At 41.3% G+C, this 72,089-nt stretch overlaps 1 protein-coding gene across 1 annotated transcript; it reads right to left on the bottom strand.

The window, feature by feature from the left end:
• Positions 1–12,335: 12,335 nt before the first annotated feature.
• Positions 12,336–20,498, bottom strand: LOC144372877 (geminin coiled-coil domain-containing protein 1-like). Its single transcript, XM_078036114.1, has 5 exons — positions 20,408–20,498; positions 18,471–18,645; positions 16,686–16,774; positions 15,546–15,662; positions 12,336–14,055 (listed from the first exon to the last, which is right to left on the bottom strand). The coding sequence occupies exons 1-5, from the start codon at positions 20,408–20,410 to the stop codon at positions 13,435–13,437; spliced, it is 1,005 nt and encodes a 334-aa protein (XP_077892240.1). The 5' UTR covers positions 20,411–20,498; the 3' UTR covers positions 12,336–13,434.
• Positions 20,499–72,089: the final 51,591 nt, after the last annotated feature.

Genomic DNA, 72,089 nt, shown 5'->3' with positions numbered 1-72,089 from the left:
CTTAATGTCCATTCAGCAATAAATGCCCCTTTTTCCTGCATCTTGCACCCATATTGGAATCTGTATTCTGAAGCCAATGCAATAAACTGAGCCTTCAGACAGAAAGAACCATTCTTGGCATAGTTGGTTCTTGAAACACAGCTGGCCATGGGAATCAGCTTTGGATGTACAAACAGGAGCAAACAGAGCCTGAGGAAGAGCCATGGTCCAGGATAGATTATCCTTCCAAGAAATTTTTGCTGAATACAATTACCTGGTAAATATCTGATACCTGCTCAGAGAGTTCACATTGGAGGGAGAATGGAGATGATTATGCTTGACATAGCAAGATAAATTTCATCAAACCAATAAAGCAAAGTAATTCTAGTGGAAAAGACACCTTCATGTGAATGGATCTTTTTTAAGAAGTATTTTGGTCTCGGATTTTTATTTGTATTTAAACATGAGCATATTTAAACATCTTTCTCAAAGGGGAGAATATACAAGTAGGCCAGGGTTTTTGTGTTTAACAGGAATGGTGATGATGATAACTAATTCCTACTATGCATCAGAAACAGCACTAAGTGCTTTATATGCATCAATTATTTGAAATTTCAATAATATTATGAATACTATTTTTTTCCTGAAAAGAAAACTGAAGTTTGAAGAGAATATTTCCCCATGTTTTGTAAATGTCTATGTGTATTTGAGAAAATTTTATGTTACCCTCTTAGTATACATACTTTAGATGAATCTGCAACATGTACTAGAACAATCTATAATTAGATACACACAGGTTTATTTATGACTTACAGTTTCCTGGAAACTTGTTCTTTTATAACTGTTGAGCTTCTCAGTTTACCTTATGAAGTTTTTGCCTGAAGTTTTTTTTTCTCCATATTAAAATGGCTACAGTGGTGTATTTGTTGATACTTTTATACTTCATATTTTTTACTGTATTTCTCTTATTTTTAGCCTCCCTCCATGGTTTTATTTCAGGTCCATCGATCCTGTATGTAATAGGATGGTATTTTATTGCATATAATTAGCTCTTTATTATGATTATCTTAGTTTATCAGATTTGGTGTTTTGATTATGTAATTTCTTATATGCACATATATTGAAATACTAATGTATTTAGAAATATTTCTATCAGGTTGTTTGTCTTTATTATCCTATTATGTATGATGTTTTTCCTGCCTACCTTTGGATTCATAAAATGTTTGTGTTCTCTTTTATTGCAACTATTTATTTTTAAGTGACAAAAGACATACATATTTATCAGGAATGTATACATCATGGAATGACTAAATCAAAATAATCATTGTATATAATTCACATTCTTATTTTTTTGTGTTGAGATCATTTAAAATGTACTGTTGCCAATTGTCAATAATGCAATATATTGTTATTAACTATAGTCACCATGTTGTACAATAGAGTTCTTGAACCTATTCCTTCTCCCTATCTCTTACGAAAATTGTCTACCCCATGACTAATATCCCCCAACACTTACCTTCCAGTTCCTGGTAACAGTCATTGTATTTTCTGCTTCTGAGTCCAGACTTTTTACATCCCATGTATAAGAGACATCAGGAAATAACTGTTTTGTGCCTAGCTTATTAAACTTAGTATAGTGCCTTCCAGCCTCATCTATGTTGTCATAAAGGATAAATTTATTTCTTTTTTAAAAAATAGTGCAGATGGACACAATACCTTTATTTTATTTACTTATTTTTTATATGGTGCTGAGGATCAAACCCAGTGCCTCACATATTAGGTAAGCATTCTATCACGAAGGCACAACCAGACCCCTGATTGCCTTCTTTTTAAAAGCTTAATAGTTTTCTATAGTCTACATATACTACATCTTCTTTATTCATTTATCCTTTGATAAAGAATAAATTGATTACATATCTTGGCTTTGTGAACATAAGAATGCAGATGCTTGGACATCCTGATTTGATTTTCTCTGGATATATAACCAAGAAACAGATTGTTGGGTCGTTTGATAGTCTTATTTTGTAATTGGTTGAAAATTTTTCATTCTATATTTTTTTAGTTTTGTTGATTTTATCTTTTTAAATAAATGACAGTGGAATGCATTACAATTCTTATTACACATATAGAGTACAATTTTTCATATCTTTGTATATAGAATATGTTCACACCTATTCATGCCTTTATGCATGTACTTCGTTGGTTGTATTTTTTGGCATTACAATTCTTTTTACACATATATACCACAATTTTTTATATCTATATATAAAGTATGTTGACACCCAATTTGAGTCTTCATACTTGTACTTTGGATAATGATGTCCATCACATTTCACTACCCTTGCTAATCTTCTGCCCCCTCCCTTTCCCTCCCACCCAATTCCCTACCTAGAATTCATCTAATCCTCCCATGCTCCTCATCCCTACCCCGCTCTGAGTCAGCCTCCTTATATTAGATAAAACTTTCAGCATTTGTTTTGGGGAGATTGGCTAACTTTGGTTAGAATTTTCTTCTCCAACTGCATCCATTTACATGCAAGTGACATGATTTTATTCTCTTTTAATTCTGAGTAAAATTCCATTGTGTATATATGCCACATTTTTGTTATCCATTCATCCACTAAAGAGCATCTAGTTTTGCTCCACAGTTTAGCTATTGTGAATTGTGCTTCTATGAATATTGATGTGGCTGTGTCCCTATAGTATACTGTTTTAAAGTCCTTTGGGTATAGTCCAGGGAAAGGGATACCTGGGTTAAATGGTGGCTCCATTCCCAGATTTCCAAGAAATCTCCATACTGCTTTTCATATTGGATGTACCAATTTGCAGTCCCAACAGCAATGTATGAATGTACCTTTTCCCCCATATCCTCACCAACACTTATTGTTATTTGTCTTGTTTGTCTTAATAGTAGATGCCATTCTGACTGGAGTTTTGATTTGCATTTCTCTGATTGCTAGATATGATGATAATTTTTACATATATTTGTTGGTTGATTGTATATCCTCTTCCGAGAAGTGTCTGTTCAGGTCCTTGGCCCATTTGGTGATTGTGTTATTTGTTTTTTCAGTGGTTAGCGTTTTGAGTTCTTTATATACCTTAGAGATTAGTGCTCTATCCGATGTGTGAGGATTAAAAATTTGCTCCCAGAATGTGGGCTCTCTATTAACTTCACAGATTGTTTCTTTTGCTGAGAAAATACTTCTTAGTTTGATTCCATCCCATTTTTTTATTTTTGGTTTTAATTCTTGTGCTATAGAAGTCTTATTAAGGAAGTTGGGGCCTAATCCCACATGATGAAGATTAGGGCCTACTTTTTCTTTGTTAGACACAGAGTCTCTGGTATAATTCCTATGTCCTTGATCCATTTTAAGTTTTGTGCATGGTGAGAGATAGGTATTTAATTTTGTTTTGTTGCATATGGATTTCCAGTTTTCTCAGCACCATTTATTAAAGATACTATCTTTTCTCCAGTGAATGTTTTTGGCACCTTTATCTAATATAAAATAATTGTAATTTTGTGGGTTAGTCTCTGTGCCCTCTATTCTGTACCATTATTCTACTGGTCTTTTATGGTGCCAATACCATACTGTTTTTGTTACTATTGCTCTGTAATATAGTTTAATGTCTGGTATAGTGATGCCACCTGCTTCAGTCTTCATGCTAAAGATTGCTTTAGCTAAATTTTGGATCTCTTATCCTTCCAGATAAATTTCATGATTGCTTTGTCTATTTCTATGAGGATTGCCATTGGGATTTTGATCAGATTGCATAATGGCTATATTAATTTAAATTATACACCAAAGGTGTGCAAAATTTTTTTCCCCACATCTTTTATAACATTTGTTATCTGCTCCATAAGGGGTATACTATCAAGAATAAAAGTGATATCTCATTGTGGTTTAAAAATGCATTTTTCTCTAATGACTCATGTTGAGCATTTTTTCATATGCCTCTTGGCCACTTATGTCTCTTCTTTTGAGAAATATCAATTCAGATCCTTGCTATTAAGTTATGTGGTTATATTTTTATATTAACAGATGTGAGAATGACAAACTTCCCTCATTCCATAGGTTGTCTGTTCATTTTGTTGATTGTTTCCTCGCCTGTAGAGAGTTTTAGTTTGTTGTAATTCTATTTTTCCACTTTTTAAATTTTATTACCTTTGCCTTGGGGATTATATAAAAATAAAAAAGTATTAAAAAAACATTGCTTGAACTATTTTCATGGAGATTTTCCACTGCATTTTCTGCTATTGGTTTTATAGTTTTAGGTATTATGTTTAAAGTCTTAACCTATTTTGAATGGATCTTTTTGTGAGATAAGAATGCAAATACAATTACATTCTTCTTCATGTGATATCTGGTGTACCAACACCTCTTAGTACAGAAATTGTCCTGGTTCCATTAAGTGTTCTTACCACCTTTGTCAAAAAAAAGTTGGCTCTATGTCCCTGGGTTTATTTCTGAGCTCTCTATTCTGTTCTATTGGTTCATTCATCATCTATTTTTGTGCCAGTACCATGCTATTTGGGTGCCTAAAGCTTTATAGTATGTTTTGAAGTCAGGTAGTTTAATGCCTCCAGCTTTGTTCATTTTTTTTCAAGATTATTTTCACTATGCTTGGTCTTTTATGAATCTGCACTAATTTTAGAATTTTTAAAAATATTTCCGTGAAAATGTCATCAGGATTTTGATAGGGTTTTCTTTAAATCTGCAAATTACTTTGGTCAGTATATACATTTTAACACTAGTAATTTTTCTAATCCATAAATATAGAATATGTTTCAATTTATTTGTCTTCCTCAGCTTCTTTCACCGATGTTTTATGATTTTCAGTGTGATGACATTTGCCTTCTTAAATTTATTTCTAACTATTTTCTTTTGTGGCCACTATAAATGTGATTGCTTTGTTGATAACTCTTTCAGTTTCCTATTAGTATATAGAAATTCTCCAGACTTCTTTGTGTTGACTTTATATTCAGCAACTTTACTGATTGATTTTTAATATTTTTTTGTGGATTCTTTAGAATTTTATAAAAATAAAATTATGTTCTCTGTAAATAGAGAATGTTCATCTCCTTCTTTTTCCAGACTAGGTGCCTTGTATCTCCTTCTTTTGCCCAGTGGTTCTGGCTAGAACTTTCCAGCACTATGCTGAATCTCTCTCTCTCTCTCTCTCTCTCTCTCTCTCTCTCTCTCTCTCTCTCTCTCGGCTTCATAGCCATAGGTTGCATTTCTTTTGTTATTTTTATAGTTTGAAATTTAAATTTATATATGTCAGATACCAGATAGCACACTCAAATTAGACATCTGAATTTGAAGATATTTTAGTAATACAAATATATACAGGGGCTGGAGCTGTGGCTCAGCAGTAGAGGGCTTGCCTCACACATGCAAAGCACTGGATTAGATCCACAGCACCACATACAAATAAATAAATGAAATAAAGGTATTGTATTCATTAAAAATATTATTTACAAAGATGTAGGCAGCAGCTTGTAGATAAGCTATTAGGACAATGTTAACCCCAGCAGAAGCAACAGCAGAGGTGTCACTCCCTCAAGATCTGCAGGGAGATTGGAATATGAGTCCCAGAACTGGGACAGGTCTGAGATAGAGGAGCTGTGTCTACCACTGATCTTCTAATGAGGGCTCTTGCCTTCTAATGTGGGCTCCACGGGTATCATCTTGAAGCCCAAAGTGAAATATGTATCTAAAGTGCATACAGATGATAGCCAACTCAATCTTTAGTGTGATATTTTTTAACAAATTTTATAATCAATGAGTATTTATCTCCTCTTTCTTACCACAACAAAAATTTTAATACAGTTTAATGACTCGCTAAAAATTGCTCTCCACCTCCCTGATTTTGTTATTATTTTAAGAATTTTAATTTTAAGTTAACAAAAATTCGTGATTAATTAGGTAGTCAGTAGTTACTTGTACTTACTTTCTGATATATGTAATCAATTACTGTATTCAACAGTAATTGTATCTCAAATCTGTATTGAGTATTCTGTATCTCACATCTCCCATTTGAGTTAACTTTTAATCTTGATGAAATAATTCTCTAATAATACTTTCCATGAGTGATGATGGTTGGAAAACCATCATAGTATTTGCTTTGTCTCACATTGGAGTGACAGTTTGGTTAAATATAAAATTTAGATCAATACTTCTATCTCTTGTACTTTGAAAATATGATTCCATTGTTTTCTAACCTGTGTTGTTGTTGATAAGAAGCTGTTCACCTCTGTCTTTCCTTTGCACATAATCTGTTTCTACCATGTGGTAATTTTTAAGATTATTCTCTTCCTCTTTGATGATCTCCATTTTCACTAAGATGTGCTTATGTATGGATTTATCTTTATTGATCCTACATTCTATCCAGAATTCAATCTTTAATTCTAAAATTGACAATTATCTTTTCAGATATCAATTCTCTGCTATTCTCTCCATTTGGGGGGAAATTCTATACAGAAATATTGATGTCTTTTTTGGCTTTGTGTTTTAGCCAACTTTTTATCACTGTAACCAAAAGACCCAATGAAAACAACTTAGAGGAGGAAAAGTTTATTTTGGCTCACAGTTTCAGATATTCAGCCCATGGTCAGCCAACTCCATTACTCTAGGCCAACATGAAGCAGATCAATATGGAAGACGGCTACCTAGTTCAAGACAGGAAGCAAAGGAAGAACTCTGCTCATCAGAGACAAAATATAAACCCCAAAGTCATTTCCTTAGTGACCTAACTCCTCTATTCACATCCTATCCAGCTAATTCTGCAAATGGATTAATCCACTGTTTAGAGTACATCTATCATAAGGTTTTTTTTCTTTTTACTAATTACTGTACTAGAACCAGTATAAATAATAAAATACAAAAGATTTATATTATATGAAGAGAAACAAGACTCTAATGGAAACTGTATAAATAAGCATGAGAGATGATGCTTTATTTCAAGGATAAAACTAACATGTGTAAGTTATTGTTCTTGCCCTTTTGGACTCAGTATATGTTACCTCCATTTGTATTTACAGAACATCCAAAGAAGCAGAAGTGTGTCTCATTATACAGAAACTTCTGCTGAATTCCCAGAATACATGCTTTATTTTATAAAATGCTACCCTGCAGCCACCTGGGCTAGTTTTCATTTCCCCAATAGGCCCTATACCTTTTCTTCTATTTTTCCTTCTACCTCTATCTGTGTTTGTTGCCAGTATAATTTGATGAATGTCTCTAACTTCATGTCATCAATGAATCCTTTCCTAGTTTCTCTCTACTTATCAACCTTTTAGACACGGACTACAGTCCCTAAAATATAAGATCACACTTTGAACAAAAAAGGAAAATATTGAGTATTCATTTAACTGAGTCAGTAGAAATAGCTGTAAATTATTTTGGAATGCTATATTTTATGAAGTATGAAGTTTTTCATTTGAGAATTTAAAATGTATATTTTACTCTGTGAAGGTTAAGGATATATGACAGAATCTGAATTCATTCTGTATTGTTTCAAAAAAAGGAGTATGTTAATTAAAATGATTGTCTAACTTCTGAGTGAAGACAATAAGATGGACTTGGTGGGACTAGTGGTAGTCCTTAAAAGAAAAGGAAGAAAAGGCTAAGTCTCTGGCAATATGTGCTCTAATTCTCAATGGAGGCTAGGATGACAGCTATACTCCCAGCTCTACCAGGTAGGTGGGGCTATGGGCGGTCCTGTACAGATGTCACTTTCAGATTGCATCTGGAATGATCTCCCCTGTGAGCCAGGGATGGAGGGAGGATGACATTGTGGCTTCTGTGAAGTGGCAAATCTCAGGAGACAAAAATGAAAGGAGGACATGTTTGGAACTTTTGCCTCATTGTGTCCAGGTGTTCTGATTTCTCACAGCATGTTCATTAAAGAGCTTCTCTTATTCTCAGATTCACTGCAACTGGAGGGCTCTGGGGTAACATTACCTTCAAAAAATTCCTGAGAGATCTGGACCTTATCCCAGGGGTACTATCCTTTTGGTGTTAAAGACTCTTTTGAAGTGAGAAATTACCTTGAAATACTTTCTCTGCCTTTTTGTTTCAGATTATAAACCTTGGATAGAGATGAGAGGGAAAATTTGCTGTGTACCTGAAAGTTACCATTTAACTCCTGATTTCCAAAAAGAGAAGATAGAATATCCATGGCATGTCTGTACCAGTGGGTTCACCATTTTATATATCATAATTTTACTTTCCCCTGGTGTTAAACCTAAAAGGATTGACTGGGAAGGCAGTAATGCCATCACCTGAAGAAGTATATAAAGTCTATTTCCTATGATGAGAGGAAGAGAATCTTCACAAGGATTGCTTATACATAGCTACTCTAGGCATGAATATTAGCAGTAATATTTGGAAAAGAATTTCTCTTTTTGCCTTTAAGAAGCATATGATAATACTTTTGACCATGATGCCTTTTCATGCTTTGCCACCCCACTCTTAGTCATCCCAATTTTTGAAATGGGCTTCAAATTACACACTACTTTATTTCAAAATGATGGAAGGTGAATTAGGTCTCTTGTGAAAAATGTCTGTTAGCAATGATGAAATTTTTAAGCTATGAAATAGACCTCCAATGACAGTAAAATAAAGATTTAAGAACCCCTGTATACTTGCAGGGCCTCTATATCTGAAGCCTGTAATACACTGTAATAGCCAATGGCCTATAAGTACGTTTATTGGTCCCCAAAATGATTATTATATCTTATAGTAGAAAGAGCATTAGATCTAAAGTCAATGCCAGAGCTTTTCTTAGGCTTCGCCTATTTATTATTTATTACCTGCAAAGCACTTCAGACCAGGTTTTCTATCTTTCAAATGAAATTCACACCATCTAATTCATCCTGATGATCTGTGTTTAATAATCTGTATTGACTACATTCATATTCAAAAGTTATTTAGAGTGAGCAAGGTTTAAGCACTATTCTCTAGGGGAAAAAAAAAAACTCAAACAGCCCTGTAAAAAAAAAAAAAAAAACTGAATAAAATCAGTGTTATCCATCAATGATACCAAAAGAATGTCCTAATAGAAAGGGTTCATGGCCTGATATGCAAATCCCAAAGCATTTTCTCCCCTTTACTGTTAACATAGTCTAGATAATGGCCTTATGGAAATCCTGCTCATAATTCTCACATGCAGATAATCCAATATGTTTACAACTCTCCATGGCATAAGTGAGACCAGTCTGGAACCTTTAACTCAAGTTTTACTCATTTAACAGGATTATAAATTGGAAGAATAAGGATAATGTCCAAAAATAGAAAATATTTTATGAGATGTAGCTTCTTTTTCAAACTCACAGAGCTGGTTTCGTTATTACTTTTGTGTGCTTTTATTTTTATCACCATTCAAGAATACATCCCCAAATACCACCTCCCTTGAAATCCCAAACCAGATTCTTGACAGTACGCTTTGGGTATATAGAATCAACCATATTTCATACTTGCATTGTGGACGTTTTCATTATGAGAGCCTATTACACCCTTGCTTTAATCAATCATGTTGAAGTTGTTTCTCTCATTTATACATAAGTTAGTTTTAATACATATATCCTTCTTATATAACATCATCTTTATATCATCAGCAGAGCTTGACACCAGCTATATCTATTGAATAATTGCCTCAGTTATTAATCATACTACTATCTCACACGTTTTTAAATTGAAATACAGTTATTTTTATGACATAGGATTTATAGGAGAAACAAAACCTTTTTCTTAGTTCATTGCTCCATTCACTGAAAACATGTTTTCAAATTAAGGGCTGAACATAAAATTAAATGACTTGTCATTTATTTATTAGTCATAAGTTCATTACAAAATTGACTTCCATAATTTAAAAAAGTTAAAATCAAAAAGAAACATATCATCTAAGTGCTTATTATTAAGTGTTGAATTATATTTTACATTTGCAGAATATCCAATATAAGGATTAAAATTGAATGTTTATGTTAATGTAACAAAAAGGTAGATAAAAATATGAAAAGACTGTTAATAAATATAATCATACCATAAACTTCTAACATGAAAACCAAATATATGTTGTTTTATTTAAAAAAATTAAAATTAGGCATTTGCTATTTAACCATATGTGAATCTTTTGGTAAACTGAAACAAATATCTAATTGTATACCTGAACTTTACAGGCAAAAAATTATACATTTAAAAAGTTAGCAGTGGATGGCCAAGTGCCAGGTGCATACTTGTAATTCCAGTGGCACCCGAGGCTGAGGCAGTTTAAAGCCAGCATCAGCAAATTAGCCAGGCCCTAAGCAACTCAGTATGATCCTGTCTCTAAACAAAATATTTTAAAAAGGCTAAGGATGTGGCTTAGTGGACAAGCATGCCTGGATTCAATCCCTAGTACAAAATAAAAGTAGTTATCAGTAAATGTACTAACTATATTTTCTGCTATACCTGTGGTACTTCGATTTATTGTTAAATCCATTTGTCATATTTAAAAACATATTCTGCTTTCTTCAATTACATCAAGTACATTAAAGTCTTTTTATTTATACACATCCTTTAATCTTTTCAAAATTATAGTTTAACATCACTGCAATTTTAAGTAATCCTACTTATTAAACATCACCTATAGAATTGAGACTTTCCAATTGTCCATATTTTCCAGATACTAGTAAGACACAGGATTGTTTCAAGAGTATCAGAAGACATTGGAAGTGTCATCAAATTTTTAAAAATTGAATTCTAATTTTTCTGTGAGATTACGTAAGAGAGTGCTGTACTCCTAAGGCATTTGACTCTTCAGGCCACCTAACATGGGAAAAATCATTAATGTATCCTAGAGGAGAGAAGGAACCATTAAATTCTGAGGATATTAATGTGGCCATATCATATATCATACAAAAGAGATTCAAAAATTGTGGTCACAAAAATCCAGGAGAAAAAAGTCCATTATTAAAAATGTTATGCACAATATAAAATTATTCATCATAATCACAAAGGTATTTAGTTTCATTTCCCACTTTATCTTAATAAAATATTAACTGGTTTACTGGAAATGCATGATAAAACTATAAAAGTTAGAACATATATTTAAGTGAAATGAATTTCCAATTTCTCAAACATTAACAAAATAATTTTGTATACATTATTCAAATGAATATCAAATGTTTGTAAATATAATTGCAAACATATGTGGTAATTTTCTTCCATACTATCATTCATGATATGAGTTAGAAGAAATCATAATTTGCCACATAAATGTCCTATAGTTTCTTTAACCAGGCTGAAACCAAGTTTTATTTAAAAGCTTTCAAAAGCTTTGATATTTTTGGTGACTTTTTTATGCACCAAATGCACTGTGAGAAGCCTGGGTGTTTCCTCATGGTAATTAACATATAACATGGCACATGGATATTGCAAAATAAATATGTGTTAACTGGTAAATTTTGTTTTACAGCTTGAGTATAAGAGTTTTTAAATAGTTCCATTGCTTACTCAATTTTTTGTGTAGCAAAGTATAATCAATTCTAATTAAATTTGTTATTCTAGAGATAAATTTCACCCACAAGAGGCATAGATACAAGAATGTAAAAGGTACTTTTGTGTTTGGGGGGTATGGGGGGAGTAGAACGTATTCTATCTCTTCCTTAGTTTTAAAATACTCCTGAGAATAATATTAATTACTAATTTGTATTCCCCTTCATGAATTATAAAGAAAACTATAGGTAATAAAGTTTTATAAAATAGATATTTGCTCACACAATGTAAATAAAGCAATGATCAAACACAAAAGAAATGTCTTGGTTACAAAGAATTCCAAACAGCACACACAAAGAAGTTGCTTGTGCAAAGTGAAGTATTGAGAGGAGAATAGAAAGAGTTAGATGGAGATGGCTTTCAACCTGGTGAATTTAATCATGTTGCCAAAAAAGCATAGGTGCCCGACGTTGATGCATAATTTATTCTGGGAAAAATAGAGAGCTTGAAGGATGGAAAGGAAGGAAACAGTTAAGACTACCAAAAATATTCTTAAAAAATTTAGGGAAGAAGAGATCTTTGATATCATGCTTGCATTCAATCTATTCACATTTACTTACAAATTAAAATGTGTCCTTTTTTAGATAGAGGTTACTCTCACACAGACTGAATCAACCTGCAAAGTGGGCTCATACTGGAAAAAAGAATCCTGTGATCAGAGAAATGATTTCTAATGCTCATTATAAATGTCTCATATTTATTTTTCTATTTTTTCCATTGCAAATAAAGTTCACCGTACTTAGCATATGCAGTACCTATCTAAGGGAAAAACGGCCTTGAATGACCAAATAAAAATAAAGCTGATAGGATCCAGCCTTCATTCATAGAATGTTAGAAGTTATATAATCAAGTCCTGTATTCCACAGCTGGAAAAATTGAATTTTCACGCAAGGGAAATAGCTTTCTCAGGGATGACAGAAGATGAATGGCTCTAGGTCTCATGAATGTGGGCACAGGGCCCAAACTGCTCACATTTTATCACCATTCTAAATTACAATGCCTGTCACAAAGTGAGCATGAGGTATTCTGTAGATATTTTAGGTGAATTGCATGAATACATGACTGACAGAAGGAATGAGTGTGACACTGTCAGTGCTGGGCTAGTGATCAGTTTGCCAGCATCTGTGCAGTTTAAGATGATGATTTGTTGTGTAATAGTTCAACAAAAATATCATTTTTGAGCTATGTCAGTTAAAGAAACAATGGCCAGATACCAATGGAAGCAGGTATTGGGACATTCTGAAGTAATAATTCTTTTTAACTTTTGTCATTTTTCAGTGATATTGCTTATCAGTGGAGTCGCAGCTGTCTTAGAGATGTTTTGCTAAAGCCATCCTGCAACACTTGACTCTTTGAGCTGCTCTGGACATACTGTTACTTATATCCACAATACTTCTTCAGCAGTGGTGATGGGCAGACACTTGATTTTACCCTACCTCTAGCAATTTAAACAACCAGGAGGAAGTAGTTGAAACAACAATAGGGCTCATTCTAAAGGCAATTTTCAGAAATAAAGAAATGTAGAAGAGGGACAGAAATAAAGACCATACATATTTAAACTACTTGATAAGAGAACAAAAGGTGTTAAACAGGTCATGATAAGCAAAGTATATCTAGTTCTTGAAGAAATCTACAAAAGATTGGAAAACACCTTCTCAAGTACAGGGCAAAGAGAAGAAGTTGATAGCAGACATTGATGTGCAAACTAGTCAAGTTCAGGTGGAGGAAGAGCATATACCTCTCATATGGATTCTTGGAAGCTATTCCCTACAAATTTAAGTGGTAGTTGAGAGTAACATTTAAAGTGGCTAAAGATTGTCTGGGCAATAGCTTCTATGCTCCACATAGTCAGGTTCAAGTGCAAGAGAGATCTTTGTAAAAGAGTTCCTGGCAGTGCTCTGTGATACAAGAGGGGTCACTAAGGCTGTTTAGGGACCCAGGTAAACTTCCAGCCTCCTTCTTCATCTCTACACACAAAGGCTTGTTCCTGGTGGAAAGAATGAGTTTTGACATTACAGTGAGGACTCAGAGATGTGTAAAATGTCATCTCTGTCTTGTTGGGTGACACATCAGCTGGATGATAAGGAAGTGTTTGCACCTCTGTTGGGGGATTTGAAAGTTGAGAAAAGTAGTGGAAGTCTTCCCCATGGCTGGCAGTGCTGTGCAAGGGGGTTGTTCTTTCACCTCCATAGTTGATTGGCACATCCTCTCTGTGGACATTTTCATAATCAATGGCATCACTCGGAAAATGGGAGTATGTGCTAGTCACTATTCTGGGATGAGAGGAGAGGGCACTGTAGTTAGCTGATGAGGTGTCATCAATGGTGTTGAGGTCTTTCAATCCAAGTGTTTGTAGCACCCAGGGATTACCATGGGGCCCAGGTGGTTTTTCACAGTTAGCAAACTCACAAGAGAGGTTTCTCTTGGCATTTTTAGGATGGGGGATCTCAGCAGGAGAGTATCCCTGCTCTTTGTGTTTCCTCTTCCCCTTTCTGAATTTTCCACACACTTTGGAGAACTCATCTGATGACAACAATTTCTGAAGAAGTGACATTTGAAAATTATACTTCCTTTAAATATCTACTAGTTACCCTCATTCTTTAGAAAAATAGGTTAAATTTCTAATATTTTTTCACATACAAGTAAAATGGATTAGATTAGTGTCTGTTACTAAAGTAAAATCCATGATAACATCTTATTTCTTAGGAACCTGAATTCATTTCTTACTCTCAGTTTGAAACTTGAAAAAAGCAGATCATGTCTTGAAGATTTCAAATCAGAGAAGTAATAATTTTTACAAAAATGACAATAAAAGCAATTGTTTATTGAATTATCACTGATAAAATAAACAAATTATTATTTGATATAATTTATGAATAGTTCATCACATGCACTATTTCTTTGGATATAGATACTGTTAAAATCTCCATTAATGAGGAAACTAAGACACAGACATATTTGTGACTTGCTAAGTATCCCTTGGCCTAGAATTAAACCTAAGTTATTTGAATATAGACAGAACTCTTGTTTAAACACTATACAACATTCCTTATGTTATTTCATTAACTTTCAAAGCAATCCCTTGAAAACAGTTGTTATTTTAAATCTTGGAGAACTGAGGTCAAGAAAGGTAAAGCTAATTAATGTCATTTAATAATTTAATAATGTCTTTTTCAAGGAATGGTGGCTAGAGTTAGAAGCCAATGCTAGCCCTTTATTTATGAAAGCTTACTATACAGTAAAGTAGTCAAATCTAGTATCTTTTCTTCTCTCAACTGTTAGATTCAGTAAAAGCAGCAGACACATAATCAATTTAGACTACATAATATCAAATAATAGTTTCTCTAAGAGTAAAGTAAAAATTGGTCATAGAAGCAAACACATACTAGGAAAAACACAAAACTAAAGAAAAAAGAACACGAAGAGACTATAGGCAAGCTATCTTTGAGTTAGAAATAGCTCATTTAATAGTGTAAGAAAAATGTGAATAAAAAATAATGTAACTGTATATACTGAATTGCTGCTCAAGATACTAAGCTCCAGTTATCATCACAGCATCTTAGATTGAGATTTTTCACAGATTTTTAGTTTTTGTAGCTGCAGGTAACCAAATTTCTAATTGAGAATGATTTTCCTAAAGCCAGAAAATAATTAAAACAACTGAGTTTTTAAATCTTTAATTTCTACATTAAGAAGATAATTAAAACAACTGAGTTTTTAAATCTCTGATTTCCACCTAACTCTCCGTTTGATCAACCTGTTTCCTCAGCAATCCCTAGCTTTTGATATATAAGAAACTATTTTTGTAATAATGTCTGGATAGAATCTGCAATCTAGATACTTCTAATAAATGATACATAAAAGTTCTAGTGAAAGTCATGTACTTCCTTAAGAAATGTTATCCATTCTACTCATATATCCCATGACCTGTTGTTAAGTACACTTCTTGCTTTTTAATTAAGAAATTTTACATTAATGGTTTCCTTTCTTAAATCACTGCCCTGACCTTATAAAAAGATTATTACACACCTTGGCCTTTTCTTCAAGACATTTAACCAAAGTAGAATTCAGGTATTGTCTGAGATGATTATTCTTTTCATGTAGCCTAGCAAGTTCTTCTTCCTTCTGAACCAGAGTATCTTGGAGCTGCAAAAAGCAGACAATGGTGAAGGTCGCTCCACTGTATTGACTTTGTAACATTATAATAATGCCACTGTGCCTCAGCCTTCTTAAACTTGATTATTATTCTGTTTGTTTTATGAACACAATTTCAGGGAGTCCTCGTCCTCTGAGACTGAAATCAACAACCCCCTACCACATGATTGTTCAGTTTTGTGCTCTGAATTTTTCATTCATTACAAAGTATTTGAGGGTATTACATGACTTTTAAAATTTTAACCACAAGGGAGTCAGGTAGGTGTAAAGGAAAATGAGCAGCATTCAACTATTTAAATATAGAAAAAAGGTGTTTAGAAAGGTTTACCTGGACTCCTTCCTTGCACATGAAAGAAAGAAAGAAAGAAAGAAAGAAAGAAAGAAAGAAAGAAAGAAAGAAAGAAAGAAAAGATGGTTGACTTGTGCCACATTCAGATTGATCTGCCTGTTTGTTCAGTAGATCATATTATTTTTGGGGAACAAATAACAAAATATGGAAAATGAAACAATATTTGGATAAAAACCTTTGTCATCATCATTAATTCTCCAGGCAATTATCCATGTTTATCATTTTAAAATACTGACATGATTCCATTTGGTCTTTCCATTAGCCCTCTGAGATATGCCGCATAAATATTCCAATTTCATGGATGAGGAAAAGGTGGATGTGATAGGTCACACAGCTTAAATGTGATGTAGTCAGAGCCTGACTTCATGTCTTCCTCAAGTGTTATTTGTGTATATGAGTGTGTGTGTATGGGGGGGTTGAGACAGAAAGAGAGAGGAGTTAGATGAACAATCTCTCTCTCCCTCCCTCCTTTTTTTATTTTCCTCTCTCTCTCTCTCTCTCTCTCTCTCTCTCTCTCTCTTGACATATGCTCATTTTAGTTCTAAAGTGAGTTAATGTGAATTTTAAGAGGAAAAAGTAGCAGCATAAATTTAAGGGAGGATGCAAGTGGAGAATGGACTGCAGGATGTATGGCCAGTCTCAATGTTCTAACTATCCACACATACCTGTTTATTTCTGTAGAACTGTGAGGAAAGCTGAGCTTCTTCCCAGGAACATGAGTCCAGAATAGGAAAACTCGAATTAGAAGATGAATCTATGAGAAAATACAAAATGGATAGCATAGAAAACACACTTTTGACTTATGTGCAATGAACTCACCAAACCATTCCCAAAGTGCAATAGGTTCAGTTACCTTTCTAAAAATAGCTGTTGCTTCCTCACACTAGAACAAAATATTTAAAGCTTTCAGAAGAAGGATGCAAGCTGTGACAGACAAATATTTATACAACCTATGCCAAAGTGGTTAAAGAGGTGGGATTTTTTTTTCTTTTTGGAACTAAGTGGTCATATTCTTCTCTTTGTATGTATATTCTTGTTGGTTAAATTAATACAGACTCTCTCAGCTGCATCATTAATTCATTCAAATGTTTATTAACCTTTTCCTTCCACTAGGCATAATATTGCAATCCCACTATCTTTTTTATAATTTTTATTTTATTTTTCTAAGCTTCAACATTAATAATATAGTGTTTGGCTTGATAATCTAATAACATTTTTGATGCTATTATTTCCTTTTCTGTCTGCCTACCTGTTAAATCTAATGAATAGAATTCAGAATTTGATTTAGTAGCAATGTCTACTTTTAAATAATTTGCACCTTGTTTCTCTGAAGACCATGATAAAAAATTGCAAAATTCTACCTTCTCTGTTTTAACTGTTTTCATCTGTATATTTTTTATGCTTTTACAAAGATTTTTTTTCATATTTGACAGGAAGCTATGCCTGTAAATCCAAAGCATTTGGGCATGCTTAATTGTTTTTTTTACTTTATTCCGTCTCATTAATACCATTCTGACTCTTTCCCTGTTCTTCTTAAACTGCTGTTACTGAAGAATTTTTTATTAAAATAGAGTAGTGAGTAACAAAACAGGAATTCAATTTTGTAAACAGTTTGGGTTCATATTTTGGGCATTTTGTCTTTGCTGTTGCTTATAGTGAAAAAGTAAAACTGAACAACTTTATCCATAATATGTAAGTGTGCTTCAACATTTTTAGGTTTTCATTTTTGTGTGCCTTTCCTTAACCCCTGTGTCCACCAAAGGAGCATATGGCAAACTATAGTATAGGTATTTAATTCTAAGATATCTGAAAATTTTTAGAGAAATTTGACTATTTATACAGAAATTTACTTAATTTTATAAAAATGTTCACTAACCTTCAAGTCAAGATTAATACCATTCATAATTTTCCATCAATGTTATACTTCCCTCCCACTTTGAAATCCTATGTGAGTGCTTGTGTGTGTGTGTGTTTGTGTGTGTGTGTGTGTAAGAGAATAATTGTTTCTACTTACAAGGCATTGTCTATAGAATCTCCTCTATGAAATAAAAGATGAAGTTATTCATTCTTGTTTCTTTATCATACTTGGGAAATTTTCCTGAATTTCAAAAGAAATGTTATAACTAGTATCTTGACTCCAAAACATTCTACTAGGATGTTGTTTATAAAATATGACCCAGAAAAGTTCTTTCAGTGAGTTGGGAATCTCCAAGTACTATACATTAGAGGGAGAAACATGTGTTGTCCAGCAAGAAAGAGGAATAATCCCATTTTCACTATTTGGCAAGTACAAAATAGCAGAAGTTAAGGTTGTAAAATTCAAGACTCTTTGGACTAACTTAAATTTTTTATAACGTCCCTTTTCCAGAGTCCCAGACCATGATGCATTGCAGCCACATTGCTTGAAAAGGGCTCCAGGTCTACCACTAAAGCAGAAGAGCAGAACTTACCCTGTGCCTGTGGTGCTTGTTGGGGCTCACTGTTGTCCAGGAGACCAGCAGCCCAGAAAGAGATCCAAGTCTCCGTGGAAATGTCAACACTAGTTTCTGACGGTGTAGTGGAATACAGGCAATTATAACTCTTGTCTCCTGCAAAATACTGGTCTTGGCAAGGCAGAATGGTGTTCTGTGAAATTCAGTATAAGGAGTTGGGGTGGAGGTGGGTTTCCCAGAAGACTGGGCGATGCAGATGTGGACGGAGAGAAGGGTGGGAGAAACACACAGAAATTACATACAGTTAATCAAGAAACAGTGAAGGTGTTAAATTTAGATCCAGATTAAATTTTGAGTGGTTTAATTATAACAACTAAAAAGGAATCAGCTCCTATGACTTTCCTAACATTTCCACAGGTCCTTGAACAACGAATAGACTACTACTGGATGAATCATATTTATATTTTCCTTTGTAATGCCTAGCTCACCAAATAAGCCAGTCAGAACTATCTTAATTATATTTCTATTTCTAATCACCTTGGAAGACAAAGAACCCATTAAAAAGGATGAAAAAGCAGAATATGGCATCTTATAGACTAACCTCTGAATCAATAATTGTCTTATGCTTCCCTTCCTCTTCTCCTCCAAACTAACATTCTGTTGGATCTTATGGGAATCTGAATAGAGATACACACAAACTCATGCTGTGTATAATGTATATGCAAATATATATATATATATATATATAATGTATATATGTGCATATGCATATATATACATACACATACATATAGTTATGTGCATACATATACATACTTGTATAATATACATACATATAGACATATGCATATATAGACATAAGTGCATATGTTCTCTCTATCTCTGTTCTATAGATAATTAAATAAACTTTGTTCCTTGTAGGTAATTAAATAAACTTTGCCCCAGCTCCAGTCAGAGGAATGTAACATCACTCCAAGTAAACATCTAAAAGCTGAAAGAAATAAGCAAAGACTGCAAGCTCTAGATATCTCCATCACTAGGGCTCAATGTCCTTGCAAAGTTATCCTGCCACCACTAACTGCCTGACGTGTGTTCTCACTGTGTTCTGATCCAGGGAGTACCTTCCTGCCTGCCACTTCTCAAACCTCAAACATACACTCTTTTCAAATCTCCAAACAAGGATAAGTATGCAGCCTTCCTAGGTTAATTTGTACAACAGTCCATTCCTAATTATTTGTCAATGTCAATTAATCAGGTAAAAGCCATTTATTCCAGCAGAACCTAGGTTTAGATAAACTCTGTTTGACTGCTACGAATCTTTTGTTGGCTTGAGTACTTTCTTGGTCATAACATAAACAGAAGAGGGGAAAATGAGTCAATTAAGTCACACTTTGTTAATGTTCCCAGTGAGTTAAGTCTTAGAAAAGGAAAAAAAAATACACAGTTCAGAAGCAAATGCAGCTTGGGGAGTGCAGACCAGAGAAGTTAAGCCAAAAGTTTATCAAGAGCTATTTTTCTTGTTTTCATTTTAAAAGCATGTTTGCAGACTCCTTCCTTGAGGTTATTATTCGAATCCAAGTTAAACTATTAGGCAATTGACACCTGAGAAGAAAACAAACCCCAAATACTCTTACAGTAGTTCAACTCCAAGTGTTTGCAAATATGTGCATAATCTGGAATAAGAGGAAGAATGAATAGTAAGTAAAGGTGAATAGGTGAAATTTTGGGGAAATATGAAGAATAAAAATAACAGGGAGAAAGGCAGAGGGAAAGGAAGGGAGGAAGAGAGAGAAGACAGATGATAATAAAAAGAAGACAGGAGAGGATCTATTTTAATTGGTAGATAGCAAAGAAAGCTTGCTCCAAAAATGGAATAAATTCTCAGTGCAAAGTTTGTTAGCTTTCAGAGCCCCATGTTTTGCCAGAGGACTAGCAAACGCCAGTTCCTCACTTACCATCTTGCAGTGGAAGAAAGCGCTGAAGAAACTGAGCTCACACTTAACTTTTTCTTAAAGCCAGTGGGAGCTTTAAATGGAATGAAGGGAGGAACTATGAGAGGTGAGTTCTAATCTGCGGGGGAGCCGGTGACACTTGGGGCTCCTGGCGAGCGCTGCCCTCTGATTTGGTGGGAGGCTATCAAACAGGTGACGTGAGCTTGCAGACACCATGTGAAGCCAGAGTCACTTGCACTCCAGGGACCATGACAGCAGGATCTGGGACCTGCAGGTCGGGCTCCCTGCCTGCTCTTGGCTACAGGGTATGCTGCGTGGCTTCAAAACCCACGCGCCTATGCACGCTGGCTGTGCACCTGGCGCAGGACGTCAGAGGCTGGAGGTGGCAGTGCAGCCCTGAGGGACCCTAAGGCCAGCGCTTCCTCCTGCACCACATGCGCAGCGGGGCAGGGAGGGGCGGAAAGTCTGCTTGGGCTATGGTGAGGGATGGCAAGGTCTCAAACCTGTATTTCAGGGATGGGGTGGCACTTGTGGAAGCCAGTCCTACAGCCCCAGAGCTAGTATTATGCCTATCTATCTTTTGACCACATGATCACAATTTAATGCCAACTTGTATTATGTTGTAAATTTATTTTAATTAATTTATTTTCCTTATTTGATGGACCTTATTTTGCCCAATTCCGGAAGTGGAGGTGACATTTCAATTCTAGAATATAAATTCCCCAAGAATAGTGATTTCTGCTCACTGCTGTTTCCAAAATGCCTGGCACAATTTCTGACACATAATAAATGCTCAGTAAAGATTTGTTTTAAAGAATGAATTAAGCTACACATTTCTGAAATCTAAAGCATCTTTCTCTGTGTAAGCCTAGCCTCACAACTATATTTATATAAAATAAATTCATTAAGAAAAAATAGTGTAAGCATTTAATTTCCTGTCTTTTCTCTTACTTTTGATTCTCACAATTCCTAAAATACTATGCCTACCATAGAAAGAAGAGTAACAACATCTTTGAAACTATTTATCTACAACTAATAGTAGCTTCTCATTTCAATTTATATTCTAATTAGATATAAAATACTTGATGATAGCCATAGGAGAAAGGATACTTATTGTCCTTGTTACATCCACAAAGGAAGGAAGCACTAAGGTTAAGAAAACTCACCAATGTTAACACAATTGGGAAGTGGCAGGCTTTGGATTTGAACCTCTGACTAACTAGTATACCTATGGTATTTGACTTTAACTTCTCTCTATTGCATGTTATTGCTGTTGATCAATGGGCATTATTATGGACTGGGTTGTGTTACCCATAAGTCATATGTTGAAGCCCTATACCCAATGTTACTGTATTTCAAGACAGGTGTAGGAACTGAAAATAACGTCTGATTCTGACTTGCACATCCCTTTCTCTACTCTGGCTCTGACCTTTCTTCATTCTTCTTTGCACTCTACTCATGACCCTTAGCACTCAGCAAAATGACTAGGACATAATGGATCTTAATTAAGTACTGTATATCCAAAATTAAGAAAGGAAAGGAGGGGGAAGCTGCTTCTCTTCGTGGAGTCCTTTTCTCCTGCTTCAATGACATTTATTTGAAAAACACTTTCAGATTAATAGTAGTAGTTTTGGGCATCCCTGCCTGGAATGTGGATGAACTGGATCAGTCAACACTGACTCATTTCAGTATGTGACATGAAGGACTGGTCCATCTCTGCTCTAACTGTAACAAGAAAAAAAAGATGTAATGGCTGTAAGGCACTGAGATGATGGGTAAGGAGAACATATCAAAATGCATTTAATTCGTAAGAATCAGTGATCTTTTTCAAGGCAAAGAACTCTTCATGCTTTTAGTCCTGCCAGCAACACAATCTGTTTGGCAAAACCCTCATTCATTTTGTGATGAGCAGCAGGGACAGAAAAAGGAGGATGGAGTTGTGTTTTCAGAAACTTTCACAAATGACACAGGAGCCTCTGCAAGATAGATTTTCTTTTGGCTCCAAAAATGATACAAAGTAGGTAATTGACTAAACATGGTATGAAAAAAAGGACTATAAGCTTTGCATCAAAATATACCCAGATTTCAGCTTGGGGTATGCTATGATTGAGTCACTTGGGGTTATCTTAAGCCTCTTATCTTATTTGGGAAATTAGCATAGTAATACATACATTAGAAGTTATTTTAAAAACCAGCCATTTTTATTAATGCTTAATTATTTCCTAATTTGTTGACTAAATATTGGATAGTATCTCTTTTTACTATTAGGGTTGAGGGACTCTGCCTTTGTACACACATGTGCTCCTGTGTCTTGTTTATTAAAGTAACTGAAAAAGAATGCTACATTTATAAAACAGGGTTTTTCTTTTCTGAGGGTAAGACATAATTTTAAGAAGTTTTTGATTGGTTTTAAGCACAACAATATTTGGCAAATCATTAATACTTTAGCTTGGTAGGCTGGCAGTATACATGATGGTGGAGAACCCCTAAACAGCAAAGAGCTATTGACAATTAAACATAAATAAGATAATAAATCTATTCTCAAATCAAAAACTAAGGGAAAAAACTAATTATTGAGATTTGATTTATGCATGACATCTTACTTAACATCCACTACTAAGGTATAAACTTAATTAATACTATTATGATGATGACTAGTATATTGAAACCTGCATCCTGTAAACCATAATGGGAAACACTTTGGCACCTATTTATCCACATTTATGAAAGAAGGAGGTTCACATTTCTTAGTGATGTCAATGTAACCCACATAGATGTTTATTTCCTGCAAATAATAAGATTAGTTAAAACTGCCTTTTGTGTTGTGCCTAAAGCAATAGCATTAAAGGGAATGTGGCTCCAAACAGCCCAGTGGTTGAATCAGGGTACCACCTCCTGTCAGAGCAAAGATATAACAAAATAAGAGGTAATTGGACCTCTTATTTTGCACAAAAAACAAGTCTGCACACAGAGAAGGTTAGAGAGTGAGTAGAGATTTGTCAGGAGATAAATAGGTTGGCATATGGAATATTATTTTGTTTAACTCCATGATTATTCCATTAGTGGATTCGATAGTAAATGTAATAAACAATTTCTAAATTTTTTTCTATAAATACAGCTTTTCCCATTGATTCAATGGTTGAATCTCCAGGTAATAATAAAGATAGTATTTCTTATTTCACCTGTTTGTAAAGAAAATTATTACATTTAGATAAAGTATATTTAGAGAAGATGTTTTGCATTGGAAAATTTAACATTTGAATTTTTAGCATGTCTGAAGAACCTGACACATTTCATGTGTTGAAGCATAGTTTTGAATTTCACCGCACCAGAATAATATGCAGAAATCAATAATTTTAATATAGAGACTTACTACTCACCATATCTGTATAGTAGCCAGAAGATATTCAATAACCTATTCAGTGATAAAAACTGTTTCTACATAAACAAAAGGCATGAAAAATAGAGTCAATTGTTAATCCTGGTAAAAAAAAATGTGAAAAATAATAAATTTGAAAAAACTCCTAGCAGTTTACTAAATAGAAAAGAGAAAGGCCTTGGATTCATTCAGGAATGAAATATTCAGTTTGGAACTGAGTCAGATCAGCTCTGTATGGAAATGTGTATGCATTTGTGCATGTGTGTGTGTGTGTGTGTGTGTGTGTGTGTGTGATATTTGTGATATTGTTTTATTGGGAGTTTCAGTCAGAATTTATTTTAATATCATTATAACTACCTTCAGCTCTTTATTTATTTTATCAAGGCAAATCACATACTCTAGTAATCCTCACAATTTAAAAATATTTTCAGCCTAAGGGCATATCTTTCAAATGGCAACTATTCACTTCATCTTTGAGAGATACCTAGGAAATATATGCCAATCTGTATTCATTGCAAATTGAGACAAACCTTTTCTGTACTTGATAGCATTGCTTTCTGGCTTTTCTCATAATATAGCACTTCAAAATAACATTTGTGGCAAGTTAGAATAAATTGTTAAGGCTTCTCCTGGCTGTTGATAGTTATGGGAGTTCTCATTTCCCCCAGGCCTCAACAGAGAACAGAGGATATCATTATCTCATAGGCCTGTGACCTATTATGCATGGGTACAACAGTTGGGAAGGTCTGCTCCATGGAACCTATCTGGCTCAAATGGAATGAAATAATATCAATACCACTATGAAAATATGTTAAAAACATTGAAATTAACCTTGTATTGTGACCAAGGTTAGAGATGTGGAACTTCAAACAAAACAAGACAATACATCTCAACCCCGACACTTTACTCAACCATAGTAGAAAATGATTAAAACAGGTATTAGGATTAATATACATCAGAGTTATGCTAGTGCAACTGTAACTTAAAATACAATAAATCTCTGCTTCATGAGCACCAGCATCTTCACAACCTGAACTTCTGTGCCTTCACTGCTCAAGTGATTCCTCCCAAGGATTTCTGATGCAGAGTTTTTTGGATAGCTTGCTGATCAGACATTAAAGGCCTGAAAGGTGAATCAGCAGTGACTGTGACATCATATTGTGTCTAGAAGATGCATAAAGAGGAAGTCGGGCCTGCTTTTTTTTTACAAAGCTTAGGATTTCAATCCCAAAATAGGACAACTGGGAAATGGTTCCTTCTAGCCTTGGAATTATTAGCGAACCTGAAATAAGTTGACTTCTTTCATGAAAATAAGACAAATAAATGAATTTAAATACAAATGTTTAGTTATAAAAAGGTATAATTCTGTATTTTTGTAATCTATAAAATTTGTGAAGTTAACTTATTTCTCAATGACCTATTAATTTTTGACAAATTTATCTTATTTACGATCAAATCAAAGAAACTTACTTGATTTGGTATTAATGCAATTTGGATGTTTCTAGTCAACTTCTGTTTGCCATATTTCTTTTTTTTAGAACATGAAAGCATAATGTCAATCTGTAGCCAGTGCAATCATTTATATATTCTAAAGCAATCTGTGAAAAATATAGAGAATTTTTATTGTTATGAAACTAATACTGCTTACTATAATTAGAATGAATTAAAGTATTATAAGATGAAGAAAGTACCCTATCAACAATAAAGTAAAATTCCAAATTTCCTCTATGACATTAGATAAATGATGTTTTGGTGACAGTAGTACATATAATTTTTATTTTTTCTTTATCTAACCAGAAGCCTCCCAGCTGCCACTTTTGGGTAGTATCAGCATTGCATGATTCAATCATAGCTGATGATTTTACACAAATCAATACATTTTAATAGCTTCCTTTTGGGGAAGGAAGCACTGAAAGACAAGCAAAGAAAAAATAGTGGTTTTTCTTCATGAGTACAACTGAGAAGAACTCAAATTGCATAATGTGCATCTTTTATAAACTATTATTTGTAATTGATTTTATGAATTATTTGGCATTTATTAATATAGCTTGATTGTATGTGCCTATTTATGTTTTTACATATATAAATTTGGGCATCTGGAGCAGTCAGTGATACCCAAGGCTTTAAACACTTACACCTGGAAATATTCAGATGTTGACAAATAAAGAGTTATTCTCCAATCTTATATTTTTTATAAAGTGACAATAATTCACATAAATGCAAATTTCTTTGATTGGTGAAGGAAAGGAGCATTTGGTCCCACACTAATGTCAGTGTCTATGAGATAGGCTGTCTGCTTCTCCTGTGGAAAGTTTCAAGTAGCTCTGTGCCAGTTGGAGTTGTGTTGAACCCTCAGCATCACTCACAATAAATTATATCTATATTATAAGAAATGCATATTAGGAAGCCTATTTAAAAGTATACATGCAAGTAAAGCTTCACCATAAAGTTTTGTGTTTTAATGCTAAAGGTAACATATTTATATACAAAACAAATACATGGTCATAAAAAAGTAAAAGTAATAAGGAGAAAAACTGTAATATATTTGACATTCAGATTCAGTTTTCCATATATATATATATATATATATATATATATATATATATATATATATAAATCACATCCCCAGCCCTTTTCCCTTTTTATATTTTATTTAGAGACAGGGTCTTCCTATTGAACTTATGAACATCTTACCTCAGCCTCCTGAGCCACTAGGATTACAGATAAGAACTTTAAAACAAACATCCATCCTTTTAAGCCAGCACGCACAAAAGAAATTAATTCATGAAGCGAGCAAATTTAAGCATGATTTACAACTGAGTTCATCACATCAATATAAGGGACATTTGTAAACATTAAGAAAATGTCCAAGAATATTTTTATTTTGCTGCATATGGGTTTCCAGCACTATTGTTGAAGAGATTATCTTTTCTCCACTGTTTGTTTTTGGTGCCTTTGTCTAGTATGAGATAACTAAATTTATCTGAGTTTGTCTCTGTGTTTTCTATTCTGTACCATTGTCTACATGTCTATTTTTGGTGCCAATACCATGCTGTTTGCATTACTATAGCTTTGTAAGACAGAATAAGTCTGATATGGTGGTGTCTCCTGCTTTACTCTTCTTACTAAGGATTGCTCTATCTATTCTGGGTCTCTCATGTTTCTCAGATGAATTTCATGATTACCTTTTCTATTTCTATAAGGAATGACATTGGAATTTTAATTGGAATTGAATAGAATCTGTATAGTGCTTTGGGTAGTATGGCCAATAAGAAATTGTTTTGACAATAAGAGATTGTTTCAGTAAATTAGAGCATGTCTATAGTATGGATTGTGTATTCATTGAAAATATTTTTAAACTGAAAACCTAGAAAAATAGCATAATGTTAACTATATTGAAATGTATATGAGTGTATTAAAACAAATTTTAAAAACAGGCATAAACAAAATGACATTAAAATAATGTTTCTTTTTTCATAAGAGAAGTGTGATTATGATTTTATTTTTCATAATCCTGTACATTCCTGAAAATTTATATGATAGATGTTTTGCTCTTAAAGTCATAAAAAATAAAATATATATATATATATGAAATCACAGAATTTATTGGAAGTAATATATTTTTGTGGAGTAAAAACATGGTTAAAGCTGAGTGCCTTGAAGAATAATGACAGATTATATTTTGTGTGTTCCTACTGTTGTTGGATTTGCATGGTGAGGGGTGATTGTGGTAGAAGGTAAATGTTCTATTTCATTTTTACCCCAAAACTCAAAAATGTTTTTAAAAATGATGCAAATCTGTATAAAAGTGGAAAAGTACTTTATATATAAGATTTTGTGGGGCTTTGACATCAAGATGCAAAAATAATACAAGAAGGCTTTGCTTAGATGTAGAAAATTAAATAGAGTGTGATTATAATCTTCAAATTAATACAGAATTGTTCAAGAGAGTAAATAGACCTAATCCCATTAGTTAGCACTAACCAACTGTAAAATTTTAGTGTAAAATAAATAAGGGTATTTGTTTTGCTCAGTAATGTGTAAAGATAGAATTAGCTATCCCATAAGAAGTGAACTCTTAGTTAATAGACAATTTCACAGAGTGGATGAATTACTGAGACTATCAAGATGTTTTATTGCTTGTTCATACAGTGTTACTACCAGGAAAATACAGTCCTTAAAATTATTTCCAATGCAAAGAACTTGCAATTCAATGTAATTCTGAGATTAGAAGTCTTTGTAATTAACTTGAATGCATGTTTTAAGATATATCTTAAAACATGCATTCAAGTTAATTATATATATACATATACATATATATATATATACATATATATATAATAGTTTTACTGAAATATAGTAGAATAACATAAACATAATGACATTAAAATAATGTTTCTTGTTTCATAAGAGAAGTGTGATTATGATTCTATTCTTCATAATCCTGTACATTCCTGAAACTTTATATGATTGATGTTTTGCTTTTGAGGTCATAAAAAATGGCTATATATATATATATATATATATATATATATATATATATATATATAATAGTTTTACTGAAATATAGTAGAATAACAGTGATCAAGTAAACAGGATAAAGCAGCCATATGTGAGGAGGTTAGTGGCAGGGCTAAGTGACTGTAAATCCTCATTCCTGTGGAGTCTTTTCTCCATTTTATGAGTCACTGGAACCATAGCACTTTTCATGAAAAGATGGGAGCAGCATAATAAAAGAGACGGTATATAGCGTCCACCCCAGATATTAAGGGCTCAAGCTTTAGAGGCAAACAATGAAGATTTGGGAGTGCAAGACCTTCATAGATTATGTTACACTGGGTGGTAACTCTTTAGGGTCCAAGAAGAAGTTTAAAGTCACCAAGTTCAGCCTTATTTCTATATATATTTCTATTTCTAAGTTGCTCTGTTTATGCCTGTGGGGACTGCAGAGTGTGAGCACAGCCATATTTCCAGAAAATAAAAAAAAATAACAGTGGATAGTGGATGTCAATATCCTCAGTCATATGTTAAATGTCATAAATATGTAAAATCCAAATATACTAGGAGAAGATGGGCTAAAAGGAGAGCGGTCAGAAAAGAAGGAAAATGTGAAGGCTACTTCATTGCAGACCAAATCAAGTTCATCACTTGTTTTTGTCAATAAAGTTTTATTGGTACTCAGCCACATTCATCTGTATTCATAATTTCTACGTCTGCTTTCATTTTACATGTTGTGTATTTGTGACAGAGATTGCATGGCTTACAGGATCTAAAATACTTACTCTCTGGTCCTTCACAGAAAAGGTTTTCATCCTCTGTTTTAAATTAAAACAATAGTTGCTAAATACTTCGAGGCATGATAATATGGATAAAACATCACAAATAAAATGAGAAGATATGAGCTCAAGTCGGGGTTCTGCTACATCCCAGCAGAGGTCCTCAAGGCAAGCCATTGTCCCTGTTTAGGCACAAGCCCACTGTGAAATGGAAATCAGATGATTGTTCTGTCATTTGAGACTATCCTTCACAGAGAGGTACTTGGTCCGTGCCTGTCATATCCGTGTGCCCTGGGAGTCTGAGGCAGGAGGATGGCAAGTTTGAGGCCAGCATTAGAAACCTAGTGAGACCCTACCTCAAAATTCAAACAACAAAAAATAAAAAGGGCTTAGGATGTAGTTCATTGGTAGAATACCCCTGTGGAGTTCAATTTCTAGTACTGGGTTGGCGGGAGGGAAGGAAAGGCAGAAAGAAAGAGAGAGGGGGTGGGAGGGAGAGGATGTACAGCAAATTGCCAACCACACAGTGCCATGTGTGCGCTCTCACTGGGACATTGGCAGAAGGCTCCCTTTGACCTCCTAAACACCTGTGGGATCCATTCTTCTGTGGACTGAGTGCTGCCTGACGTGCCTGAGTCTTTGCAGTTTTCTTAGCCACTTTTCTGTGGCTCCCAGGGGGAGTAGGAGAACTGTTGTTGTCACAGAGCAGAGGTGGACAGGAGGAGACAGCCCTAAGGAAGTGGACTCCACTGTGCGGTAGGCACTTCTGGCCAGCAATTGAAGAACGGTGTGAGAACCACTCTTCTTCCCAAGAGCACCCTTGGTGCCGAAGTCCATCACTGGAGCCTGGATCTCATGAATCATTTCATTTCCCTTGAAGAATCTGAGCATAATAAACCCCGTTACAAAAGAAAGGATAATGTAGCTGTTGACATAAAACTGAAATTTGGGCGAGAGTTTATTTATAATTACAACACTGAGTTTTCAGAGCTTGGGATTTCCAGCCCCCGTGGCTGATTTCTGTAGCAAGATGTGAATCCTCAGGCTTTTGGCCAAATTTGAGAGGAAAGTCTTCAGGCCGGCTGAGATTAGAATGCTCAGTGTGGCTTCTCTTCTGAAATGCTGTGGGCATCTCTCATCTCCCAGCAGGGCTCCTCAACGGGAGAGACTGTAGGTGCTAGGTGCAGGGACAGAGGCCGTGTCTTCTCCCCCACCCCAACTTCAGTGCCTGCCTTGTCTAACTGCAGAATGAGCTGTGATCTCTGCTGCTTGTCTGCCTGCCCTTGTGAGTTGAGGTCCTGGTGAGTGAGTGCCCAGGATCCAGGGGATGATGATTGCATATAATTGCCTCAGCAGAATGGCAGGGAGTGGGGACCTCTGAGAGCCTGATGAGGCCGGAAAGGTTAAGGCTAAATGTATCCAAAGGAAAGCAGAGTCAGAATCTGTCCCTGGTGGCAGATGTGTCCCTGGGGTCCTGCCTACAGACACCATTAAGGAAGAGAAGAGGTCAAGGGGGCCTGTCAACGTGGTGTACTTAGCAGAATTGCTATTTGTTGAAGTACTACAAGAAATGGAGAAGTCAGGAGATTGGAACTAAATGGCCAGAGGCAGGAGTGAGTGGTCAGATCTCATAATTAGAAGAGCCAGGCAGAAGGGGAGGCCAGGGAGGTGAGTGAGGTTTGGCAGGGGAGAGGAAGGCCACAGAAGCCATGGTGAACAGGGAAGGCAGGACCTTTCAGAGTTAGCCCTGGAACACAGGATGTGATTATCCAGGTCCCTTTCAGTTGCAAAGAACAGGAATGAACTCTGGGTAGCCCTTAAGAGAGGAAAATAAGGAGTTCTAGGGATGGTGATTGAATGTCTCATAGAATTGAAGGACCCAATAGGCCTGCCAAGTATAATCAAGAATTGGGAGTTAGATTACCATGCCGAAACCAGTCCTCTCCCTGACCTCTGCCTCCGGATTCTCTTTATGTCTCTTTTATTTATTTAATTTTTTTCAAAACTACCAGTGACATTTTTTTGGCTGGGCTGCGCAGAGCACCTGAGATCCCACACCCTCAGTTCTGTCTATTTGGGGATGGACTACCTTATCTCAGCACGAAATCCCTCATGACAGCTCTGACTGGTTTCTAGTCAGATGACCATTGGTTACGGTCACAAGGAAGAGAATTGGGGCAGGTTCTATGGTGTAAGGATGGGCAGGAGAAGGGACAGTTCCCAGAAGCAAGTGAGTTCCTAGCAAAAAGAGAAATGCTGCGAAGAACAGTCGCTTTTGGTGACTTTAGGTGTCCTGAAGGGTGATTTTTTCTGGGCCCTGAAGGCTTCAGAAAGATGAGGGCACAATCTTAATAGGCCAAGTAGAGAGCCTAAATGTGGTGGGCTTGTCTGCCATAATCCTACCAGCCCACTACCCTCCCTCCTCGAGGACGGTCCAAGTTGGGCAGCACCACGCCATTCAGGGGATGAAGTGGGTAAGGGGTCCTTCTGGGAATGAAGGGCTCTGGAGAGGGTGGAACTGTGCCTGGCCCTGAGACAAGGGAGGACTCACCCACTCATGCTCCATCGGTGAACCATTCTCCTAGGAGTCACAAGTTTGAGAATAGAAAGTTGGAGCCCCCAGTAGGAGGAATGCAAGGGGGGTGATCTAGGAGACCAATAGCAGAGTTCTTGGAATTGGGTTCATTCTCTTCTTTCCCTTTCCCTTTCTGGAATAGATTTGGGGATATGCAATTTGCTTTTAGTGTTGCCTTAGACTCTGGAGAGCTGAATGGACCCCTTGGGAGCCAAGGCAAAGACAGCAAGGCTCTGGCTACTGAGACTTGGCCCCTCATGGGAGGTAGCTTTCAGGGAGTGGCTAAAGGGGGCCTTGTTCCGCTGAGGTCAGCATGGAGGGGAATGAACCAGAATTAAGCCTTGATAAATCTGATCAGAAAACAGAGTGTACACTGGCCTTGGCATCTCCCATGCTGTCATATAGAGTCCTCAATATTGCATCACCTCCAGAGTGCATCCAGTAGGCTGCATGATACCCGAACAAGGACAGAGGAGCAGAGATGAAGGACCCATAGGGACACTACTTGGAAACATAAGAAAGACCTCTCCTGAAGTAGAAGATGCTCTGCTGACATTGCAGATGTGAAGTGAATTCCATTTGTCTCTCCTGGTCATCTCCACTGGTCGCTGGCTTTCAGGGGGTGGAAAGCTAATACTTAGGTTCTGTGGTGCTTTTCCATAAAGTCATTTATCATTTGACTAGACACTGATTCCTGGTGAGAAAACAACTCCACCCAATTCCTACTCCTTAGAACCTGTGAATGTTTACATTATGTGGTGCCATTTGTGTAGATGTGAGTCAATTAAGGATCTAGAGATAAAGAGATGATCCTGAATGCACATGTCAGTCTTAAATGCCATCTCAAGTGTCCTTATGCGAGAAACAGAGGGAAATTAGATACACAGAGGAGAGGACAGCAGGAAGACAGAGGCAGATATGGGAGTGATGTGGCTACAAGCCAAGGACTTCTGGGTGGAGAGATGTGGGTGGCCCTGCAGCACTTGATGAGTTCAGACCTCTCTTTTTCAGAACTGTGCACGTTTGTCATCATTTGTTACAGAGCAATAGGACACTCATGTAGGGTGGGATCATGCTCAGTGTGTTGCATATCTCCAAAGTGGACTAGGTATGCAATGGATGGTTGAGGAATGAATGGATCACATGCAGGGTTACCTTTAACCCTAGTCAAAAGACTACCTATCCGGAGACCTGTGTGAGCCTTGGATCTGCCTCTCAGTCATGGCATGCACTCAAGCATGTCCCTTTTCCTCTCAGGACCTCAGTTTTCACACCTGTCAAATGAAGCAATAACATCTGCCTAGTATTATGGTATAAATATAAAAAGATGATGATAGGGAAGTGTTTTATAAAGATGTTACTATTTTTTCTCCTTTCTGCTCCTCCCTGCCCCAGGCCCTTTGTGGCCGAGAGTGACAACTGCACTCATTGTGTGGGGGAACATCAGTGTCTAAAATACAGGTGGGGAAGAGCTATTCTAAGGCAGACAAGCTCTGCCCCATAGCAGCCACCATGCGGCCACCCTTCCTGTGAATCTCCATTCCCTCTCCTAGGGAGCTTCTCCCATTGTTATCATCTGCTTGCTTCTTATCCTCTGGTGACACACTCCCAGCCCAGGGGCCTCATCCCTGTTTGGCTTACTTTTTTTCAGATACCTGCATGCAGCTGTCTTCATAGCAACTCCTTCCTCAGCTTCCCAGGGAAGCACAGGGTGCCATATCTGAAGCAATGCTCTAGGTAACCGAGAACCACTCTTTTAGTATGAAAAGTTAGAGGTTGCTGATTCTAATGGAAAGTTTTCTACACACAGAGCGTTACAGGCCCTCTGATCCTTTGACTCAGGAGTTTCACACCTGGATTCCAAAGCTTCACAAAAGAATTCACAAAATAATTTATATGGCAGCCTTATCTGAAAAAGCTCGAACTTAAAAAAGAGTTGAGACATCCAAAACAAGAACTTTAGTTGGAAAGCAACTAAAGAATGATTTTGAAGACACTGGGAATTATATTGAGGTTTACATGCAGAAAATGTTTATATCATTAAGCGAGGATTTTTTAAAAATCATAGTTTACAGACACTATTGTTTTCTTATCCAAAAATGCATTTTCTCCTTCTTCCTGGTTAATGAACCCTGATTTTATTTAAGTATCACCTCCCTCTGGGGAGGTGACCATATTTCCAGAATGAAGCTGTTAGGAACCAGACAGATAAGGCTGGTTAAGAGAATAATTCTATAAAATGGGCCAGCTGTGCAGACTCCCTCGTGCTTTCTTTTCCAAGAAGCAATTTACCAGCAGCCCCACCTGGTCTAACTGGGCAGAGTATGTCACATTCCTCCAAACGGGGTGTTAAATGCAGGAGAAATGCAGGCCAAAGATAATGTAGATGGGAGGAATCCAGGAGACTTTTGTGACTCCGGTAGATTAGGATAGTTCCTCCTAACCATAAAATCTGTCTGAATGTATGGTTAAGAACTCAATTTGAACAGGTTAGCATGGGCTAGTGTGACCTGGTGTTGCCATGACAGCGGGGACTTGAAAGTCTGATGTCATCTTGCTATCAGTCAAAACTCAAGAGGTGAACCTGGGTGGGACTCTCTAGAAACTTCTCTGGGATCGCCAAATAAATCTGAAGTACAGAAGAGGCATATAGATGGTCTCTCTTCTCTCCAAGACGGACTGCTCTCTCCCTTGAGAGTGTCCCCTTTCCCTTTTCCTGTCCCTTCAAAAAACTCAATCCTATTACTCTGAGATCTCATGTCTGAGATCTTTTGAACTTGATCACATGACTCAGGGTTTAAAGAAGGAGTCTTCGAAAAGGGGAATGAAGGGGAGGGACAGGGAATGGGAATAGCAAAGGCAGTAAAATGAATAGGACATACCTTTCCTATGTTCATGTATGAATACATGACCAGTGTAACTCCACATCATGGACCACCACAGGAATGGGAAGTTACACTCCATGTATGGATAGTAACATGTCAAAATACACTCTACTGCCATGTGTCCTCCATTAAAGACAGTGAAGACTTCCAGAATGTCACTAAAACTGCCATGTGTCACTAAAAAGAACTCATAAAAATATTTACAAAATAAAGAAGGGGGTCTTCAGCTGCCTCAGTTTCTCAGAAGCCAGATGTCTAACCCTGTCATGATGACTGTTTCCAATTGTTGCTGATTGGCTTAGGAGCGGTCATGTGATCCAGTTGTGACCAATAGAAATATGAGGGGGAATCATGGTGGGGAGATTCTGGAAGTCATCACTGTCTTTAATGGAGGACACAGAAAGATGGAAATAATTCTGGAGACAGATGCTGGGGATGCGAGCACAACATTCAACAGGACACATACACTCTTGACGCCAACTTGAATCACTTAAAATTGATTAAGATAGTGAATTCATGTTGTATGTGTTTTATTATAATAAAAGAATTAGGAGGAAAAGAGAGATGCCAAGAAAGAGACTGCCTCCACCCTTTGTGCTTTCTCTGGGGCTGCAGGGGCTTGTGTCTGGATGTGGACAGAATGACTAGGATGACATGCCCTCCTGGGTCCCTCTCCCTGGGTATAGGCTTTTCCAGGTTCTCTGCACCTATGTGGGGGTGGACATGCATGCTGATGACTTAGGCACTGCCTTCTCTTCAGAGCTCCAGGCCCACTCTTCAGTGGCTCTGCTGATGTGTTCCTTCAGCTGTCGTAACCCAAAGAGTTTCAGAATTAACAGGCCCCAAGTGAATATTTTTTTCTATTTGGAAAAATTGCCATACTTGTAGAAAAATTTTCTTCCAGTCACACAGAGAACTCTCAAACACCTTTCCCAAGACTCACCCCTTGTTATTCTTTTGCCTTCTCAAGTCAAAAGTCTCATCTTCCCTGACCGCCTCCTCCTCCTCCTCCTCGAGATGTGCTCCTCTCCAGGGTCCCCCCCTCTCAGCACTGAGCACTGTGACCAGCTTGTGGCTCTTGCCAGACACTGGGAGTTTTTCCAGATACTTCCATCTTCCTCTTTCTACTCCATGAAGCCAACTACCTCATTCCCTTAATTCCATTTCTTTCTTCCATTGTTACCATTGCCCTCTAACTAGGTCCTTCCTGCCCTCTCTGTAATCCATTTTTATTCAGAATAGCTGGAGAGATAACGTTAAAACACACCCAACTGTGGCAGCTCCTTGTTGAAAATCCTCGCTGGCCTACCCACAATGACCCCTCTATTTCGGTCCCCAGCCTCTTTGATACTACACAGTCCAGGTCGTCCTCTATTTCCCAACCCTTATCCCTCCATATTTCTCTTCTTAGTACTTTTCATATTAATGTTTTCATAATGTATTCATAGAATAATTTGTGCACAGATGTGCCGATTGCCCTGCTGCCCTGTAGGTTCACGATGGTTGGGACATGAATGGTAATTGCCACGGCTGCAGAACCTATTCCAGGATGTTACTTAGTACTCACTCAATACACATTTGTTAGGTGACTGAATACATGAATTAATTGACGCATCACCTCCGCAGCACAGATTATAATCTGCTGTGAAATGGAAACTTGGAATACCAAGGTAGAGCTGCACGTAAACTAGATCCTAAAAGCAAAAAACAAAGCAAAACCAAAAAGCACTGACTGCTGACCTAAGGTGAGCATTTTCCCATCAGTATTCAGACTTTGTACCATCTACCTGCTTAGCAGGAGAGGAGACAAAAGGAAGAAGCCCACACCTGATGGTCGTAACGGTGTTTGTGTCTCTGCTTACAAATCCCAGGTATGTTCCTGGCTGACCTGTGCCTGTTTCTTAATCTACAAAATGAATATATTAATATATATATTTCAAAGATCTTCTGTGAGGCTTAACAAAGAGCCCTGCGCTTCCCATCATCCCTCTACCTGGCAGCTTGTAAGGAGAGCTTGGTCCTCATGCCCCCTCTGCCCTAAGAATTTGAACTGCTCCAAAGCTGAGGAAGAGGAAAGCTTGATTGTCACAGCTCCTTCCTGCCTTTGAGTAGCAGCTGAGAGGTCATTATCACGGGACGATGGTGCTGCCTCCCCCATGGGTTTCCTGGGCCCACAGCACTGTCTGAAAAGAGAAAGGGAACAAAGTGGACCCTCTAGTGCTCTGCATAATGATGCCATGTGCCATCTCTATTTTGTCTGAGACAGCTGCGTCGATGATGATAGAGTTAGGATTTATATGGTACTGTCTCCAAGGATTGATGTTCTCTTTGTTGGGAGTGTGTGTGTGTGTGTGTGTGTGTGTGTGTGTGTGTGTGTGTGTGTCTGATACAACATCTAGACGGCAAGGAAGAACGGGAGTTCTGCGTGCACTAGGCACTTGTAAGGGGCTCAGGTTTGCTGGGCTGGAGCCTAGATGAAGCTTTTTCTTTTGCCACAGCCATCAGGCACTTTGTTAATGAGTCCCCTCCAAATCAGACTGCTCTACCTGCCAGTGCTTAGCAAAAGAAAGCACTGTCATTTCTCATGAAATGACAGGGCCTTCATATCTTTCTGCCCAAGCACCGTGCTTCTGAGATTCTCTTCCAATGAATGTTATTAGCACACCTTTCAAGCAGCCTCTGGGAGGGTTGCTAGATTTTTGCCTCTGAGTTTTGCCTCCCTCCCCTGCTGAGGAGTATGGCCTTCACTCCCTCCCTTCAATTCTCAGAGCAGGTAGATGTGTGCATGGGCACAGGGGGGTCTTAGCTTCTACTCATGTGTTCCAGAAAGCCAGTGTCTCTGGATGACTTGAGGAGCTGAGGAATGGAGGAACATTTTTTTTATCTTCTAATTTTTTTCTTTCTTTCTTTTTTCTTTCTTTTTTTTGAGGGGGGGGGCATCAAGGTCTGAACCCAGGGGTGCTTAATCCCTGAGCCACATCCCCAGCCCCATTTATATTTTATTTAGAGACAGGGTCTCACTAAGTTGTTTAGGGCCTCACTAAATTGCTAAGGCAGGAACAGAGGTACCCCCAACTTCCAGGAAGACTTCTAAGATTTGTATTTTTCCCCCTTCATCTAGGATATGCCTAATTTAAAAAAAAAAAGTTTTAACAAGGTAAAATTGATTTCTAATACTGCATATATTCAGAGTGTGCAGTTTGTCATGTTTTGGCCTATGAATGCACCATGAGCTCATCACCACAATCAAGATCTATCAGCCCTAAAAGTTTACTTTGCTCTCTTGTTTTCTCATCTCTTTCTGTCACTGTAGAATAGTTTGCATTTTCTAGAATTTTATATAAAGGACCATCACACAACATAACTTTTTCTGGGCTTGGCCTTCATTCAGGGTAATTATTGTGAGGTTCCTCTATGTTGCTGCATGTGTCAGAAGCTCATCCTATCTTTCCATGCTGTATGAACGTAACATTTTTTTTTATCTTCTGATTTCTTTCTTTCAACTATGTAACATATTTGGTTTATCTATTTACCTGTTGACCACAATTTGGTTTGTTTCCGGTTGCTGGCTACAAATAAACCTGTCATGAACAACCACATACTAGTACTTAGGTGATGAAATTCAGTGTCTCAAACACTTCCCCCTTCTTGAGGTAACATTTCCTTTAGATGTCCCCAGCCTCTGGAAAGCTCAACACAGCCATCCAGTCTTCAATGGTGATGTGGTAGGAAATAAAGAGGCAAGAAGGGTCAGTACGGCCTGGCCCATGTTTACCATTTGCTGTGCTCATCCTTGGGATCAGTAACACAGTGGACATGGTCTATAGCAGAAGCAAAGGTGGCCCAGAGAAGCAGCTCAACACCAAGGATTAGGTGGAGGAACAAAGGCAAGGCCAAGTCCCTTTCTCCACAGACAGCCATGGCGGTGCAGGCTGATAGTGGAGATGCAGGTAAGAGACCTTGAGCCCCCTGCAGGCACCCAGTGCTTCTAAATTTCCCTTCTGCTGTCTTTGCTTTCTTGATCACTTTGCTTATAAGTTCTAGGTTATTTTCATGATGGTTGGGGACAGACTAAATGTCCCCACTTGGGTAAGAGAGGCATTTCTCGGTTACTCTTTAAAAATCCTACTCACATTTTATTATAGTAATTGTCTCAGTCCATTCCAGCTGCTGTAACAAAATAGACTGGGTAATTGGACAATTACTGCGCATAATTCTGGAGTCTGGAAAGTCCAAGATCAAGACATCAGCAGATTCAGAGTCTGGTGAAAGCTACTCTCTGCTTCCAAGATGACAGCTTGTGGCTGTATTTTCACCTGGCCCAAGGAGCAGAGGGCAAATGAGGATCTAAGGGCTTCCTTCAGCCTCTTTCATCATGAGAGTGTGATGCTATTTTTGAGGGAGGAGTGCTCAAGGCTTAGCCTGTCACTTTCTAAAAGGCCCCACCTCTTACTTAATCCTGAGTATTGGGTTCCAACCTATGGATTTTGGAGGGGCCCATGCATTCATACAATAACAGTAATATACACAGACCTGGCCGTCTGAGAGGGCCCCAGGGTGTCCTAACCCATAAGCCCTTCTTTGGGAGATATCCTAACGTGTCTTATAGGACAAGCACTGTGTCCCCTTCCTGCATGCTGTCAGTACCCCCTGCAAGCAGCCTCTTTGATGGTTGCTAATTAATGCCCTATTACCAATCTAGAGCTCCCCCAAAGACTAAAGAACAAGGAAACTCAAGCTGATGGGGAGTTTCATTCCCATCTCACAAGCACCTGGATATTTGGGACCAGCTGAGGGACAGACTAAATGTCCCCACTGGCTTCTCATTGCTTAGGTCTGTGTGAAGCTAAGCCTTTGTAAATTCTTCATCACAGACTGTTCAAATTGGAGGGGGCTTTGCAGGCCATGTTGTCCAACTGTGTCATTTTTAAGAGGAGCCAGTGGCAGCTCAGATAAGTGAAGTGTCCTGCCCAGAGTCACGGAGCTTGTTAGACACTGAGCCGGATGGGGAACTCCACCCTGCGGGCTCCTGATCCACAGCTCCTCCATCCCAACCCCCCCCCAACCCCCAGCTCTCATTTAGTTTTTCTGTGCTTAATATGTTTTCCTTGAATTGATTTTTCTCCTCTGCCTCATCCATTCCCTTCAAGGTTATTTTTGGTGCTCCTCTCTGTCTCTCTCATTTTGCAGACTGATTTCCCAAGCTTTGCTGATGTTGGCAGCACTTCCCACCCCCAGGGTCTTCCGTTTCTTTAGTGTCATGTTTCTTCTACCTTTATGGTCTTCCTAGGACCTGTTAAGCAGAGCAGTCCCCAAGATCCCTACCCTCACCTTCCCTCCTGTCTCCAGACCCCAAGATGCTGTTCTGTACCATCATACCCTATCCTACCTGCTTCCAGCGTCTCCCAGATAGCAAGATCTGCTCTTCCTGACAACCGAGAACACAGCCCTCAGTGACCACTCGACCTGCACTAGTTACTGGGTAGTGACTACTGACACATCTTTTTGATGGCATTTCTTTTCTCTTCTGGGTTTTCATTGTGAGATGTGTCTATTCAATATGATTCCTTCTCTCTGAACTATGTGGTGGGTGAGGCATCTGCCAGGGGCTTAGGCAGTGATGGTTGCTGGAGTCAGGGCAATCTGGGGTTTGTGTGTGGAGTTGGAAAGAGAGCTGAACTGTCCCTCAGAACACCGAAACTCTAATTCCAGGTGCTGGAGAATCATGAGGAAGGAGGCTTTAGATAGGGTCAGATGATCCTGCTTTCAAAAACCCGGCTCTGGAACTGATTGACTTTGTGATATAGGGCAAGACCAAGATGCCACATCTGTGGAAGGGGATGATATGCAACAACTTTCAGTTTTGCTAAATGTGGCCGAGTTTCTGAATTGCTTAGCCCAGAACCAGAGACTTGGTACTGGAGTCAGAAGAGGATGGACTCAAATACTGGGCTCTCCCTGCACTGTAATTATGATCCTGCCCAAGTTCATTAATCCCATTAAGCTCCAGTCTCCTTGACTATAATAGGGGAAGAATGAAAACCTGCATAATAGATAGGTTGCCAGAGTCTTCACACAGAAATACGTGAAGCACTTAGCACTAGGTCTGGCATTGCACAAATGCCTAAGGTATGTTGGTTATTTTAAAGCATTCAATCCATGTTACTTTCATTTCCTTTGTAAATTTAACTTTAAAAAATTAAGTGGGTGCACATTCTGAGCATCCTATGGACTTTGAGAAGTGTGTGGATTATTCATTTTTGCAGAGCTGGGCATGGTAGGGCACGTCTGCAATCTTAATGAATTGGTGAGGCTGGAGCAGGAGGTCCACAAGTTTGAGGCCAGCCTGGGCAACTTAGTGAGACTTTGTCTCAAAATAAAAACAAAAAGTGCTGGGATACAGCTCAGCGGTAGAATATTTGCCTGGGTTCAATCCCTAGCACCATAAAACCAAAACAAAACAAAAAAGCAAACAAAACAAACCTTTTATGTATACCAAATATATTTACTAAATATGTATACTCTACACACTGCAGGGAGAAATACCAAACTCTGTGGAGCTCAAGACCTAATTGATTGACAAGCAACTAGGCAAATGATTTCAAAACAAAGTATCACCAAAGCCCAAACAATACATTTTCAGTTGAGCAGTTGCTTCAACAATTCAATTCTACATCCGTTTATTAAGCCCTTACTAAAAGTCAGGTATAAAGGTGAACAAGACCAAGTCCCCACCTTCCTGGGATTTACAGCTATAAATGAACAATCATAAATGTGACGATGATGATGACAATGTTAGTGACGGAGGCGGTAGTGGTGACACCACCCCCAGCACTCATCGTTAAGATGTAGGAAGAGCTCCCTTTTGAAAGGCAGGATCTGGTCAAGGGCTCTGCATGCATTTTATTTAGTTCTCACAGGAGCTCTTTGGAGCCAATACTGTGCTTCTCCTCTGGATGAAGAAGAGGAGGCTCAGAGAGTCACATGGGTTGCTCAATGCCACGCAACCCCTAGGCAGCAGAGTTAGATCTTACACTCAAGCCCAATGTCAAAGACTGCACCTGACCACTGCAGGGCCTTGCCCTTCCAACCATGATGGAGGTAAGTCACACAAATACTGGGACAGGGGGACAATGAACTATGGGGAAGTAGAGGACACACCCTGATTTGACCTTGGTGCTGGCAGAGGTCTTCCTTTCGAGGTGTCCCTGGGGTTGGTCAAGGAGATGAATGGGTGATGGAGTGAAGGGCGTGTGGATGGAGGGCTGGAGGGACCAGCCTGGCAGATGCAAAGGACCTCAAAGCTCTGGGAGTGGTTGGGGAACCCAGAGCTGGGTGCTGTGGTCGGGGGAGAGGGCTCTTAGTGAGGGCTCTAGAGGGGGGGTGATCAGAGTAGATTGGGGGCCTTGGAGGCTGAGCTTTGGAGATGCAACACAAAGGCTAGAAGGCCTCAGGTGACTGGATTTATTTTTGTCAGTTGAAGTAATACGATCTAGCATGGATAGGAAAAATGTGTTTTTCACCTTGATATTTGGAGTCTTTTCATGTGTGATGGTTTACATATCCTCCAAAAGCTCATGTGTGAGACACTGCAAGAAAACTTAGAGGTGAAATGATGGAGTTAGGAGAGCCTTAACCTAGTCAGTGCATTCATCTTCCCTGATAGGGATTAACTGGGCAGTAACTGTAGGCAGGGGGAGGCTGGCTGAAGGAGACAGAGCACTATAGCATGCCTCTGGGGTATATATTTTGTCCTTGGTGAGCAGAGCTCTCTCTGCTTCCTGGTGCCATATTCTGAGCCACTTTGCTCCGCCACAGTTTTCCACCATGATGTTCTGCCTCACTTTAGGCCCCAAAGAATGGAATCAGCTGTCTATGGCCTGAGACCTCTGAATCCATGAGCCCCCAAATAAGCTTTTCCTCCTCTAATTGTACTTGTCAGGTCTTTTGGTCACAGCCACAAAAATCTGACTACAACATCATGTTTGACCAGGAAGCCAGGATAGTCGGATTTTATTGGAAGGCCAAATGGTAACACATTCTGCAATAAGATCCTTGGGCTAAATCTCACCTCTATGGCTTCCTTTCTGTATGTGATGTTGGGTGTTAACACCCCTGAGCCTCGGTATCCCTTTCTTCTCATGGGGGTTGTCAGGAATCTTGAATAGGTTCATATAAACAAAAACTTTAAATATTACCAAGCAAGATCTGGTACCTAGGTTAATATTGGTCATGATTCAACTATTGATGTGTGGCCTTCCCTCTCCAGGTCTCAAAATCCATTAATGAGGGTTTTGAAGGAATTCTCTTATCCCTTCTGGCCTACAATGCTTCCATTCCCAATGTTTCCTTTGGTGGAGAAGTTAAAGCAAATAACACCTTTAGTTTTCCTTTCCTAATATAATGAATAACTAGAATAATTCAGGGGTGCTGACCTATACTGCCCAGGAGTTCTGTCCAACTGCACCCTCTGGGAGCTGATAAAGTTATCAGGATCCACAGACCCATCACCAAACATCTTCCCTGTTGTCAATAGCGATTGGCAACCAGCCTCTCCTGATTGGAACTGAAGCCACCTGTCAATTCCAGAGACTGCATAGCTTTAGCTTTTTCCTTTGAATGGTATTTTTTTTAAATAACCCAGGGACCCTGCCATTGCTCAAGTGTTTTGATCATCACTTGGCTTTGCCATTCTGAGTCTGTTGCCTGCTTGGCTGGCCACCGGCTCAGCAGTGAGTGATTTATCACCTGCCACCTGTCCACCTCCGTGTCTGTCTGTGCTCTCCTTCAGCTTTGGGCCTGTTTGTCAGGCAGGCTGTGTGGCTTCTGTATGCTGTGTCTGATGCACGTCTTGCCACCGAGAAGCCGCCTCCCTGGAGATGCACCCAGGATCAGTGTATCTAATTCATCTGACGGATATTTAGCTCATTAAACAGCAATAGATTCAAACAGAAAAATAAAAACCGTGCACATCATTAGAGCTAAATATGTTTCCTTTCTTTGTCTTAGTTTTATCTTCTGGAGGGAAATGCAAGGCGCTCTGCATAATGAGAGGCTTGGGATAGCTTTGGGGAACCCGTGGTTAGAGAAAGTCTTCTGAGAAAATGAGATTTGATCAGAGACCTGGATAAAGTGAGGGAGTGAGCCATCCAGATATCTGGGGAAGGAACATTCTGGAAAAGAAGAAGAGTGAGCACAGAGGGGTCAGATGAGGTCAGAACATGTCATGTATGGCAGGAGCAGCGTGAAGACTAGTGCAGCTGGGTCATAGTAAGTGACTGAGAAAGCAGGAGGTCACATCAAAAGTCACACAGGCCTGGAGGAGACGTGTATGATCACACCTGCAGAGAACTCATGCCCTGAATACATACATGTATATACATATATATAAACTCCTAAAAATCCATAATAAAGAGATTACCTAACTTTTAGAAACAGGTAAAAGATATGAATAGGCAATGTTCAACTTTATTATTTCTCAAGAAAATGAAAATTTGAGCCAAAACGAGATACTATAATACATTCCAAGAATGACTAAAAACACCTTGAAAAATATCAAGAATTTGCAAAAATAGGAAGCAAACAAAACTCTCATCTTTGGCCAGTAGGAGTATAAAACCACACTGAAAATCTATTTGGCAATGCTAATAAAAGTAAACATATCCTATGAACCAAAAATTCCATTCCTAGGTATATCCCAGGGGAAATGAGCAGAAAAATGCATAGACCCCCAAACCAAAAGCAAAGACAAATGCCCATCCACAGCCAAATACGTAAATCAATAGTGGTTCATTCATAAGATAGAGTATCTCTCAGCTATGGAAAAGAACAAAATGCTGATACCAGAAGGTGAATCTCAAAAATTATGTTGAATGAAAGAATCCAGACACAAAACAGCCCGTACCCTGGATTCCACTTAAATGAAGGATAAGGGCAGACAGAGTGGATCCTGGGTGGTGAAGGCCAGGCTAGTCGGTCCCCCATGGTGGAGGTGGGCATTAACAGAGAGGGACATTAGAGATCTTTCTGAGCAATAGAAATACTCGGCATCTTGGACCGGGTGGTGGTCACCTTGCTACATACCCGGGCAAAATCCCACTGAGCCACACACTCGGAATTGTGCATGTTAGTGCTTGTGGACTGTGACTCAGTGGAGAGAACCACCAAGAGGGTACGTGCCATCTGCCAGGCAGAAGAGAGCTGGATCTGGTGGGAGCTTGTGGCCATATGGAGACTTAGGATTTCTTTCTGAGAGAGGCAAGAAGCCTCTGGAAGTTTCTGGGCAGGCCAGAGACGTGGTCAGTCTTATGTCGGGAAGGGATGGTTCTGTGGGCTGAGCAAGACAGAGATGGGATCCAGGTGGGCTGGGTGAAGGGTCAAGAAAGAGGAGCTGGGAGAACTGAAGGTGACCCCATCATGGGAGGGTGAAGGAGCAGGGCTGGGGTCCTGTGTGAATGCTGCGAGTGGGGAAGGCAGGGCGCGGTGGAGAGTGGACGGGAGTCTCAGGGCAGAATCCAACACCTCCTGGCTGTGCGTCTGGCAGAATATGGCTGCCAAGTACCTGGGATGGGAGGACCAGAGCAGGAGCAGTTTGAGAGATGAAGGGAAGCAAGAACTTTATTTTTAACCCGGTAAGTGTGAAATGCCTATTAGACACCAATGAAATATTAAAAAGGCTATTGCCTAATTGAGTTAGGATTAATAAATATCATATCCATATCCACCAACTTGAACGCATGCACACACCCACCCACACATCCACACAGGTGCTCACGTACACATTGGCTTAAATAAAACATCTCTTACCTTTCCTTTTCTTCTTAGAAAGGAAAGAAACAATTTTTTTTTCTTATTTTTTTAAATTTTTGATAGACACATAAAAATTGGATAGATTTTTGAGGTGCAGTGTAACATTTCAGTATGTATGCAATGTGCAAGGATCAGATGAGGGTGATTGGCAGATCATCTCAGACATTGATCATTTATTCGTGTTGAGAACACTCAGAATGCTCTCTACCAGCTCTCTCAAAATGCACAATTAATTGTCCTCAGCCACAGTTACCCTACTAAGCTATAGAACATTACAAGTCATCCAGCTGCACCCCGTGGGGAAGACATATCCTGAAGTTGCCTTTAATCTGCTCCAGCCATAATGGTCTTCTTAACACTTATTGGACTCAACATGCATGCTGCTTCTCTGCAAAACCGCTGAGATGAGAAAGACAAGTTAGTCTCCCGAGCTTGTCACCACACCCTCCCTGGATCCTCATGGGCCCCCGTGTCCCTGGGCTTGGCACAATGTGAGGCCATCCTCCTGGGTGCCCTCTGCTTTCTGCTCTCCTTAATGGAGCTCTGCTCCCTGCAGTCTCTCTCGCTGGGGAATGGGGGGGGGCAGGGCGGGGAACAGCTGGCCAGCAGGTGCTACAACCGTCAGAACAAATAGCCTCTGTGTCCTTTGTTGAGTAAACACACCATTAGGGAGCTGTTCAGGATACGAGGAGGAGTAGGGGACATGTCATTTTGGTAAGGGCCTCAATTAAAAGGAAGAAAAACCATAGTGACAACATTAAACATGCAGGTCACAGGCTCATTAGGAGGTTCCATTCAGGGCATTAAAGTCAGACAGGCCTGATTTTCCAGCCCAGCTCTGCTCCTTGCTAGCTGGTGCGATCTTCCAGACCTGGTTTCTGCACGTTTAAATTGACCCATAGATAGGGTCATATCATAGTCAAAATCAGATGAGTTACAGAGGGACCCTTCCGTGAAGTGTGGGCTATGGTGAACACTGAGAATGCTGTGTCTTGTTTCCCTCTTCTCACCCCAACCCAGGTTTCCTCAGCATGTGCACCCAATTGCATTGTACTAATATTAAGAGATAACTTTTTTTGTTGTTTTTACTTTTCTTTCTTAACTCAGGAAGCTGGCAACATCAACCCACTCCAAGATTTCCCTGGGATTTCAAGGTGTCTTGCCCAAGGTTCACAGGCAGCCCAGGGGCGTGCTCTGGCCCTGCAATGCCCTCAGGGTGCCACTTGAGGGCAGCACTTCACCAGTGTTGCAGCTTCCTGGTGCAGGAGCAAGCTCAAGGACATGCCAAGGTGCGTTCTCCTAGGAGCCCCAAACTGGGGCACCCTGCCATGCTACAGGGCTGTGAGAAAGCACTCCCTGAGCTTCTCGCTCAATGCTTGTACCCTTGTATGGTTCCTTGGCAGCTGAAAGTGAACTGACCCTGTGACTTGCTTAACCTACAGGAGGTAGGTAGAGGCGGTGCCGCTTCTGAGCCTGCCATTTGCATTTTGTGCTTTCAAGAATCCTGAACCACCAGGTAGGAAATAACCAAGACTTCCAGAGAGACCACAGAAAAGGCTACCTAGAAAGGCCATGTAGAAAGTTTGTAAAGCTGCAGAGAGGGAAATTAGAAGGGAAGTGGGGGGGGTGTCCACTGTTCTAGCATCTTAATTGCCCTCTGACCACAGCTGCATGAGAGACCCAAGCAGAGCCAGAAGAAGAACTACCCAGCTGAACCCAGTCAATTCATAGAACTGTGAGGGATAATAAAAAGGTGGTTGTTTTGATGCAACAATGAGGACAGCTGCAGGTGGCTTGTGTTCCCTTGCAGGTACAGTTTGCCAGCATCTCTGTAGCTCATGAAGGGCGGGGAGGAAGTCCCCCCTCTCAAAAAGCACCATTGCTAAGCAGCCTCCTCAGCTGCAGCCTGTGGACCTCCCTCCTGTTGAGAGCCACAGCTGAAAGGACCCCAGCAAACTTCCAGCTGATTGGCTCACCGTGCCCCAGCAAACTTCCAGCTGCCAGCTGAATGGCTCCTCTGCAGTGATGCTCATTGGGCTGTTTCCCCACCCTTTCAGACCACGGAGCTGCTCATTGGGGGACTCTTTTGGCTCCACCCATGCAACCCAGCCAATCGGCCTCAAGAGCAGGAGGGTAGGGGGTTGAGAGGCTTGTGGGAAGCCAGTGGTGGCAGCTGGGCTTTGAGGGAATTCCTGAAGAGCTCGTGTGGTGCAGAGTGTATGTTTTAAAAATAAAGTTTGTTTCTGCCTGATAAGTGGCTCATGAATTGTGCCCAGCCAGACTGTAGCACCCTCCCTCCAGTGGCAAGAATTTACTGACGCCTGCCTAGGGAGCAGGAAGAAGTTCCATTCTGAGACACTATAAATGGTCCTCGTTTCTTCTTCCCCTCGAGATTGCCTTCAAAAGGTCTGGCCCCTTTTCTCCTTCAGCTGTAAAACCCTCCGACACCGGGTAACACCTGCAATCTGGCCTGACAGTTCTGTAGGGATCCCTGAGCCAACCACAAGCTGGGACTCCCAGCTCTGTAATGATTAAATGAGAGAAATCCAAGTGCAAAGTCATTTGTTAGTTGTTAAAATTACTTGGAAAGGTGGAACCTCCTTATGAGCTGATTATAGAAGATCACTTCAGGGCAGAAGGGAAGCTGAGGGACACCTGGTCTGTGACCATCTCCACATGCTCTGATAATTTTTCAGTAGAATAAGTAAATAATACATCTTGCTTGCCTACTGCTACTAATTGAAAAATTGCTCTGACTCATGAATGCAAATTTATTTAAAAGACTGCCTGAATCTTCTAGGAGGTTTTTGTCATTATATATTCTCTCAATGAATAACAAAATCAACTAGAGAGGTGAATAAATAACAAAGGTGAGCCTTTAAGATACTTTGCTCTCATAAACAGGTCTCTTACTCAAAAAATAGTAGAAACCCTTGAACTGATCAATTTTATTAATAGAGAAGGTACAGCTGAGATAAAGGGAGATGGCTTACAAGTGGTTGGCGAATTTCCTGGAGAGTCCCAAATTCAGTTTCTCAGTCTTGAAGAGGACAACATGGGAAATCCACATCTGTGTGGGGCACCAAATGTTCTTTTAAACTCTTATTGGCAAAACAATATTTGTAGCCAGAAATAGTGGCACATCGCTAACCCTAGGACTCCAGAGGTTGAAGCAGGAAGAATCTCAAGTTTTAGGCTATCTTCTGCAATTTAAAAATGAGACCCCATCTCAAAATAAAAATAAAGAGGGCCAGGAATAGGGCTCAGTGGTTAAGTACCCTCTTGGTTCAATCCCCAGTACTAGAAAATAAAATAAATTAAAATTAAAATAAATAGTACATTATCATGACCTGAAATGGTCATAAATCGTTTGACTTTTTTTTATGCTAAATTTAAAGTGGCCCTTTGGTGTGAGCTTCCTCAGCTCTGGAGGATGGAATTTCTTCAAGATAAGGCACCTGTCAGTAGTCTGTGGGTGAGCCAGACTTTATTCCTATCTCCCAGGCATCAGCAAATATTTATGGAACATGAAGAAGTTCGGGAAATGCCACTCCAAAATACAACACTTTGGTGCGCCAATGACTTTGAACTGAGGGTACCATGGGAACAGTGGATGTGGAACCGGCTTTCTCTGAGCTCCTCTGATGTACCTGAGGACAGACCCTTCAAAGGGAACTCGATTGTCACAAATCTGCACCGCAGGAATCACATCAACCAAAGCGGAGACTGGAGGTGTCTCTCAGCGTAGTCACCTATTCCTTGGAGGCTGTCACCTGTTCCTCGGAGCCTGACAACTTCTACTACCTGGGTGACTTTTCTTCTGCAAGTTTAATTCCCCTCTGCTTGGTAACTTGGGTTCCCACTGTCCCCTCTCCAGAGCCCCGCGTGGCTGTTCCTTGCAGTAGCTCAGAAGCTATCTCAGCCTCAGTTACCCTTCCTCAACTCACCTATTTTGTGGGACCCCATGGTTGACATGCGTAATTAAAAGGATGTTTTCTCCTGTGACTCTGCAATGGGTCATTTTAATTCGTAGCCCAGCCAAATAACAAGAAGGGCAGAATGAAGCTGTTTCTTGCTCCCCTACAAGTATCTGTGTTCTTCAGGCACCTTGGGGTTTGAAGTCTTTGCCCTCCAAAGGCTAGTTAGGGAGAAGGTGAGCAAACCGAATATTAAAACATAACAAGGGAGGCATATGGGAGAAGGAACATGGGGCTGTGCCAGTCCTCTCCAGGATCCCCTGAGGTCCCTGTTGCCCTCTGGAATGTCTTTCCTTCCGTAGGCTTTGCCTGGCTCACACCTGCACCTCTCTCAGAAGACACACAAAGTTACTGGGAGATTGTGGAGTCCCAGGGGCTTACTTCCAGATGGGACAAATCCTGCCGTGTAAACAATACCCCAGAGCTCCCCATGGAATCAGGCTGAGATGGGACTCCCTTCACCTAAAAATGACATTCTGCTTTGACGCTCCTCCTTCCTCATGTTACTCTTTTAAGGGTTGACCTCTGTGACCTTGCTTTAACAGCAAAGGAGAAGCACCGTTTGTGGAAGGCCAGCTCCCTTGTACCAGGTAGCTGCAGTTAGGGACCACATCTTTGCCTCCCTCACAGTTATTTATGGGCCTGACCTTTCCTTAGAGAACTGATCACAGAAGGAAATTGGTTTTCTCTGGGTGTACATATGATTTAAAATTTGGACCCACAGGTCGTGATGGGGTCTGTGTGACAGTACAGGGACCATCTAGCTGTTGAGGAGGGTCCAGGGCCCTAGGGAACATCTCCAAAGTGAGTCAGGGGAGAATGAGTTATATCTGTGGAGCTGTGAGTTAGGGAGGGAATGTGTCTTGGGGGCAGATCCTGTTGAGTTGAAAGGCTCAGGAAGAGTCGTCTTGAAGCCTCCAGGGTCTATACCCAAGGGATCATCATCTACAAAGGAGCAGCACAGGGCAGGCCATGGGGGCCCCAGAACTGCTCAGGGCCCCAGATGCAGAATTCCTAACGGCAGGTGCAATTCTGGACTTGAAAGCTCTCAGTCTTTGCTGGGCCCTCCCCCCATCCCCAACAATATCATCACTGAGCAAATTCAACTTTATTCACCTAACTCCAGAGAAGTGGAAAAGAAAAAAGATTACCCATTATTGGATAGGTGGATACTATATTGCTGGTGAGATTCTAGGCTTCTCTAAACAGCTCATGTGAGAGGTAGTGCAGGGTAAGAGTTACACCCACAGACTCCAGAAGTTTGGTTGGCTGTAGTCTGCATCTGCTATCCGAGCCATTCAAACTGGGCCAATTCCTTACCCTGTCTTTCTCTCCAGTTCCTCCTCTTCGCAGGCTAGCAAACTACCCCCATAAGGGTTGCAAAGAGCAGTCTGTGAGTTGCTGTGTGTCCGCACCTGCAGTAAAGCCTCATGCTGTGTGTGTGTGTGTGTGTGTGTGTGTGTGTGTGTGTGTGTGTGTGACTTAGCATATGGATGGCTCTTATTGCTCCAATAGTATTAGTCTAGGTAAGGAATCTGAGGCTCAAAGAGGTTAAGAAAGTTGATCCAAATTATGCAGCTCTTCAGTTTAGAATCTTGAAGCCTGCCGTGCATTTGCTGGAAATTGGTAATGCTGGCATTTAAATGGAGAGCCCGAGATTTTTCCCATGCCTCACTGCCTCACTCTAGCCAGAAATCTGGGATACTTTATTTTAACTATTTTATTATATTAAGTGACATTCAGGGCTTTCAGGTGATTAACAAAGATTGAAATACGGGCCCGGTGGGGTCAGACTTTATGGGTTCAAAAGAATGGCTTCCAATTAGCACCTGTATAGTTTACCTGTGAATAGATGACTTAAAAAATATGTTTATAAAAAATCCTTCCTACCTCCTTTGATTGGCAAAATATTTCTTTTGAAACTGCGCCTCTTCTATTAATTTGCTTAATAGACTTCTGACTTTGATTTTCCAATGCAACCATTTCTCCAGGGACCTCAGATCTCAAATGCCTGCTATGACAGTGAGGTCTCATTAATGAGGACTAATTGTGGGAGAATGAGGCTGCGTTAGCGGAAAAGTCGAAACTGAGAATCCACCGCACTGCTTTGTCACTTTGAAACCATATAATAATAAAAACCCAGTTCACGGAACTCATTCATCCATTCCCTCGCTCAACCATCCATGGGTTTCAGGAATACACATGCCTGATCTAAAATTATCTAATTAGCCACTTGAATGTAAATAAATAATTTTGAAATGCTTGAAGAGGCTGGAAAAATTAGCTTTTGTTTGGTATGGAAAACATTTCTCTCCTGAACCTTTGCTTATCTTGCTAATTTGTCTCATGAACCCTTTCCTGAGATGTGGCAGGAACATTTTTACCTGGATTTGTCCTGGTTGAAGAATTTGAACTCAGTTCTTATCTTTCCTTCCCTCCTTTTTCTTGTTTGTATCTCCCACCGCATCTGACACTGTCTCTTATCTCTCTGTGGTTGATGCTGATAGAGGGGAGCTCAAAGATTAAGACACGGGGACCAAATATCAAAGCTGAAAAATGTATTTCCCCTCCCCCATTCTTCCTTTGGAGAAGAGGTTTGATGTGTTCTCACATTGATCCAGCTCTTCACAGTGCCCATGGCAACGGTGCCTGGTTCCTGATCTTCAGCATTCATCTTGGTTCATACTTGTGTTCCTCTGCCTGTCCTGCACAATGCCCACCTCACAATGGACGCTCAATTGCTGCTCAGAAGTGAGCCAACAGGGTGAACCAGTGCATGCACCAGAGTCTGAATAAATGAGCTTCACAGCACAAGGGCACAGCCACCCTATGTATATTCCGCCACCTCCAAGGATCATCACAACACTCCAGTTACAGGGAAATATCTAGCAGAGACTTATTAGGAAGAACAAAACCCCTGGTTACTCCCTCTCAAATGTCCCTTGGAGAGTAGACCTATGGAGGCTTTTGAGGGTCTTTGGCTTTCAAGCCAGACAATGCCACAGAAGTGCTACTCATTAGAGGGAATGAAAATATCATTGGGAGTTCCTGCATCACCCTGGAATTGAGTGTTGGAGGGAGACTGAATATCAGGAGGGGTACGGAAAGAGAGTTGGGTCCAAATTAGTTGAGAGTCAAGAGTCTGCAAAGTTTGAACAAAATTTCTCTCTCTTCTGAGGCCCAGAAAACAAATCTCTCTGCTGGCCCCATCTATGCTAGAGTCCTCCTGGAACTAGTCAATAAGCAATTAGAAGGAGCTGAGGATTTAAGAAACAGAATTGATGGGAGGAGTTTGCTTAGTAGTAAATGGGATGCTACCACCCCCTTCCAAGGATGTTAAGCAAAAGCTTCTGAGAAAGGCTGAACTGAGTGAGGTTTTCAGATGTTCCTGGCTTGTCTCTAAATAGTACTTTGGCCCTCTCTCCTGCTGCACACCACTTCAGGAATCCCAGATACCTGGATGCAGGACTTCCTCTTCTCCCGTGTGCCCTCCCCCACCTTGGGGAAGGTAGGCTCCTGGGCAGGATGCTCAGCAAAGCCCATAAAAAAAGGATGGTCCCAAAATTGGGAGGTGGTAAGCTACAGTGGCCAACCATGAAGGGCCGGATGGACAGAACACTTGAAGGTGGCTTAAAACCAAAGACAAATGGTGATAGGAAAAACGTATGATGTATGCAAACCATGAAATAACTGAAAATTTACATAGAGGATAATGTGGTCCTGTCCATCACCATTACAGACGCACAGACCCTGGACTCAGCAATTCTGCTTGTGGGAGTTGATCCTACAGATCGGCTCACACACATGTAAAGTGGCATATGTGTGCGGTTATTCACTGAGACAATAATTATAAGATCAAAAGTGTGGAAACAATCGGAAAGCAGAAAAGGGTACAATTAGACATTGCTGCACATACATTCAGTGGGGTGCCATGGAGAACAAAGGACTCCTTCAATTAGTGGGACATCCTTGGATTCCACCCGCCTCCCAGGCACTGTTCTAAGTGCTGAAGAGCTATCAGTAAGAAAACAGCCCCAGTCCCTGACCTTCAGCGCTTATATTCTGGTGGTGATGTGCCCAGAGAGAATGAACTCTTTGATCTTTTTTTCCCCCACACAGAAAGATCAAGTTGCAGGCTCTAAGGTGATTCCGCCTCAGTGGAAGCACATACAATTCACTCCTCCCACTTCTGACTCCAGCCAGAGGGCAGGAACCTTCCTTGTTTACTCTTTGGAAGCCTTTGAATTTTGAGCCACTTGGCTGTTACCTATCCCTCCAAAATATAATTTCGATGTGTTTATAAGATGGTAGCATAGAATGTAACTGTTGCCTCTGAGCCTGCCCCCCTCACCTCCAACTCTGACCTCTGCAGAAGAGAGGAACCCCTTGATGGCCTTGTCAACAGAATTATCAATTGTAATTCTTTCCCCATGTGCGTTTGCGTGTATGCACATGTGTGTTGGTTGGGGCCTTATCGACCTTGTTTGACTGGGACATTCTCAGTTTTAGTGCTGAACGTCTTGCACCCTGATAGGGCCCAGTCCCGGACAAGTTGGAGAGCTGACCACAGTGCTGAGCTCCCTGAGAGGGAGAAGGGGACAGAGAGGGAGACATCACTAGTAGAAATACTTTACTCTCTGCTTCTCACCTTCTCATATCCTGAAGTCCCAGGAACATGACTTTTCTAGAGATTATGATTTGCCTCCATGAGTCTCAGTTCACTGGCAAAATGGGGCTAACCATCTCCCGCTCCTGCCGTGGCTAAGGACCTACCATCTTTTCTCCATCTGTCACTCCTCTCCATACCCCACTGAGCCTCTGGGACTTGTCACAGTGGTCACCTTCTCTCCATCTTTTAGGGCTGCCTGGTTAAATCCTAATCTGGTGAGATGAAATTACCTTTCTACTCTCCCCCTGATCTGAGAAGGGAATGCATTTGGAGAAAAACGCACCATCATGCCGACTGGTCTCACTTTCACTATGGCCACCAACATCCACTGAGCCCCGGGCTCTGCTCCACAGTGCTGTCCTATATCCCAGGTTAAACCGTTCTCTTGTCCTCAGAGATGACTTCTTCCCACTCTCTCCTCTGCCCTGGAACTTCCAGGACAGCACCCCCTCCTTGGTTTTGGTTGAGGGCCTTGAATTCAATTTTACTGAGAAAATAGAAGGAGCCAGAAAAAAAAAATCTATCAATCTCTCACCTCCCAAGACAGACACATCTGCATGCTCTTGGCCTCGTGGTACAGAGGATAGACAGTCTGAGCTCTGGTCTGAGGCCAGCCCTTCTTGTGCCCTGCCTTCCATCCTTCTGCCCCTGCGATGATCATTTTTCTTCATGCATTACCCACACTGCCCTCTCAGGTGCCCTTCATATCCCCCTTACTCTTGGAATACTGCCATCTGCATAGATTCTGGATCAACTTTATCACATTTTCTACCAACTCTGCCCCTTTGTATGACTCCAGGGTCCTAGTTCTGTACTTAAGAACCACAGCTAATGAACCTTATTTTCCTTCCATGGAAAACTTCACAGTTTTTTTTTTCCATCTTCAAAGCTCGAGATCTCTGTTTTTCCAAAATTGCCTTTGGCATGCATGCATGCATGCATGAAGGAAGGAATGAATTTTCGACTCTCATAGTCACCATCACCTTCCCAGACTGCCTGTTCAGTAATTTCACTTCTAAGTGTGCTGTCCAGAAGATCTCCTGGAATTTGTGTATCCTCAGTGTTCAATACAAGCAAAGTAAGAAAACTGGGACAATAGGGCTCAGTAAATGTTTGCTGGCTGAACAAATGGACGAAATCCTGCTCCCAGTGGTTCTGCTGGGCTGGGGTTGCAGGAAGGCTACCTGGAGAATTTGTTTTTCCTTCCACAATGACAGAAAAGATGATGAAGTAGAAAATCATCCTGCTGGTGAAGAGGAAATGTGAGGTCTTGCTGGGGTCAGTCCAATGCCTGAGGCAGTGATAAAAGCTAGGCAGCTATAATTCCCACCCTGTGAAATTATTAAAATTCCATATTTTATCATGCAGGCATTTGGAAAGGAAATACATTTTCTATTGAGACTGACCTTTATGTTTCTATTCCAAACTCAGACTGTCCCATCGACGACTGTATATTCAGTGGCAGGAGCCAGGACAATCCCCTGCCTCAGTGTTTTTGGCAACCCCAGGGGACGGTGAAACCCACAGGCACCTGTCTCCTTAGAGGCGAGTGATCTTAGTTGGATCCATAGACAGGCTTGCTTCTGTGGTGATTCACCGACACTATTATTTTTTTACAATATTTTTTATTACAAAAGCAATTGAAGCATGTTGTAAAAAGGCAAATAACAGAGAATTAAATATAGAAAAGTTTAAGTCTTCCTGTTTTTCCTGCCCATTATATTTTCCTCACCAAGATCATTATAGAGTGACCTTTCCAACATCCCTGATACTCACATAAACCCACGTACAGATGCACACACGACTGTGCCCCAAATGGAATCACACGTTGTACCCTGAAGCTTGCTTTTACTCAACCAGGCACATATCTTCATGATCAAGATGCACACATGGATCTAATGTGATTTTTTTAAAGTGGCTTTATTGAGGAAGTGTGAAATACAATAAAATGTATGATTTGTTAAGTTTTAGCATTTATAGCACAGTCTTTAATGTTGCCTAATAAACTGTTGCTTGAATGCAGCATATCTATTCATCTATTCCTTTATTGGCAGATGTCAAAATTGCTTCCATTTCTTTTTTCTTTTTTGCTAATACCAATAAAATAAAATAAAAATAATAAACCCAACTGTATCCCTACTGTTCTACATTTTCCCTGTACATTTGAGGTTTTACTTCTGTGAGATGGAATATTAGCGGTAGGATTATAGATCAAATATATGCCCATTGTACATCTGAATCAGTCCATCAGATTCATTTCCCACAGCACAGACATCCCTATTATGGACAGGATGTGTCCCCAGTTTGCTCTCTTTAAGCCAGGACCATTCACTTAAACCACCTTGGGAACCCCCTGTTCCAAAGACCTTGGTAGAACCCTCAGTCTCTTTCCTAAAGAGAAAGTCAAAGTCCCTGGGAGAGTCTTGGCTGGCTTCCTTGAATTTGAATGGACTAGGAGAATTCTTAGAATTTTGGATCAGGGTTTAACTCACACTATTTCTTGTAAGCTGCAACAGATTATAGATCTGTTTAACTTCTCTGATCCTCAACCTCCTCATCTAACATGGGTATATAAAGAGTGCATTGCTCTTTGGGCTGTGAGGATTCAGAGAAAGCCAATGTGTGCAGTAGAATGTCCAATGGTAGCCAGTCTTATTGAGCAGATTCCTAAAACTATGGGAAGGAATCCACCTGCATGCAGTGTCCACTCTCCCCAGGTACAGGAAAGGGTGACTTCTTTGGAAAGTGAACCAAAGTCCCAGTTAGACCTAAAAGTAACTCACTTTGCAAACCGTTTAGACTTCCATCCAATTCGATATGGGAAATGACCCTGCCTCTCCAATCCAAGCCCACTTCCGGGCGCGAGGAAGAACTCAATGAAAAATTGACGGGAACCAAACAGGAGCGCGGGATCACAGCTTACTGGTTCAGTGTTAATCCACCCACATAAGAACTAGTGAGTCACTCAGAAACTCAAAGTTCAAATATTTTCTCTCATATTCGGAAGCTAAAGTAAAATAAAGGAAAGGGGGAGGGAAGGATAAGATTATATAAGGAACTGATCAAATACAAATTAATAGAAGAGCAAAAGGAAGTCCAGTAGAGAAAGGGGAAGGTGAGGGGGGTAGGGAGAAGGGGAAGGGAACAGAGGGGATCGTGAACTGAAATTGATTTCCATGCGTGTTGAGTTTGTCAGAAAGAAGCCCACTACCATGAATGACCATGAAGCTCTAAAAAAAAAAAAAAAAGCAGTGTGTAAGAAATTGAGATTATTAGCCCTTAAGACTAAAAAAGGAAGGACTTGCATTTTTGTGGCAAGCCAGGGGACCTTCTCAGTAGCATGAGAACCTGAAGACCTTGCCTATAGAGTCAAATTGGGAGGATATCTGGTCCAACTCCTTACTCAAAACTGGAGACCCCGCCCAGTCCATTTGGCCTTGGGGCTGGTGGTGGAGAGCTCACCACCTCACAGAGAGCCCCCTCCTCCTCTGGATTGTTTGAATCATTACATAACTTGTATGTGGTGCTCACAGCAGTTGCTGTTAATCTCTTCTCCATATCCAAGGACCCTTTATGTTTTTGTATATTCCCAAGGACAGCACCTGATCTACCCTTGGGCTGCCAGAATTGAATCTGCCTACTAACACAGAAGCACCTGGGATACAATTAACCAGCTCGCTACCTTCAAGTGGGGGGATTTTAGCGGTGTTGGTGGGGGTACACAGGTCTTGAAATAATTTCTGGAGCAGTAAGCTACATCCCCCTCAGTGGAAATTGGCTTGATGTCAAGTCCCTTGTTGACATCCTCACCACCCCCCCCCTCTGCAACACTCACACTAGCCTCTCTACCTGTTAACCTCACACCTCTCAAGTAAACCATCTGCACCTGATGATTCTTGTCTCTGGTCTGGTTCTTGGGCTGAGGGCACAGGAGGACAAAACTGAGACAATGCTTAACTCTTCTCTGGCATTTACACCAACTGGTTCTGGGTCTTCTGGGTCCTCCCCCTGAAGCTGACCAAGTCTCACTGAGTCTCTATAGAACCGTCCTCTGGTGGTTTAAGTCAGCTCTTGAGTTTTCTCCTTTTCAAGGTTGAACGTGTCCGTGTCTTTGACCTGTAGCTCACATATCAGGCTTGACCTGAAATGTTTCTGAAGTTTCTGGAGAAGAAAAGACCAAACCACCATGATTTTTTTTGTTCTTGGCTGCCCTTATCTAAGATGGGAAGAACAATCCCAGTTCCAACTGAAAACTGCAAAGTTGACAGCATGACTGCACCAGGAAGACGAGGTCAAAGAGAATTGAGCTTCTAAGACAAAAATGCTCTTTGCTTCAGTATGAAGAACCAGGGGCCCGAGACAGAATAAATGTGCCAGGTCATAGGTCTCAGCTCCCCTCCCCATAAAATTGTTGAAGACAGTTGAGAAGAAAGTGATGCTGTGACTTTAAAACCCTCAATAAAGGTGACCACAGCTCTGGACACATTCTAAACCCCAAGTGCATGACAGCCAGGAGAGCAGCCCTTGCAGAGATATCACTCAATGAAATTGTAGCAAGTCCCCAACCTCTAAGCCTGGCCCAGAGCTCCCATCCAGATGTCTCTATGAAGGTGGGAAGCTGGGCTGGATCTTGTCCACTCCCAGAGACCTCCCAAAGGCATCCAGTGAGCATCTTTGTGGCAGACTTTGAAGAAGCTACCAAAATGGCCAGAACCTCAGGCTAGGAGGGGGGACAAGCCATGAGTGTCAGAACTGCATTAATAAGATAAAAATGAAAGGAAAGATGGACAGAAGAGAGGGTGGGTCAGATGGTAGCCATCAGAGCTCAGAGACAGGGAGGAGAACAGGGTGTCTGGGTGGCCACTGGTTTCCCTGAGGCTTGAAGAATGAGCTAGAATAATGGAGATGGGGGGCCCAACTATGTTTGAAAAAGAGAGAGCTCTGCCACCCAAGGACCAAAATTTGTGTCAATAATTTGGCTACAACAGAAACTAGGAACTAGGAGGCTAGAAATCCATTGGGAAAGATGGGAACAGATCTTTCCCTCTCCTTCATGGCAGGATGACGGGGATATGTTGCAACCACGACATTCCAAGAACACCCTTTAATTAACTCATCAAATCTCCCTTGGAGACCCAGCAGCATATGGCTCAGCCCCTGCAAGACAGTGTGGGGATGGTTCTAGGACCAAATGGGACTGGCTTTGTGGAGAACAATCACTCCACCTCTCTAAGCCTCTGTTGGTATCTCTGAACATACAGATCCTAGTGCCCCTAGGACTGTGTCATTGCAAGAAGTGAGAAGACACACACCTTGCTATCTGCATTAAGATCCCCTTGGCACCCCAGGGACTCCCTCTCACCTATTACCTGACATCTACTCATCCCTGTGTTAGCTTCCAGAGTGGGTGCTTGCTCAGGTGGAGGCAGGAAGCCTTGGGAGTGCACAGAGCTCTATAAGGGGCATCCAGGAAGGCCAAGACATGAGGGGTAAGAAAGACACTCCTTGTGCTTCCAGATACTAAATTTCTTGGTTCCCTTGTTAGGCCAAGAAGGACTGGTAAGCTGGGAAGCACTTTCTCCTTGGAACCAATACATCTGCTTTGCTGTCCAGTTCCTCCATCTGATAGCCTCAGATCACCAACTGACGCACTATGTTCCTCATCCGTGAAGTGGGGACGTTAACAGTCATCGTGTCTGCCACACGGGCTAAGAGGAGGGCCAAATCAGATCCAGGAGTTAGGGGCCATGAGCACGTTTGGGGGCCTCTTCCTGGCTGGGCTACAGAATTCAGTGGAGGGAAGATTCGAAATTCAGCACCCTGGAGATTTCTGATGGGTCATAAAGATATGGGGGTACTGATGCAGGGGGATGAAATAGTCCCTGAGAGCCTGGGCAGGCACTGAGCAACATCTCTGGGCATTGCCTGTAGCCAGAGTTATCCATCTTGGCTTCTAAAATGTTTGTGTTTGCTGGTGATAACACTGACAGTGACAGACAATGCAATTTTCTCCTGCTCTACTCAGACATAACCGCTGCAAACCCAGCCCCCGAGCAGCCTGCCCAGGCTGAGGCCTATTGTAGCACTGATTCTTGCTGATTTTCAGACAGCCCCTGAAGCCCGACGCTGGATGCCCTGCCAGGGTTTCGGACAGGGGATCTGTGTGGGCTGATGGAGAGAAATGAGTTGACCCATGAATCCTTGCTGGGTGGCCCAGTGATGGGGAGGGGTAGCTGGATGGAGCCCATGGAATGAGTGAGCATATCAGGCTTGACTTCCCTGCCTTGAGGAAGGGCCAGTGATTGAGACTGGAACTTACAAGACCCTGAGGACATCCGGGTGCTTTCTGAGCACCAGGGACTCTGGGAGAAGCGGGCCTGGAATTGGATCTCACTTGAGCATGAACAGAGAGAGTGTAAAGGCCAGGTGTGGACCAGGGTCTTTTAAGCATTCAGATCATCCTAGACATAAGAAAGTAAGAATGGGACCGGATCCATCTTGGTCATACCCCTGTCCACTCCAGTTTGTCCCTCATGCTCCTGCCATAGGGACCCACTTGCAGCTCTCCACATGGATGCTTAGGCTTCTCTAACGACAGTCTATTTGCACTACCCAGAATGTCTCTGCCCTGCCCCCTGACGTTTTGTAAGCTGGGGCTGATTCCTACTTATCTTCACCAGCAGCTGAAGCAGGATTTTTATTTAGCATACTGGGAATTGAACTCGGGGGCACTCAACCACTGAGCCATGTCCCCAGCCCTATTTTGTATTTTATTTAGAGACAGGGTCTCATTGAGTTGCTCAGAATTCACTTTTGCTGAGGCTGGCTTTGGACTCTCAATCCCCCTGACTCAGCCTCACGAGCTGCTGGGATTACAGGTGGGCCCATTGTGCCTGGTTGAAGCAGGATTTTTTGACCCTTCACTCCACCTACTGAGCCCACCTCTGCCCTGTGGTCTCTCCTGTTAGCATTAATGAGAGTATATGCTGGAAAATTGGCTGGTGGACAAGTTGATCTCCTCTAGAGGGGGCGAAATTGACAGAGCCATACTTAACTTAGTATCTTCTATAAGATGGCTACATGAAGGAAATATCAATAAAGCACAAAGGTGAATAGATTAAATGACTGGAACAATACAAGAAACAACTTCAGGATGGGGACTGTGGATTCATACAGGGTGTTTCTTAGAGATTAGCAACTAGGAAATGGGCAGAGTGGCCCAGAACACAGCTGTCCCCAGGCATGAGGGGTCTGGTTGGTCTTAAATGTAGAAACAGCAGATCACTTTTGACCAGATGGTGCCCTGGTCACCATCCTCCCACATCTACTAGGTTTGAGACCCAATAAGGTGTACAGCTTAGCAGAGATGATGGGTAAGAGGCATTTAAAGAACTCTGCTAAAACCACTGACACCCAGGGGTGACTATGCCTGCTATGCAGAAGAACCAGAGGCTTAACCCTGGTGGGGAGAAGTATTTGCATCCATATCTGCTGCAATATACTACCTAAGGAAGACCTAGAGCAACCCCGGGACTCTTGGGGTTCATCAAGGCAGACCCAACTTCCTCCTACTTCAGACACTGTCAGACTCAATTTAAAAAAATAAATCAATATGCTATTTACTAGAGACACAGTTCAGATTTGGAGATAGAAAAATGTTAAAAGTAAAAGAATAGAAAAAGAGATATTATGCAAAAAAAGGCACAAAACAACTACAGTGGCTTATGAATATCTGATGAAATCGATTTTAAAACAAAAAAAGTTATCATTGCAAAACATCATTTTAAAATGACAAAATGATCACCCTATCAGATAGCTGTAACAATTATGAAGATATGTAAAGCTGAATCTGACCCAGCTGAGGAAAGAAAGAGACAGTTCCACAACTGAGCTGCAGACTTTGATACTACACCTCTAATAATGGTGAGAACATAGAAGATTAACAAACAAATAGAAGACTTGAAGGACACTCTACAGAAATCAGGCCTAACCTTCCAGGGCCTTCATGATTGTTTTTTTTCTCTCTGTTTTATCATGGAACATTCTCCATGATGGACCATATGCTAGGCCACAAAGCAAACCTTGATAAATGTGAAAGGATTGACATTATTCAAAATGTGTTCACTGATTACAAGGAAGTGAAATTAGAAATTAAGAACAGAAAGGAAGTTGGAAAATTCACAAGTATACAGAAAGTAAATAACCGGCTACTGAATAATCAATGAGTGGGAAAAAAAAAGTCACTGAGAATTAGGAACATACTTTGAGAGGACTGAAAATAGACCCATGCCAACTTGACCATGGTGTCCTCTGCTGTGAAGACCATCTCTACTCAGCCTCCTAGTGTCCTTGTATAGGTCCCATGAATCTTGGAGGTGAATGTGCTCTGTGACGGAGAGACAGAGAGTACAACTCTGCTCTCCTTTGGCCATGGGGCACCAAGGTGGGGTCTGCAGGTCCTCGCTGCCCCTGGCCGGGTCCTGGGCATCCCTTGTCCACACTGGCTCTGTGGGTCGAGGCTTTTGCTGCTCCTGCTCAGGACATATCACCCCAACACCCCCATCTTCTCCCAATTCTCTCCCTGTGGGCCCCATAGACCTGAGATTTGAAAGTGTTCCAAGGTAACATCTGGGCCAACCCCTCACTTTAAGATGAAGAAAGTCAAGCCCAGGGAGGACGATGATTTCCCTAAGGCCAAGGGTCTGAGAGTGGCAGAGACTCCCTTGTGCCATGATTGCAGGGTCCTCAGGACACTCTCCCATGATCCCTGAGGCCAGCTCTGACGTGTGCCTAGCCTCAACCTTGTCCTCTGACGTCCTCTTCATGACTTCCTGGCACTTTGGTTTTGAACGAGTGAAGCCAATGTTAATGGAATGTTCAGCATGAGCCGGGCATTCTGCTGTTCTCACGTGGTCCTCGACCACCTTAAGAGGCAGGTACCCCATTATTCCCATTTCAGAGATGAGAAAGGCAAGGCTCAGGAAAGTAAGTGACTCTCCAGAGCACACACACCCTCCATGTAATGCACTTGGACTTTGCACCCACTCGGTCTAACTGCAAAGCCCCCCTTCTGACAGCCAAGCTGCGTGGGGGCTCCTGCTCCCCATCCGCTTCCTGGGCTGCCTCCCAGGACTTCTGCCTGCTTCCCTGCAGCTTGGCTTTCTCCCTTTCTAACTACCCACCTCCCAGGTCTGAACTCTGGAACCTCCGGCCTCATACTCGGGTCCTCTCACTCTCCCGTCCTTCAGGACAGGAGCCCTGGCCTACATCCTGAGCAATCTCAGGAAGCTCCCGGCTCCAGCTGAAGCTCTGTGAGAGGGGACACAGAACAGTCCTACCCCCACGGGACTCTCCAGAGAATAAAGATCCTGAGAAATAAAAGACATTTCATTTTCTTCCAAGTAGAGCTTTCTGACAGAAGCCAGGACCGCACTTCACCAACTCAGCTCCTGATGTGGGGTAGGGGCCAGGATTCTGCCCCTCCTTGTCTCTGTTCTCATCTACAAAATGAGACAGTGAGGTTGGGGGGGGGTTCCGTGGGTTCCTTTCACCTCCCAGCTTCTGCGCCATGTGAGAAAGCTGCCTTAGGGCTCTGGGACGATAAATACAAGGCTTCATTATGTCTTTGTCTTCCTTCCTGGGCCTCTTCAGTGATTAGTGTAATACTCTGTACACAACAGACTTTTAATTAATATTTGTGCAATGCATAAATGCATGAGCCCCCTTCACCCCCCGGGAGTTCAGCGAGAGGGAACCTAAGCCCCGTGCGACGGCAGCCTCCAGAGCCCCTCCAGATGTCTTTCCACCTCTCTTCCAGGAAAAATAGGCCAAGGGGCAACAGCGCTCCTCCAGGCCCTGGGCTGAGGGGGGCCATGTGCCTTTGGATGTCCTCCCCAGGGATGAGGCGGGAACAAACTGGCATTTAGGGGTCCAACTTCCTTTGCCTCCTGGGGAGGTGAGCAGGAAGGGAAGTGGCATGACCCTGACCTGAGAGAGCCGGGCATGAGCTGCAAGAGCAAAGCCTCCTGGGAAACTGTGACCCCATGGGGAGCGGGGTGATCCTCCTGCCCCGGGAGGCCCCTCTGTCATGCTCCAGGCCCTGTCACCTGCCAGGAGGAAGAACCTTTCTCTGTTATGGTACATTATCAACCTTCCCCCAAGAGCCTCGCCTTTGCTTAGTCCAACGGGCTCCCTCCACTAGAGGAAGACGCCCACTCAGTGGAGCAGAGGTGAGCAGGAGAGGAGTGGAAGTGGAAGGAGGGTCACCAGGTCAAGGGAGGAGGGGTATCCCCGTTTCTCCTCTTCAGCCTGGGGACCTAACAGAAGCTCCAGGTCCCAAGCATCCGTGCGGGAACTGGACCGTCCGGCCCTTGCGCAGGGCTCTTACTCAGGGCTCCCCCCATCTCCATGGCTCCTTCCCACACCTCACGAAGTTATCCCTGGATGGACCTGTTTCCCTGAGGGAGGAAAGGGTGACATCTTTGTATGGCCTGCCATGACCTATCACAGTGCCAGATGCCCTGCTGCTAGGACCATGGCTAGTTCCCGGACTCAAGAGGAGCTTGGTCGCCCTTGGCAGGTTGGGGGTCGGGCCTTTAGGAGGTGATAGGTGGTTGAGAGGGGTGAACTCTCAAGGGAGTAAGTGAGTTCTCTCTTCCAAAGACTGGAATCATTACTCTATGCTGTAACAACACCTCCTTTAAAATTGGAGGATTTTAAGAAGGCCGATCCGTGGTCCAGAATGACTCCACTTTGTTCCTGGAAGCTGTCCTTTTAAATCATTTCTCCATCCCAGCCTCCTACAGGCAATCAAGACAAGCTGAGAAACTGAAAAGAGGCTGGCCCCGCCCCCCGCCCTGCGTTGCCATTCAGATGCCAGAAAAACCCTCAAAGCCAGAGCTGTACCCCAGGGCCTGGCCGAGGACTCTGGTGCATGACCCCTGACTCTCTCATCTAACCCTAACCCTAACTCTAACCCCCAAAAGGGGAAGGACAGCCCCCAGGGAGGAGGGAGAACAATGGGTCCCCTGAGGAGAGAGAAGGTGAACATAGGCCTGGGCTCTGGGCTTTCACCCTTTCCCAGTAACACTGAGTCCCAGAGGAGAAAACAAACAAATAGGTTCTGGGCTCTGGATTTTTCAACCCAGGAGCAATGAGTTTCAAGCTTTTGCAACTGTTTTCCTGAGTTGGATTTTTAACTTGCACAACTAGCTTCCTGACTGCCCCACAACAAGCCCTCAGCCTCTAAGGATTAAGTCACACTACACATCCTGGTATGGTTAACTCTCATTAAGACCTATGAACACAGACCCCTCTGAAAAAGTGCCATTCCACCACTGCCTACAGACTGCTGCAGACCCCAGGTTTGCTCCCCTTTAGGTTAGTTTGGCTTTTCAAGCCCTCACCAGGAATCCAACCCAGCCATGCCCTGGGGCTTCCCCACCTCTGGAACCCTGAGTCAAATAAATAAACCTTTCCTTATAAAATTACCCAGAAGTATTCTTGAGAGTGGGCTGTAATATCTGCCCTGATTTCTCCATTCCCTCACCCACTGCCTTTATGCTCAGACCTGTCCCCACCCTGAGCCAAGTTGAAGAAAGACACAGGATTGGGGGGATCAGCTAAGTTGTCCCTGAAGTCTTACTGCAGGTGACTCTCTGGGTTGGATTACTTTCTCTGTGGGCTGTGGGTGCTCCAATTGGGGGACCAGCTCTGGGTAGCAGCCTCTCTCGGATCTAAGGCGGCTCCTTTCTGGGCTTTTCATGCATTCCTTCACTTATTCTCCTAACTCTTGTTTATTACTGACCTGGTCTGTCTAGATCTAGGGAACAGGGTTGTTTTGCACAGGTCTTCAGAATTCCTGAGGGGGACACAGACTTGTGGAGATCAAGTTTAAGGCGATTAGAAGTGGTAGAGTTAGAGGACCCAGAGAAGCCTTGTCCCACTCTGCAAAGGATTCAGCCTGAGACCCTGGGTCACACTCTTCTCTTTCCTGGACTTTGGTTCCTCATCCTTCAATGAACAGATTGCAAGGCAAGGAAGATGAGTTCTTAAAGCTTAACACCTCAGTGGAAAAAAATGGATGCTCTTTGCAGATGTGCTCCTTCAGAGGCTATGTGGCAAAATAAATTAAGTGTACTCAGCAGCCCCCTAAGAGCCTGGGGGGAAGTGTTGTTTTTTTTTTTTAAAGTAAACTCTCAGCTCCTAAGACGTCTTAATTCCCCAGAGTCCTGTGGTTAATCACTCCAAGATGACCAAGTGCCAGGACCCTACTCTTGTAACTCTAACCCATGCCTGTGACCCCAAACCCGTGCAGAATGCATCTGGATGTTATATTGTGTTTGTTTTTTTGTCTTTACTTTTTCATTCATTTCCACTTTGATCATTTTGAAAGATCAGACAACACTGATCGGCCTGGGAGGGAAACAGCAGGGTTGATCAGTGATTTCTAGAGTTTCCAAGAGAGGTGTCCCACCTGCTCTCCATCCCTGAGCTTAAGGAAGCTGGGGTGGAGGGTGATTCATTTTCCTAATAAAACACATCCATCCAGTTTCCAGAGGTAACAGATTGGAGATATCCCCTGGGCTAGACTGGGGAAATAAAGAAATAATGTTATCAGTCTTCACAGAGCTATTTAAATACAGAATGGGTTGCTGGGGAGATGAAAGGGGGTCATTTTTGTTATGAAAATGAAGGGAGCTGGGAGGGTTGAGTTTGTGTTTTGATATGTTAATAAGCCTGGAAGCCACCCAGAGTGGGGACTGCAGGGAGGCAGAGTTGCCCAGCATATTTATTTGAGCAGTTTAATTTAACAGCTAGGCTACAACAGAGCTGCAATCAGGATTGTGTAAAGATAATTACAGCTCTATTATTAATCAGATGCCTGCAGGAGAAAGGCTTGCTAGCTTGCTGCCCCCGAGGCTGCATACAGATCTCCAGCCAGCCCCATTGTGGTCTCATTCTGCCATCTAGTGGCCAATCCATGAATTGCTGAAGGAAAACAAATATTTTGGGGGTTCTTTTTTTTTTTTTTTAAATGATGAAAACACCTTCCAGAAAGAACAGAAATTGCTTGCGTTCTGAAAAGATAAGATATGGAAAGGTGCTTGGAAACCAGATGGCCAGTCTGCCCTTTGTACTGATGCTGAATTTGAGATCTAAGAGAGGAACTAGCTCAAGGGCATAGCTTTTAAGATTGAATTTTAAAAATTCTGAACCCATTGATTTTTTTCCCTGAAATATTAAAGTGCTGGAATATTTAAACACGAACACTTCTCCATCCCTTAAGTTTTCATCCTTTGCGTTTTTTCCAACTCTTTTGCATGATGTTTCAATTCCGTGTTTCTTGAGTTCTTCTCGACTTGGAGCCTGACGTTATTTGAGTCTCCTTTCCCCTGGTTCCGGTGCAGAATGGTTTCAGGTGAGTCCACAGGAGACACAATTACACCGGCTGAGGGAGGGGCAGAGGGGCTGCCTCTGCAGAGAATGAACTGACCTATAGAATGATAAGACTCAGGGGACGTTCTAGGCATGCTGAGAGGGAGGCCAAATGGCTGGTGGGAATGCTGGACATTGAACTTTTCTCAGCTGGTCCAGAGAAGCCAGAGGAAGGAGCAGGCACAGAGGGATGATGATGCTTTTGATTTTATTCTTGTTAAAGTTGTCCTTTCAACATTTCACACTTGCCTGCTGCAGAGCCAGGCACAGGGGGACGGTGAGGGAGGAGTTGAGTCCTTTTCCCTACATGGTCACAGTTTGGCAGAGAGATAGGCATATGGATGGATTCACAAAGTGGGATCTCTTTTGCAGAGACATGCAGCCCTGTGGAGGCTGCAGCCTGGGCTGGTGGCCCCTTTGAGGGACGGCCCTTTCAAAGAGCAAGCATATTAAAATTAAGATTGAACATGGATTGCGTTTTGCCCTCTTATCTCTCGAAGGAAATTAAAGTGAATCTCAGCACCACTTCACCTAACATCTTTTCTCTCCTCCTCAAGTATTTGCATACTGCACACTCCTAGAACTTTCATCAAGCCAAAAAAAAAAAAATAACAGGCGGGATAGTTTGGAGAAGGAAGATACAAGACACAGATGGGAGAAAAATGTGTGCATCAGGTATCTGGTAAAGGACTCGTATCCACAAATAGATGATGAAGTTTTGAAATTAAGCAGTAGCAAACAGATAACCCAGTTAAAACAATGGGCAAATGATCTGAACAGACAGGTCACCCAAGAAAAAAATAGCAAGTATTGATGCAATTAAGGCTTATCGATGTCTTTTCTTGGCTTGATGGTCCATTTGTTTTTAATCGCTGATTTCATAGTCTGGATCTGGATGGATGGCAGATAAAGCAAATGAGAAGATGTTGTACCTCTTATGTTCTTAGAGAATTATAAATTAAAACAATGAGCTACTGCTATACACTTACTAAAATGGCCAAAATCCAAAACATTGACAATATCAAATGCTGGCAAGGATGTTTAGGAACAGAGATCTCTCCTTTATCGCTGATAGAAATACAAAGTGATACAGCCACTTTGGAAGTCAACTTGGCAGTTTCTTATAAAACCAAATATACATTAGAGAATTAGGAAATTGAACCCAGGGGGGTTTAACAACTGAGTCACATCCTTAGCCCTTTTTATTTATTTTTTTTAGTTTGAGACAGGTTCTTTCTAAGTTGCTTAGGGCCTCACTAAGTTGCTCAGGCTGGCTTTGAATTTGTGATACTCTTGCTTCAGCCTCCCTTCCTAGCTGCTGGTGCCAACGTACCTGACTCAAATATATTTTTACCCGTATGTACAAGTAATCAAGCTCCTAGACATATCCCCAAATGAGTTGAAAACTTACATTTACACACATACAAAGTATTTACAGCAACGTTATCCACAATTATCCTAAATAGGAAACAACCAAAATGTCTTTTAATAGGTGAATGCTTAAACTAACTGTGGTATATCCATAACTGGAATATTATTCAGTGATAAAAAAGGTGCTACCAATCCACAAAAAGACATGGAGGAATCCCAAATACATTGATACATGAATGAAGTCAGTCTGAAAAGACTACATATTGTGTGATTTAAACAACTGTATATGACATTTGGGAAAATTATATAGATAGTTAAAAAAGATCAGGGGTTGTCAGGATTTGGGGTGGAAAAGGGATTTGGGGGATGGTGAAACTACTCTGTATGATATTGCAATGGTGGATTCATGTCATTAAATATTTGTCACCGAGAGTGAACCCTAATGCAAACTATGGACTTTAGTTAGTAATAATGTAGCAAAATTGGTGCATCAGTTGTACCAGATGTACCACAGAGATATAAGATGTTCACAGTAGGGGAAAGTAGATTGGAGGAGAGAACAGTTTAAACTTTCTGCTTAATTTTTCCATACACTAATTTCTCAAAAAAATTATTAATTGAATAAACAAATAAAATAAAAAGCATGGTGGGAAGGTGGAATAGACTCCCTTCTTCCCTCCCTCTTTTCCTCCTCCTCCACCCCATCCATCCCTGCTCTCCATCAGGTAAAGGGTGTGAATCTCTTCCTTGTCTATCTTTTCCTCCTTCTCTTACCCTTCGGCATCAGCTGTTTTCAGATTCTGCTTCCAGAGCATCAGGGATCAATTCGTTGTGTGAAGGTCCCTAGCAACTGGCTTCAGATGTCACATGGACACTCTTACACAGAGTGTCCCTAAGACCTCTTGAACAAAAGCCCGGCAGGCTGGTCCCTGAATTAGTCCAGAGTCCTCAGTCCTGGGTCTCTGAGAGGTTCCTGCTCCTGGGAGCAGCTAGTTGATGATGCATCTGCCTCCCCAGCTACCCTGAAAGTGCCGCAAGTGGAGGCCCATGTCCACCATGTTGGTGTTCTTTATCAGAAGGAGCCCCCCGACTAAGGCAGGGTCTGTGCTCAAACTGGAATTACCAAATTTATCAAATAACAGTTCAGCACCTGCAGTAGGCTGAAGGATGCCCCCTAAAGACACGTAGTCCTAGCTTAGCAGGGTTTACACCTGTGACGGTTACTTGTGTGACAACACAGACTTTGCCGATGGGATGAAGTCTAGGATTTTGCAATAAGGAGATTATCATCAACAGATCACCCACAATGTTCTTATGGGAGAGAGGCAGAGGAAGGCAGGGGGAGATTAGGCTCCAGAGGAAAGAAGGCAACATGAAGAACACATGGAGTGATGTGGCCACAAGCCAAGGAACGTGGCAGCCACCGAAACCTGGGCCAGGGTGGGAAACCTCTGCAGGGAGCAGGGTGCTGCTCACATCTTGGTTTTAGCCCCGTGGGGCCTGTGGAAGAATTCTGGCCTCAGAATTGCAAAAGAATTCATCTGTGTTGCATCAGGCCACCTGGTTTGGGATGATTTATTATTGCCACCACAGGAAATGAGTACTGCATGCTCCACTGGAGATGGCGTCTTCCTGATTCTGTTGTCCCTCTCCTGGGGTCACTCTGGGCTGCTATCTAAGTGTAGTTTGTGGATTCCCAAAGAGTTCTCAGATAGTCTACCAGCTTTCCCAGCTTGCAGAATCCCTGCTGGCCAGGCCAGGGTCAGGGCTAGGGGGTGCCTTCCCCAGTCCAGGGCGCCCAAACCTCTCTTGGGTCCCACTGCAGGAAGGTGAGCCCTGCCCTCCTATGGGGGCTCCCATGTGTGCACCTGGCAGGACAATGGAGAGTGGTTTTGAGCTCTGATGTCGGACAGAGGTCCCTCCCTGGTCCACGTGTGGGGTCTTATATTCAAGCTCATAATCCTAAAGCCACAGCCCCTTGATCTTACAGTCCCATCAAGTCAGCTTGGGACACACTCAGCATATGAGGGGCTGGTGTCTGGAAGGCCCACAGCTGACTCTGCCAGCAGCTGTCTCAGAGCCAGGGCTGGCTGTGCCACCCTAGGCAGGAAGGCTGGCATCAAGCACATAAGCAGTCACCAGACAAAAGGCTCCGGAGAGTCACTGATGAGCCATGGTCAGGCCCTCCATAGGCCCTACCCCTTAAATCTATGGTCCATTGGAAAGTTACACCTTAATCATTGATCAAGCTTGTTCATGCCGACAGGCAGAGGATTGGGGATAATTTTCAATTACATGGGGAATGGGAAGCAGAGCTGCCCACTGGGTGGACTGGCCATTCACATGTGTGGTCAGCGAGACAGGAGCAGATATTTCAGGTCACGTGCTGCCCTGCCCCCTGCCCTGCCCACCAGCCATCACCAGACTGAAGGAGCCACCTTGCACCACACAGGGGCCCTGGGAGCTCCCCTGGGATACCTGAGTCAAGGCTCAGCGCTCTGTGGATGTCCACGGACACTTCATCCCCTGATGAATCACTGGTTCCTTCCGTCCTCTCTACATCCTTATTTGCATCATTATTCTTCCTCCCGTGGTTGACCCCCGCTCTCCAGCAAGCTCTCGGAGGGCCAACGTGGTTCACCTTCCAGTACGCTCCAAGCCCAGCACATTGCTTGGCGGATCTTACCACCCCCCCCCCAAAGGCACTGGATGATCCATTAAAGCACTCAGTCCCCAACCACAGCCATACGGAGGCGTTCTCCTTCTCTAAATCCAGGTGTTTGTGTATCGCAAGCCTCCAGGTCTTGCCCTTCATGAAGGAGCCTGGAGCGCACTCCTGTGCTGAGTCCAGAAGAGGAGCTCCAGGAAGCTGCCATGAGGTTCCTACAGTGGCTGGAACCCACCTGCCTTTCCCTCCCCTTTCCGCAGCCCCAGCAAAGGTATAAGCAGTGAGCCCCTGGCAGATCCTCCTCTGTGGCTGAACCGCTGTCCCTGTGCTAATGAGAATGAAGTAAAGGTATCTTCTGGCTTGCTAGTTCCTCCTGGTGTCCCCCAGCCCCTCCTGCTGAAGGACAGATGGACACGCCGCCCATGGCTGGTCATTAATCCTGCTCTGTCTTGCCCTCCTCCCTGTGCATGCTGCCCTCTGTGGCCTTGGTGATAGCAGAGAGACTCGGGGCTGCTCCTTACTTCTTACAGGGGGTGGGCCACACAGCTCCTAGGCTGCCTGTGTTGGACCCCATGACTTCACAGGGCCCCACAGATAATGGTGCACAAAAAATAAATGTCTAGAAACACTGTTCTGTAC

The sequence above is a fragment of the Ictidomys tridecemlineatus genome, unplaced genomic scaffold (genome assembly GCF_052094955.1).
Source record: "Ictidomys tridecemlineatus isolate mIctTri1 unplaced genomic scaffold, mIctTri1.hap1 Scaffold_182, whole genome shotgun sequence".
NCBI lineage: Eukaryota > Metazoa > Chordata > Mammalia > Rodentia > Sciuridae > Ictidomys > Ictidomys tridecemlineatus.
Note: the sequence above shows the minus strand (reverse complement) of the source record. Positions and strands in the feature narration are given on the sequence as shown.

Bases quoted from the DNA above. Each gene is read 5' to 3' on its own strand.
- LOC144372877 (XM_078036114.1), bottom strand. The intron at 15,663-16,685 runs GTATGTGTGGAT...TGCTTTTTGCAG, and splicing joins AGTTCTACAGAAATAAACAG to CTCCAAGATACTCTGGTTCA. The intron at 14,056-15,545 runs GTGTGTAATAAT...TCACTTCTTCAG, and splicing joins GTCTTGAAGAAAAGGCCAAG to AAATTGTTGTCATCAGATGA.